The sequence below is a fragment of the Cetorhinus maximus genome, chromosome 19, assembly GCF_964194155.1.
Source record: "Cetorhinus maximus chromosome 19, sCetMax3.hap1.1, whole genome shotgun sequence".
NCBI lineage: Eukaryota > Metazoa > Chordata > Chondrichthyes > Lamniformes > Cetorhinidae > Cetorhinus > Cetorhinus maximus.
Genome location: NC_135897.1, coordinates 40,606,361 through 40,668,369, shown reverse-complemented (window position 1 = coordinate 40,668,369; position 62,009 = coordinate 40,606,361). Strand labels below are relative to the sequence as shown.

Genomic DNA, 62,009 nt, shown 5'->3' with positions numbered 1-62,009 from the left:
TGGAGAATTGTTGAGATTCTGATGGTGGGGCAGGTTATCACCAGCAGCATCAAAAAGATGATGGATTTCCTTGATTTGTTCAGTAAGGAGCAGCAGCCAGTGAATTATAACCAGTGATGACAGTCACCAAAGAAGAGCTTTTATATATCCACTCGCAAGACTATAATGCTGGGGTTTAGGGTCAAGTTTAGGTCACCTAATGTTTGTTTGTCTGATTTGACAGTAGTAGATAAAGAAAACTGCATCTAATTTTCATTTATTAAAGGAGGTGGGATTAAAATATTGCTTTCAAGATTAATATATTGCTTTTAAATCATGTGTATTAAAGCCTTGACTGTATGTAGGTAATTTTGTTTCAGAAATATAACTTGTAATATCACAAGCATCGTATTACAATACACTTTCACACTTACGAACTTGTTCAATGCCCCAACACACATGCACTATCTCAAGACTATTTCCTGACCTGCCTGTTACCATAAATTAATCAGATTCTAAACAGTGGTATCATGAAATGCACAAAATTAGTATCAGTAAAGAGGATAATCTTAAAATTCTGTAACACCATGTGTTCCAACAGAGCACATTAAAGGAAGGCTTTTTAGGACTTCCTTCACTCTTGTTGGCTGGACACAAAAACTCCTTCACTCTTAGCACCCCTTTAGTGCTGCATAGCAGATTATACAGTCAGTCTTCTAGTCATGTTAAAACACGCATATATGTTTAATTGTATAACTAATTTTTATATTTATGTTCCAAGGGGTTCTGTGGAATTTTTATAACATGGGAGAGGGTGGGGGCCATAAAAGCAAACAGGTTGGGAATGTGTTACAACATACGTTCCATGAGGTGGACTAATCTATTAAACCAAAGTTTGTTATTAATCTGAGTTGAGCAGCCTTGATGTATTTCTCAGCAAAAAAAATACAAGTGCTCAAATTGCATGCATGAATTAGTAATATACCAAATTTCAACTCAAATATCACGTGAGATTCTTGAGTCACTTCCTTGAGAAGACTAGATGAGCTGGTTTCCTGTTGCAATGGTGAAAGATTTTAATCCCCGGAGTATTTTGTAAGGGTAGAGTCAAGGTTAAAGGGCCCCACCTGGCCTTTACGTGGGGTGGACTGAACCTTGTGTAGGGAGCAAATGGACCCACTGGATGTCCCCTCGTATTCAGAGCCAGCATTTCCAGTCTCTGCTTACTGGCTTTGTCTGGAGTAGAGGTCAAACCTCATCCATATGGCTGAGGCAGGAATTCAACCACTGAAACGGTGATTACTATGTCCGGGCACACTGTCTATAGAACCTCATCTCGTTTCCACTTGCTGGGGCAATCTGGAGTGGGCTCAAACCCATTCAGATTCTGACTTGGGTGAAGACGGTACCACTGAGCCAAAGGCTCTCACTCTGTTAATTACCTTATTTTTGCTTTTGGTGGATTCACTAATGGAATAATACAGTAACCAGGGCCACTAGCATGTTACATACTCGAAAAGCCGTTCGATTCCATGTAGAATGCCTCTCTTGCTTCCAATAAGCCCTGTGCTGTGCCTTGCAAAATAATTTGGGAGTTTCCAAATAGTTAGACTTGGCAACATTAAATCTCACCTGTTTAAAAAAGAAAATGCTGCTAGTGGCGAACAAAACAGAGAGGAAAACCAACCAGGAGGATTCCAGATACTACCAATGAAGAAGGAAGTAAAGAACTAGGCATAATTACTTTTACAATAGCAAAATAGTGCAAATGATGGAAACCTGAAATAAAAAAAAAGTGCTGAAAATACTCAACAGGTCTGGCAACATCTGTGCAGGGAGAACAGTTAATGTTTCAGGTCAAGGACCTTTTGATAGGTAGTGTTCCGACAAGGTTTATTGACCTTTTCAGACACTGCCATACCTGCTGACTACTTTCTGTTTTTATAACCACTATGCTTTTGGGTTGTTTACTACCTGTTGACTTGAAAGATACAACTACATTAGAAGTTGGTTAATGTGCATGTGGAGCATATGTTCTGGCTACTGCATGTATGTTTTCTTTAGAAGATGTGACTTGTGATCCTGTCCCACTACATTTTTCGAAGTATTTTCAGTGATTTAAAAAAATGACTACATTCCAATAGTAACGTTAATGAAATTTTCAGAGGAAGCTACCCAATTTTGTAACCAGGAGGAAGATTCTGCCAAAGTTATAGTGAAAAAGGAGACATTAGATTGGCTAAAAATTCCGAAAGGTATATTAGGTTGGCTGTAGCTAAAGTTGATAATTCACTGCAACTGGACCAGATGCATCTGAGGACACACGGAAGTAAGGATGGAAATTGTGGAGGCATTGGCAATAATCTTCCAATCCTTAGATGCATGGGATACATGGGAAAATTGCAAATGTTACACCCTTGTTCAAAGATAAACCAAGCAACCTCAGATCAGTCAGTTTTGACCTCTGATGGGGAAGCATTTAGAATCAATAACCTTGGACAAATGGGACAATAAAGGAAAGTCAGATTTGTTCAGGACAAATCTTATTTCCTCATTTGATATTTTCAATGAGGTAACAGAGGTTGATGAGGGTACTGCAGTTGATGTATACATGGGCTTCTAAAAAGTGATAAAGTGTCACGTAACAGACTTGTCAGCAAAGTTAAAACCCGTGTACTAAAAGGGATAGTGCCAGCATATGTACAAAGTTGGCTGACTGACCAGAAATAGTAGTGGTTAATGGTTTTTCAGACTTGAAGATATCTAGTGGGGATCTTCAGGGTTGGCATTAGGACCACTGCTTTTCTTGATCTGTATTAATGAAATTGGGTGTGCAGTTTTCAAAATTTGGAGATGACACACATATAAGTATTGTGAACTATGAGGAGGATAGTGATAGACTTGAAGAGGACACAGACAGGATTGTAAAATAGGTGGGCATGTGGCAGATGAAATTTAATGTAGGGAAGTTACCTACATTTTGGTAGGAAGAAGGAAAGGCATAAAATAAAGGATAACATTCTAAATGGAGTGAAGAGACATGGAAAACCTAAGGTGCCTGAGAATAGACTAATTTATAAGGCCAGGGGACAAGTGACAGACTGGTTTGCTAGCTGGCTTCAAGACAACAAGCGTAGTTATTCTAGGCAGCAGAAGGTAGGAAGTGGTATTCTACAAGGATCAGTACTGGGACCATTGCTGATCACAATTTAATTAGTAATTTGGACTTATGGATCAAAAAAAATCTAAATTCATGGATGACATCAAATTTGAGGGGTGAGGAAGGTGTTTTCAATATTGACGCAATAAACTTGTAGAATGGACGAATAATTGGCAAATGAAGTTCTACACACAGTACATGTTGGTAGGAAGAACGGGTGTCACATGACTTGGAAGATGCAAGTCTAGGTGGGGCAGAGGAAAAAAGGGATCTTAAAGCGTAAATACACCAATTACTAAAAGTTGCACCACAGGTTAGCAAAGCCATAAATAAAGCAAACCAAGGGATAGAGTTGAAAAGTAGTAAAGATATGCTAAACCTGTAGTGAACCTTGGTTAGACCACAGAGTACTGTGTGCAGTTCTTGTCATACTTTTAAAAAGATATAGAAGGACTGGAGAGGTGCAAAGAAAATATACAAAGATGATACAAGAAATATGTGGTATTGTGACAATCAGGTGAGGAGAGGTGGAATGACTCCCTACTCATTTAACTACAATTTTTTTTAAAAAGCTTGCCAATTCATTGAACGTTTAATGATTTACACGCTGTGACTAAAATATATATTTTCTGGAGCTTTTGAAAAGAGAATAGTATTTATTGTACTTAACCCAATCCAAGTAAAATAATAAAAATACTCCAACTTTCACACCCATACACCGATAAGTTGAAGAATGGGAGGATATATTAAGTAAAACTTATAGTCCAATAAATATTAAAGTTAGTTGATGACTTGGATAGAACCAGACTGGGCTTGGTGGTCCTGCTAGTTTCTGTGTCTAGGCGGTTTAAAGATGTAGACAGATCTATCTGTTCTGGAGACAGCAGCTGCTGGGTTATTCTAGCTCCAGCATATAATCAAACTGCAGACAGGGTTTGAACTTGTAAAATTGGTAGAGAAAGGGAGCATATGAGGGGCCAGGCAGCAAAAAACAGATCTCAAAACATAAATACACCAGTTAGTAAAATTTGCACCACAGGTTAGCAAAGCCATAAATTAAGCAAACCAAGGGATAGAATTGAAAATTAGGTAAGTTGTGCTAAACCTGTATTGAACCTTGGTTAGACCACAACACAGAGTACTGTGTGCAGTGAAAAGGATATAGAAGGACTGGAGAGGTGCAGAGAAGATGTACGAAGATGCAAGAAATGTGTGGGCATCGTTGATATCTTTTCTCCAGATCAGAGATAGAAGCAGAAAAATTTTTTAAGCACAATGAGTTAGCTTGCTTATTTTTATTTATTCTTTCATGAGATGTGGGCATCACCAGCATGGCTGTGGTTGCCCATCCTTCCCCTTGAATTGAGTGGCTTGCTTGGCAATTTTGAAGGGCAGTTGAGAGTCAACCATGTTACTGTGGATCTGGAGTCACATATAGGCCAGACAAGATAAGGGTAGCAGATTTCCATCCCTAAAGGACATTCGTGAACCAGATGGATTTTTATGACAATCTATGATAGTTCAATGGTCACTATTATTAACTTTATATTCCAGTTTTTTAAGTGAATTCAAATTCCACCAGCTGCCATTTGAACCCATGTCCCCAGAGCATAACATAACCCTTCATGAGGACTCGAAACGTCAACTCTTCTCCGCCGATGCTGCCAGACCTGCTGAGTTTTTCCAGGTAATTCTGTTCTTGTTTTGGATTTCCAGCATCCGCAGTTCTTTGTTTTTATCACCAGAGCATTATGGTAGGCCTCTGGATTACTAGTATGACATTACCACTATGCTACTGTCTCCCCAAATGGTCCTCTATGCAATTGACCAGTGGCCCAAATATGGTCATGTCTAGTGGATTCCAGTTGTAACTTGATTAGATTATGGCTGGGAATTCGTCTCAGCCAGAATCCTATGTCTGAAGTGATTAGTCTAATACTGATCTCTTTCACCCCCACCCAGTTGAGTCTGTATGTCATGCAAATGGGGACAAGGAATGTGGTTCATTACAAGTACAGCTTCCTAACAGTATCTTGAAAAAAGGTTACCGGGTGACCTAATAGAAATATTTAAAATTATTAAAGGTTTTAATAGAGTGAACAAAGACAATGTTTCCACTTGTGGGGAAGAGCATGACTGGAGGCCATTAATATAAGATAGTTACCTAGGAATTCAGAAGAAACTCTTCACCCAAACAGTGGTAAGAAAGTTGCACCCCCTGCCACAGGGAGTGGTTGAAGGAAATAATATAGATGCATTTAAGGGAATACTAGATGAGTATATGAGGGATAAAGGAATCTCTAGCTCTACGATAGATGAGAAAAGATGGGAGGAGAGACAAGTGGAGCATAAATACCATGAACTGGTTGGGCCAAATGGCCTGTTTCCGTGTTGCATATCCTATGTTTTGCAATGTATATGTGTACAAATTGTTTTCAGTGGCAGAGCAGGCTGAGAAAGTGAAACACTGGTTTAGCCTCAACTGGAGTATTATGTCCAATTCTTGGCACCACAATTTAAGAAGATGCAATGGAGAGGGTGCAGCAAAGATTTACTAGAATGATTCAGGGCAGTGGGACTTCAGATTGATAAAGCTGGGGCTGTTTTAGTGAAGAGAAGGTTGAGAGGAGATTTGGTAGAGGTGTCCAAAATCATGAAGGGTCTGGACAGAGCAGATAGGGAGAACTAAAGGACAATGATTTAAGGTGATTGGCAAAAGAACCAGAGGCAATTGAGTGGTTAGGATCTGGAATGCACTGCCTGAGAGTGTTGTAGAGGTACATTCACTCGTGATTTTCAAAACGGCATTGAATAATTATCTGAAGTGAAAAACTTGCAGGGCTAGTGGGGGATGAGGCAAGGAAGTCAGACTGGCTCAGTAGCTCTTAGAGGGCCAGCATGGACACAACAGATCAAAAGGTCTCCTCTTCTGTTGCCATTCTATGATTCTAAATATTGGTTTGTTCATCCATATCAGAAAAAGCATTGGAAATTTATGGAATTTTCAAACTTATACATTTGTGTAATTAGGTTTATTTTGTCCTTTGTACTAGTTAACAGATTTTGCTGGAGCAGAGTATCTAATAGGAATTGCTGATGATTATAGTTACCCTTCAGTTCATAAAATCTTTGTCCATTAACTTATTGATAGTGGTTCAGCAAGGGAAACATCACCTGGGAGCTGAGTGAACAGGGTTCTGATGAGTCGTACGGACTCGAAACGTTAATTGTGTTCCTATCCGCAGATGCTGTCAGACCTGCTGAGTTTTTTCCAGCTATTTTTGTTTTTGTGTGAGTGAACGGGAAATCTATTTCCTTATCGGTTGGATTTAAAGACTGGGAAATAAACAGCGGAAGGACTGAAGATGGTAAATTCAGGATTAACAGAAAAAGTTACATTTAAAATTATGTATGAGGAATCTTGAAAAATTCAAAACCTGAAAATGAGATTCCACATTTGTAATTGTTCATTTTCACTGCCAGAGGTTGGCAGTAATTAATGATCACATCATTAAAAAGGTACGTGTACCTTAATCAATAGCCTTAGAAATACAGTGACTTCACGGCATTTAATGCATGTAAAATCAAAGCAGAGTGAAATGTTTTGAAGAGTGTCGCAACTTGGATAGCAACTTTTGAATGTTGGCATTTAACTGCCTTTGCTCCTCGCCTGAAGTTGCTGTACAACTACATATAGATAACAGCAAACACCAGTAATCTCACTGTTCTGGCTGAAGATATATTAAACAGTTAATGTTACTCCTGTAAATCAATTCATTAGTCAAGATTACAAATTTCAAAATGGGGAGAACAGTTGTTGCTTTCACAGAAGAATATCCCAGTCCAGTTGGAGAAAGAAGGAAATGCAACTAACATTATTTCTCTTCCTGATGACAGCAAGATTGAAGTGGGTTAGATATTTACGTTACTGGGTAAAGCATTGAAATCTAATTCAGACCAATGGAATAAAATTCTCTTGAGTTGCAGGGATTCTTTGTAATTTGGGAAGTCTTGGCCCACTTTCTGGTGCATACAACTTATAGAACATCACTCCATAATTCAATAATTACTGGCAGCTACAGAGGCACTTTGAATGATGCCTGGCAGAAACAGAATTATCACTGGTGTGTTTGGGGAAAAAAGGGATTGTTCTGAGGTTGGGCTTAGTTTGCATTTAGCTTGTTATATTTAAACTGGCCTTATTTGATGGTAACATGGAATGTTATCAGCTGTACAATGTTCAATTCCCAAATACAGATGTACCCTTTTGTGATGACATTAAATATAATTTAGACAAGGAAACTTAGAATTAGGGGTACTTACCTTCGCAACTAGGATCATTGAATACAGAAAAAGACTCATGCTAAATCTTTTATTATGGACAGGAGAGAGAGAGAGAAACTAAACTGCCCATCTCCCCCTGCCCCCCGCCAGTTCTCTTCTGTCTGTAATCAATATAGTTTAATTTTGATAAGGCACATGTTTGTTACCCAACCTTCCATTGATGTGCGGTCAATTTAATAGTTACCGGAAGCAGACTTTCATGGATTTTAAGAAAGGAGTATTATTTATTCTGACACTTGTCCTGGAAAGTCTCTGCTTTGTTAATCTCACAATTTACACCCAAGAAAGATACAGTTAAAGAAGGTATTGCACTTCTACAAATATTAAAACCAAACAGAATTGTTAGCAGTTCACTTATCTTGGAGAGTCCAGTGAAGAAGGGAGCTTTCCCCATGCTGGAATTGAGGTTTAGGTAAATTCAGATGGCCAGGGTCAAACTGAGATTAACTGCAAGATTCCTTCGAAGTAAAGACTGTTCAGGCTGTGTATACAGGTCCTGATGACTGTTTGTAACTGGAGGTCCAATTTCTTACAGGTTAACGCTGAGCTGTTCAAAACAGGCTGGAGGAGGCTTTTAAAAGACGTTAAGGCACGCAAGTCTTAAAAAGGCAGCAGCTGTGATGTTACTGGTGTCCTGCAAACTGCCCAGTTTCTCTCAGGCTTTCAATAAAAGGATTTCAAAATCAGAGAGCAGTTTCAATCACATGATGAATGGCCGATAATACATGATGAAATGCAGATAATGGTCCGTCTTAGTGAAGGAGGAGTATTAGTCACGTGGTCAAAAGCCTTTGATATACAATAGAAGGATTGATAGTAGTCTAAATATTTCATTGTGGATTTTTTTTTTTAATTGTTCACAGATGTGGACATTGGCTAGGCCAGCATGTATTGTCCATCCCTAATTGCCCTTTGATAAGGTGGTGGTGAGCCACCTTCTTGAATCACTGCAGTCCATGAGGTGTAGATACCCACAGTGCTGTTGGAGGGAGTTCCAGGATTTTGACCCAATGACAGTGAAGGAATGGCAATATAGTTCCAAGTCAGGTGTGTGGCTTAGAGGGGAACTCGCAGGTGATGGTGCTCCCATCTATCTGCTGTTCTTGTACTTCTAGGTGGTCGAGGTTACTGCATTGGATGGATCTCCGAGGGAGTCTTGGTGAATCTGCCTCGATAGCCCTCCTTTGTTACAAGGCAGACCCAGAGTCAGGGAATCTGGGATTTTATTATCCCTGTGTTTTGGATTAAGCCTCAATAATAGGTGTGAAATTCCACTGAAAAGTGCTGTTCAGGCATGTCCATTCAAGGTAGACTCATTATAATCCAATTTGGAGCTTTCCAGAAAGTTTGCAAGGTTGTTGAAGTTGTAAGGATCAGGTGACCCCTTGACAACCACCTTCCAATCCATTAAGGTCTAGTTTAAAAGGACAATTTTTTCTAAAATTGTAGTATCTTCATGCCAGTCTTCCCTTACACGGAGAAAAAAAATTGAATTTTTAAGAACTTTTTTTTTCCTTCAGTCTTCCATTCACACTTATGTTTTCTGCGACAGTTTCCCCTATCTGGTGCATCCCCCCAGTGGGCTTATACTCATGGTAGGGCATCAGCGATGTCATTACTCTTTCCTGCATTATTCTTTCCTGCAATGTGGGTAATCTTTAGATTAAAGAGCTTGTAGTTACGAGCTCCAGTAGAACAATCTGGCATTGATCTCTTTGAATCTTTCCAGAAACTCCAAGGGAGTATGGTTTGTGTAAAATAGGATTTCTTGGTGTCCATTGCTAACACACCTCCAAATGCTAAAGAGCTAACAAGAGGCCTAGGATTTCCTTCTCGACTGTGGAGTACCTTTTCCGTGTTTGAAATTTTTGGGCATTTGATTCTGGAGTAGAATGGCTCTTACCTTTAGATCACTGGCCTGACACTTTTCAAATCAGGCCTTGGCTGGACTTTGTGTACGATTCTGGACACCACGCTTTGGGAAGGATGTCAAGCCCATGGAGAGGATGCAAAGATTTTCTAGAATAGTACCAGGGATGAAGGACTTCAGTTATGTGCTGAGACTGGACAAACCGAGATGGTTAAGGGGAAAACTAATAGACTGTTATGACCAATGCAGTTGGTAAAGTGGAGTTTAAAAATCCCAGAGGGAAACTTTTTAAACAACTGTCATAACCAGTACTTTTAAGTGTTATGTTTGAGATGCGACTCTAAACTCAGGAATCAGACCACTAGTTCTCAGGGTTTTACATTAAACTAAATGAAACATTTTATTAATTTACACAGGTTAAAATATATGTACACATGGCTACAAATTACTACTATCATAACTTTTAACAAATTCCCAAACTAATCTCCATTAAGGCAACAGCAACCCATAGACTTAACCAAACACCAGGCAAAGCATTTTCACCTTACAAATTCAAAATGAGTTTCCTTTTGCTGTGGAGCCAGCCAGCTGGAGGCTTGCAGCTGCCTTTTGATCTTACATTGCCTCTACCCTGCACATCGAAAACTACTGAAGTTATACCTACCACCACTGATTAAATTCAGATTTTCATTCTCTCACCAGCCTCTTTGAACTCCACCTTTTAACAATGAAACCCCTTTCATAGTACCAATTTTATTAGTAATATAAACGGATAGCTTGGTATCTGCTAGATAGGCATTACCCCACTTCTTGAATGCTCTATTCAAAAAATGCAAATGCATGCTATCAAAATATCAAAGTTAGTACCCATCAAAGCACCCAGGCTAGCTGGCTTAAATCCAATTAAGGCACACCACCCCTCTGCCCGCCCACACCCCCACCGGCCCCGAGTAAACCTCTATTTTAAAAGAAAAATTTTTTCCAAAATATATACATTAATAACTTCATGACATAGACGTATTCAAAATTTTGAGGGGTTTTGATAGTTTTTCCCTACTACAGTTCCTCTAGCAAGTGGATTGGTGACTAGAGGTTAAAGACTTAAAATATTGCCAAGAACATGAGGCAAAATGAGAAATTTATCTGGAGGATTGCAAAGATCCGGAGTACATGATCTGAAAAGGTGATTAAATTAGTTTCCATAGTAACTTGAGGACTAACTTGAAGGATTATATGGAAAAGGCTGGTGGCTGGGGCTAAATTGAGCTACTCTCAAAGTTGGCTATGGCATGACAGGTGGAATAGTCTTTTTTATGATTCTATGAATTGATGTTAAAATTTGAAAATGTTTCTGGGAACTGTTAGTTCCTGATAAAGAAGAAGACAACCTATGACAATGATGGCAAACATTTTTCTTTACCCTTCATGTAAAACTCCATGGTCGAAAATTTGGGGTTAAAAGAAGTCTTTTTCCGAATGTAGCTTCATGACGAGTGTGTAATCTCCCCATTTCTCCTGAGCTTTGGTTGCAGACAAGTCTTCTGTTTTATTTGCCTATAATTAGCAATTGCTGGTTGAAAAATGCCAACAATCTTTTCTACACAAGTTAATATCAGTTTTGTTCAGGAGTCACAGCTTTTTTTTCTTGGACATGGTTGGAATAAGTTTTACCATGGATTGGGTTGCCCCATATTATTTGAAAGTGTTCTTGTTTATGTGGTATATAGTATGGAGTTCCCATTTGTACAAGTCCAATTATTGGGGCTCAATGTTTAGTCATTTTTTTGGTAATACGTCAAAGTCCAACATTATTAATGAAATGTGGAGAGAATAAAGACTAATGCAATTCCAAGTTGTAGGATGTCTTTATTGGACACCTAAGGAGTCAGCCTTTAGAATTAGATCTGGCAATCCAAATGTGAAAAAAACACACAAGTTAGAGATGTAATAGATTTTAAGCAAGTGAAGGAAAAGAGGGTGGGAAAGTGAACAAAAGGGAAGGAAGGTCTATGATAAGGTGGAAGGTAAGAGAGATTAAATGACAAATGGTTGGTCGTACAAAGCCAAAGGGAGTTGTAATGGGACAAGTAAAGAAACAAAAAATCCCTAGAGGTGGTCTAAATTGCAAAATCATGAACTACTGCCATCTGAAAGCGAGAGAGAGAGATTGAAACCTATCTCCCGTTGAATTAACAGAACATTTCTATCCAACATCAAATGTGCTGATAAGGGTGGTACCGTTGTTTGACACACCAACCTGTACCTAGCAGGGGCCAAATGTCAACTCTGAAATTTCCTCCTGCCTCTCTAGATCACAACCCTACCACTACACATGGTCATTGTTTCCAATATCGCTGGAGATCTTCTAATCACAACCTCCAACCCCAAACGTCTTGGGTCGAAATCCTGGAACTCCATTCTTAACAGCACTCTAGGTGTATCTACACCACATGGACAGCAGCGGTTCAAGAAGGCAGCTCACCACCACCTTCTCAAAAGCAATTAGGGATGAGCAATAAATGCTGGCCTAGCCAGCGACACCCACATCCCATGAATACATTTTTAAAAACTGCCTGATTCTGACACTTCCTAAGATCCAGAAACAGGACTGTGCTTACAACTCAACCAATTTCTTCCTATCTGTACTCCTTTTTTTCTCTCCTAGTCCAAAACTTTCCACCTAGATCTATTACTCTTCTGCTGCTGTCTGTCTCTCAGTTTCCATGGTAAACTGTGGTAGCATACTGGTAATGTTACTGGACTAATGCTCCAGGGCCATAAGTTTGAATCCCAACACAACAGTTGGAGGCATTTAAATTCAATTAATTAATAAATCTGGCATAAACTGACAATTTCAGTAATGATCATAATGAAACAACAAAACCCCCATCTGGCTCATGAATGTCTTTCAGTGAAGGAAATCTGCCAGCCTCATCCAATCTGTCCAACATGTGACTCTAGACCATGTGGTTGGCTCAACTGCCCTCTGGAATGGCCTAGCATGCCACTCCATTAAATCAAACTTCTCAAGAAAAGTTGAATAAGAATAAAACCAGATGGACCAACTGGCATTCAGCAAGGCATCAAAAACGACAAAGGCACACACGACCAGTTGACCTGTAAAGTCTTTGTCATTAACATCTGGGGACTTGTGCAGCCTGACATAGTCATACTCACTGAATCATGCAGCCAATGTCAAACTACTCCATCACCATCCCTGGATCTGCCCTGTCCCACTAGCCAGACAGACCCAACAGAAGTGGCAGCACACTGATTTACAGTCAGGAGAGAGGGGCCCTAGGACTCCTTAACATTGACTCTGAACCCCCATGAAGGCTCATGGCATCAGACCAAACAGGGTCAAGAAAACCTGTTGATTGCCACCTACTGTCCTCCTTCATGATGAACAGCATTTGGAAGATGCACTGAGGGTAGCAATGGCACAGAATATACATTGGTTCTGATTCAGGTTAAAGTAAAAGTTACAAAAAGTCAAATCTTATTGTCAATTTCATCATGACGAGGCAGTTTGGTTATTTTGGTTTATGGCTGCCCCTGGGTCCATCGTCATTGGAGATGGGAATGTTTGTGGAGTCTCCTGCTCCAGTCAGTTTGATTATCCACCATCATTCATGACTGGATGCGGCAGGACTGCAGGAATTTGATCTGATCCATTGGTTGTTGGGTTCACTTAGCTCTGTCTCTAATGGAGAGGGGTGGGGGAGGTTTCAATTTCCATTACCAAGAGTGGCTCAATAGCACCACTACTGACCTGAGTCCTGAAAGACATATCTAGCAGACTGGGCCTGCGGCAGTTTGTGAGAGAACCAACAAGAGGAAATAAACCTGCTTGACAGCGCTCTCACCAATCGCCCTGTTGCAGATGCCTCTGTCTATGACAGTACTGATAGGAGAGACCACTGAACAGTCCTTGTGGAGACAAAGCCCCATCTTCATTCTAAGGACATTATCGTGTTTTGTGACACTACGACCATGCTAAATGTGATAGAACAACAGCTCAAAACTGGGCATAATGAGGTGCTGTGGGCTATCACCAGCAGCGAATTATATTCAAACACAATCTGCATTCTCATGGCCTGGCATATATGTCTCTGCCATTACCATCAAGATAGAAGACCAATATTGGTTCATTGAGAAGGATAGGACATGCCAGGAGCAGTAGCGGGCATTCCTAAAAATGAGATGCCATCCAGAATAAGCTACACAATACATGATAAACAGACGCAGCATGTTATAGACAGAGCTAAGTGATCCCAACAACCAATGGATCAGATTAAATCCCTGCAGTCCTGCCACATCCAGTCATGAATGACGGTGGACAATCAAACTGACTGGAGCAGGAGGCTCCACAAACATCCCCATCTCCAATGATGGTGGAGCCAGGGGTAGCCATAAACCAAAATAACCAAATTTACCAAACAGCCTCCAACAAGATTTGACTTTTTGTAACTTTTACTTTAACATGAAGCAGAACCAATGCAAATTAAACATGAATTAACAAGCAAATTATACTTCAAATAAAAGGTAAATTTCATATTAAAAAGCTGATATGACAATGATACAGTTTACAGAACCACAAGCACCTGCATCACTCCTCGCAGACAAGTGACACCACTTGCAGTTCCAAAGTTCTCTAACTCAGCCTCTGGTACATAGGATCTCTCATTTTCCCACTCAATTAATTTGGCCCCTGAGTCGCATTCATTGGCAGCCATATTCCATCCAAAGTCCCTGGAGACAGTAGTCACTTGAATGGTATACTCCTGCAGAATCTCCTTAACTAGGTTCATGACAGTCCTGATGGCATAGATTCCCCAGAGACCCCTTTACCCAAAACCTTTAATAAAGCCTGTTAAATGGTCTGGTCACCTCTGGCAAAACTGAAGCAGCAGCAGTAAAATTGGTAATTTCGCAGTCCCTGCTCTAACCCTGTCTTCGGCTATGTGTCCTGTTCAAGTGTACTACACACACAAATCTACTTGTAAATGTGCCTTCTCTGTTCTCCCCTCTGCTGCAGTTTCTTTGCCTCTGGCCTCACGGCGTGCATATCCTTGCTTCCTTCCTGTTGGTACTCGGTCAAGGGTCAATAGGTCACATGGACCAGTATTTCTTAGTATTCAAGAAAATTACAATCGATACCTTTACAATTCATGCAAACTCTTAAAGACATTTTCAGACATTCTTAAAACCAATTACAGATTCCATAGGTATTTTAAAGAACTTAAAAATTTTCCTTACCATGCTGATTCCGAGTCAAAGTCGTCTCACAAGTCTAAAGCATTTGTAACCATCTTCAACCAGAAATGCTGAGTGAAAGATCCATTTTGACTTCCTCCCCAGGTCCCCAGCATCACAGTCCTCAGCCAATTTGATACATTCCACATGAAATTAAAAAATGGTTGAAGACACTGGATACAGGAAAGGCTATGGACTCCACAAACATCATGGCAGCTGTGCTGAAGACTTGTGCTACAGAACTAGATGCACCCTAGCCAAGCTTATCCAGTACAGTTACAACATCGGCATCTATGCAATAATGTGAAAAATTGATCAGGTATGGCCTGTCCACAAAAAACAAAACAAATCCAACCTACGAACATATGAATTAGGAGCAGGAGTCGGCCACTTGGCCCCTCGAGCCTGCTCCGCCATTCAATAAGATCATGGCTGATATGAATGTAACCTCAACCCCACATTCCTGCCTTCTAGCCAATCACCTATCAGTCTACTCTCAATTGTCAAAGTGATGAAAGGTATTGTTGACAGTACTATCAACAGGCTCAGCAACAACCTGCTCATCGATGCTTACTTTGGGTTTGACCAGGATCACTCAACCCCTGACCTCATTAGAGCCTTGGTCCAAACCTGGATAAAAGAGCTGAATTCTAAAGGCGAGATAAGAATGACTGTCCTTGACATCAAGGCAGCATTTGACTAAATATAGTATCAAGGGATCCGGGCAAAATTGAAGTCAATGAGAATCAGGGCAAAACTCTTTATAAGGCACAAGTCAGGAGTGTGATGGAATCCTCTCCAATTGCCTGGATGAGTGCAGCTCCCACAACACTCAAGAAGCTTGACACCATCCAGGGCAAAGCAGCCCACTTGATTGGCACCCCATCCGCAAACATTTACTCCACCACCAATGAACAGTGGCAGTAGTGTGTACCATCTACAAGATGCACTGCAGAAACTCACCATGGCTCCTTAGGAAGCACCTTCTAAACCCATGACCGTTACCAACGATAAGGACAAGGGCAACAAATAGATGGGAATACCACCACCTGGAAGTTCCCCTCCAAACCACTCACCATCCTGACTTGGAAATATATCGCCGTTCCTTCACTGTTGCTGGGTCAAAATACTAGAACTCCCTCCCTAACAGCACTGTGGGTGTACTCACACAACAGGGACTGCAACGGTTCAAGAAGGCAGCTCACCACCACATTCACAAAGGCAATTAGGGATGGGCAATAAATGCTGACCTAGTCAGTGATGCCACATCCCATAAATGAATAATAAAAAAAAAACTTCCCCAAAACCTGTCTACCATTTGCAAAGCACAATTCAGACATGATGGAATGCTCTCCACTTGCCTGGATTAATGCACCTCCAATAACATTCAAGAGATTCGACACAATCCAAGACAAAGCAACCCACTTAGTTGGCATCCCATCTGCTACCTTAAACATTCAATCCCTCTGCCACCAGCACACAGTGGCAGCAGTGTGTACCATCTACAAGATGCACTGTAGCAACTCATCAAGTCTCATTTGACAGCATCTTCCAAACCTGTGACCTCTACCACCTAGAAGGTCAAGAGCAACAGATGGATGGAAACACCATCATGTGCAAGGTCCCCTCCAAGTCACACACCATCCTATGGAACTATACCACCATTCCTTTGTGGTTGCTGGGTCAAAATACTGGAACACCCTTCCTAACAGTACTGTGGGTGCACCAAACCAGGTGGACTGCCGTGGTTCAAGAGGACGGTTCACCAACACTTCCTCAAGGGCAATTAGGGATGGGCAATAAATTCCAGTGATGCTCACATTCCATGAAAAAATAAAAAAATTGAACAACTTCTCCTTTAACTCTACTCACTTCCTTCAGCTAAAAGTTGTTGCTATGGGAACCCACATGGGTCCTAGCGATGTCTGTCTTTTTGTGTGATATGGAACCTTCTTTGCTGAAGCTCTACTTTTGCCCCTTCTTCACACTTTTCTCCAGTACATTAATGACTGTATTGGTGCCATTTCTTGCTCCTGCCCTGAACTAGAAAATGTCATTAACTTTGCTTCCAATTTCCTCCCTTCTCTCCTACTGACTCCCACAGCTATCTGAACTGCACTTCCTCACAATCTCCTTCCAGTAAGGACTCTATTCTATGCTCCCAGTTTCTCTGACATTGGATGATGTATCCCCCCATTCTATTGCTTTTGATATGTCTTCCTTTTTCCTCAACTGAAGATTCCATTCCATCATGGTAGGCAGGGCCCTCGGCCATCGCTGTTCCTTTTCACGTACTTCGGTACTCATCCGCCACCCACCGAACTACACCAAGTTCCTCTTGTCCTCACCTTCTGCTCCACCAACTTCCATAAACAACGGATCATCCTCTGCCATTTATGCCACCTCCAGTGTGATGTCATCAACAAACACATCCTCCCCTCCCAATCCAGCATTCCGAAGGGACTCTTGCTTCCCCAAAAACCTGGTCAACTCCTCAGTAACCCCAACACTGCCACTACTTCCCATGGCACCTATCCATGCAAGCTCAGGAAATGCAACACCTGCCCTTTTACCTCCTCCCTTCTCACTATCCAAGGGTTCAAACTCTGCTTCCAGGTGAAATAGCAATTTATTTGTACTTTTTTCAATTTAGTATACTTACTTCGCTGTTCACAATGCTGTATCCTCTATATTGGGGAGACCAAATGCGTGCTGGGTGACTGCTTTGTGGAACACCTCCCTTCAAGTTCGCAAGTGTGATTCCAAGCTTCTGGCCACTTGACATTTTAATTCTCCATCTTGTTCTCATGCTGACCTCTTTGTCCTTGGCCTGCTGCAGTGTTCCAGTGAAGCTCAACGTAAGCTCAAGGAACAGTACCTCATCTTTGATTAGGCACTTTCAGGTCTTCGAAACTCAGCATTGGGTTCAATAATTCCAAACCATCACCTCTGCCCTCATTTTGTTTCCTTTTTCTTTGGTGTTTTGCTTTACTCTCATTTCCCTCTTTTTATGCTGTTCAATTCTGCCATTCACACCTCTCTAGACATATCTATTGTTTCTTTACTTGTCTCATTATCACTCTCTCTGGCCAATCTTTTTGTCATTTAATCTCTCCTGCTTTCAACCCTATCGCAGACTTCTTTTTTGTTCTTTTTCCCCAATCTCTCCCCTTTCACTTGCTTATTACATTTCTAACTTTTCCCAGTTTTGAAGAAGGGTCATCGAACTGAAACCTTAACTCTGTTTTTCTCTACAGATGCTGCCAGACCTGCTGATTATGTCCAACATTTTCTGTTTTTATTTTAGATTTCCAGAATCTGCAGCATTTTGCTTTTGTGAAAAAGGACAAGTATTTCAGATCCTTGCATTAGAAGGCATATTAGATGCCATACTTAACCCTCAATTAAGACAGTAAAGGTATTGCCCCATTAAACTGGAAAGGAAATGTTAAGCTGTTGTCCATTCTCGAATTTGCTGATTCCACTGCTTCAACCCTTGGCATACTGCGAGATCTGAAGGCTTATTCCCGAGGGTTTGACTGAGAAAGGAAGACAATCAAAATTGTGACCTTTTCCCCTGACAGTCACATCTTGAATTGTATCTGTCCGCTCTTGTTGAAGTTGCAGGTTGAATCAAGAATCATGATTTATGCCATCGTAAAAGTGCAGGCTTTTGCTTTCCACACAAGTTTGCTCAGCCCTACTCAATTGTACAATTACAGTGCCAATGGTTATTGAAGTTTTTTAATTTAAACGTCAATTCTTCGATGGTTTATGTTGGTAAACTGTAAAACAGTTTCATTACAAAGGAAAGCTGAAGAATATGGAAATAAGGGTGGGCCATTCATCCTTTTGAGACTGTTGGTGGCACTGGTTACAGTTTACGGAACGCCAGTAAAGCCTGAAAAGCGTGGATGACACTCAAAACAATAGACTGCTTTTACGTATCATGTGTCAAGATAATAGCTTATTGTGGTTGTGGACTATACGGTACTAAGTACTATATATGGGGTCATCTGACCTTGGGGTTGAAGGTCAGATAGCACATTTTGGAGCCTGTCTTGATAGAGTTGAGACACTGCAGATATGTGTTCATTTTAGGAAAATGTGTTATTAATAAAGTTAGCTCAGCTACAATGTCGACGGTCTGTGTGCATCATTAAAAAAAGAAACATGGTGTCAGAAGTAAACTAAAAGCAACAATAGAGGTTATGAAACCACCGGCAGAGCTGAGTTTGGAGGGCAAACTTGCCGAAAACTGGAGGAGATTCTGGCAGCGATTTGAGCTGTAACTCACACTGACAGGCAGTGATAAAAAAGACCCTCAGATACAGTGTTCCATCTTTCTCCACATAGCAGGGGAAGGAGCCTTAGAAATCTATAACACACTCACATTTGAAAATGATGATAAACAAAATGACTTGAAAGAAATAGTGGAAAAATTTGAAGCCTACTGCAGCCCTAAGAAAAATGAAAGATACCGATATTCAACGTGCACGCAAGGCAGTGACAACATTAGCCTGTATGTAACTGAGCTGAGAAAACGAGCTAAATCGTGTGAATTTGGAGAGCTTGAAGAATCACTCATCTGAGATAGAATAATTTACAGGATCGCAAATGACTTTGAGAGAACAGCTTTTGAAAGAAGTTGATCTCACGCTGGAGAAAGTAATAAATATCTGCAGAGCAGCAGAGACAACGAAATCCCAGATTAAACAGATGATAGAAGGAAAGTGCACACAAAGTGAACTACAAAAAACAGTCTCAAGCACTTCCATTCATACTGGTAAAAACTGATCCAAAACCCATTCTTGGAATCAAAGCTTGTGAAAATCTGAAGCTGATCAAGAGAATAATGACCGTCACCACTGATGACATCCTGAGTGAATATAAAGATGTGTTCCAGGGGATTGGCTGCCTAAAAGGAGAACACGGCATCAAGATTGACAAAATTGTGACACCCAAAATACATCAGCCTCGGAAACTACCAGTAAGGCTGAGAGACCGACTGAAAGCAGAGTTGGACAGAATGGAGAAACTTCACATCATCAAGAAAATTGAAGAACTGACAAAGTGGGTTAATCCAATCCAATTGTAATTGTAGAAAAATCAGATGGGAACCTGCGAGTCTGCCTAGATCCCAGAGACTTAAACCTGGCAGCACAAAGAGAGCATTACCTGCTGCCCACAGTAGAAGAGATCACATGTAAGTTAGCTGGTGCTAAATACTATTCAGTCTTGGATGTGAGTTCAGGCTTCTGGCAGGTCCATACGGATGATACAGGTTTTTATGCTTACCTTTCGGTATTAATTCAGCTCTGGAGGTGTTCCACAGAACATGAAGCAACTGTTTGAAGGGTGAGAGGGCGTGGAAACCTATATCAATGATGTGCTGGTCTGCGGAGCCTTACCAGAAGAACATGACCACAGACTGAGGCAGGTGCTGGCCAGAGCTAGAGAAAATAACCACAAGTTGAAGAAGGAAAAGTGCAAAATAGGTCTTCGTGAAATCAAGTACTTGGGACACGTGCTAACAAGTGAGGGACTGAAGCCGGACCCGAGTAAAATCGAAGCAGTCATGAACATGCTGCCTCCAGAATGTAAGAAAGACTTGGAGAGGTTTTTGGGATTGGTGACCTATCTTGGTAAATTCATTCCAGAACATGTCAGACCTGACAGCACCTCTCAGAGAACTTCTACAAAATGATATGAATAGCACTGGGAACAAAGTGGGAACAAAGAACAAATTGTGACTTTGGAATTCTCTGCCTCAGAAGGTGGTGGAGGCGCAGTCATTGAATATTTTTTAGGCAGACGTAGATAGATTCTTGTTAGGCAAGAGGATCAAAGGTTATCGGGGTCAGATGGGAATGTGGAAATCGAAGATCAGCCATGGTCTCATTGAATGGTGGAGCAGGCTCGAGGGGCCGATTGGTCTACTCCTGTTCCTATTTCTTATGTTCTTATATACGTTCTTATAAAGTCACCAGGAATCTTTGACCAGTGTGAAGAGAACACTGACCCAGGCACCAGTGTTAAAGTATTACGATGTCAGTCAGCCAGTCAAGATCTCAAATGTCGCTTGAAAGGCTGGCCTGGGAGCTGTCCTCTTGCCAAATGAGGTACCAGTGGCATACGCTTCAAAGGCAATGACTGAAACACAGCAGCGGTGTGCCCAAATAGAAAAAGAAATGCTAGCAATTGTGTTTGGCCTAGAACACTTCCACCAGTTTGTCTATGGCAAAGACGTAGAGGTAGATTCTAATCATAAGCCTTTGGAAGCTACAATTAAAAAGCCCCTGAATTGTGCACCACCAAGAATCCAAAGATTACTAATGCATCTGCAGAAGTCCCAGGTCAGAGTTAAATACAAACAGGGCAAGGAAATGTACATCGCAGACACTCTGTCACGTGGATACCTACCCATCACGGAGGAAGAGGATAAAGAAACGGAAGCACAGGTTCACATACTGACAAAGAACTTTTCTGTGGCTGTAACCAAACTAGATGAGATCAGGGAAGCGACCAAGAACAACACCACTCTGAGAAAACTACAGCAGATCGTGCAAACTGGCTGGCCCACACATCGGAACGGAGCCCCTTCTGTTGTACAAGAGTACTGGAACTTTTGTGAGGAACTTCATGTAGCAGAAGTAATACTTTTCAAGGGAGAAAAGATCATAATTCCTGCAACACTGAGGAAAGAAATGCTGCAGCGTATAAATGAAAGTCACCTTGGCATAGAAGCATGCAGGAGAAGAGCTCGAGATGTAATGTATTGGCTTGGAATGGGAGCACAAATCGGTGAAATGGTGCTTGTGTGTGCAGTGTGCCAAAAGTACAGTAAGTTGTAACAAAAAAAAACACTTCAACCACATAGTGTTCCAGAGAGGCCCTGGCAGAAAATTGGAGTGGACTTGTTCACATTTGACAACAGTGAGTATCTACTAGCAGCAAAAAGCCAAAGTATTTTTTAAGGCTGTGCTGCTGAGAAATGATAGCAAGAGCATCACTGTAATGAATCATTTGAAATCAATTTTTGCTCACCACGGCATACCTGAAGTGCTCGTCTCAGATAATGGTCCACAATTCTCAGGCACAGAGTTTTGCAAATTTGCACAGGACTGGGAGTTTTGCTACACTATGTCAAGTCCCAATTATCCACAATCCAACGGAATGGTAGAACATACCGTGCAGACTTTAAAACACCTGTTGAAGAAGATAAAGGCAGATGGAACAGACCCCTACCTGGCTCTGCTGGATTTCAGGAATACTCCATTAAAGGGCATTGGATCATTTCCAGCACAGTTCCTGATGGGGAGAAGACTAAGAACTAAGCTTCCAACTGTGCCTCCACTATTATTTCCACAGCCAGTGAGCTACTGCGTGCAGGACCTGCTCAAACTGAGACAGCAGAAGCAGAAACAGTACTTTGATCGAGGTGCATGAGCTCTGCCTGACCTGAATAAAGGGAAGAAAGAAAGGACCTGGAATCCTGCTGTTATCACAGGGATCACAGGAGAACCAAGGTCTTACATAGTGCAGATTCCAAACGGACAACAGTACAGGAGAAACCGGAAATTCTTACGGAAAACAATTGAATCGCAACCTTGCTCTGAACCAGAAAGCGTAGCTGAAGATCAAAAACCAGAATGCACCAGTGAAGCAACAGATAACCAGACAAAGCCTGAGAGCCCTGAAAACCATCCAAGGGGTAATAGTGATACAGAGCTGGAAAAGGCCCCTTGTCCTTCAAAATCACCTTTGTCACCATTTGGAACATCCAGTGGAGGCATTATGGGAAAAAACACAGAGATACTGAGATCAGTAAAAGACAAAACAGAGTGAGAAAGAATAGATTAGAGACTTTATGTACTTGAGTCGTATAAAAGTTTGTTTTTTAAAAAAGGGAAATATCATGATAATAGCTGATTGTGGTAGTGGACTCCAGTATTAGATACTATACCATACTCTGTGCTAGATATGGGGTCACCTGACCCGGGGGTTGAAGGTCAGATAGCATATGTCGGAGCCTGTCTTGATAGAATTCAGTTACTGCAGATATGTGTTTATGTTAGAGAAATGTGTTATTGATAAAGTTAGCTCAGCTACAATGTTGATGGCCTGTGTGCATTGTGAGCAGGGAAACCAGCAAAGCAGGAAAGATATTAACTCTGCTAGTCTTAACAAACCTGCAAATAATGGGAATTATTTTCATTCATGTCCCTCACACAATTATCAAGGAGATTTAAGAGTTTGAGACCTCATTATTACATTTATGGATTAGGACAAAGCCTAGCACTTCCAAGGTGCATTTTCTTGGGTCAATTACCTTTGCAAAATTATCCTGGCTTCAGAGGTTCTTCATCCCATAAAGCATTACAGCAGCTTAAGTAGAAGAAATTAGAAGATTTTCCAAGGGAAAATCAGTTTTTCTACTGCTGGGAATCCAGTTTATTGAATGGATGAAAAGAGCTCAGTGATAGTGAGCCTGCATATGAACCTGTGTGATTGGCTGCAAGTCCTACAGATTTTAAGAACACAGGTTCAGTACAGGGGAAAATGTCTTCGCTTATTGATCAATACTAAACACGTGCAAAACATGGGGTTACCATCAGAGGGTGCAGTAGCAAGCACAACTAAAATTTAAACATAAAATATTGCGGATGCTGGAAAACTGAAGTAAAAACAGAAAGCACTGGAAATCTGTGACTTTTAGAATGATGTAGGGGTTTACAGGTCACACATACCATTTTAGGTTTCTGCAGTAGTACACTTTTTACCCCAAACTAACTTTTCACTCATTCTACTGACTGTTGATATGATCCATCGTAGTTTCAATTTCCTAGGTAATTCGGCAAAGGTCAGAAAATACTGTAAGAAAATTAATTTGCACGAAAGGTTATAATCACTCAATTGATCTACTTTTTTTATCTATAGGTATATTAAGAATAAAAAGAAAAAAATAATGGATTTTGCTTCAACATTTCCTTTGATAGAGGTGTGTCGATCCTTACACTGGAAAAGGAGAAAACAGCCAATGAACTTGTGATTAGTGCTGTTTATAGATCGGAGGTATCTGACAGATATAGGGGGGAAGAATTTTCTGAGCACAGAATCTTCAGGATCATTTGGACAGAGTGGAAAAGCAACAGAAACTTCAGAGTCTGAAATTGAGTCCAGACCAGTGTGGACTAGCTGCTACTGAAAACTCAGCCTTAACATAAATGGCAGAAGGATCCTGGGAGTGCGACTTTGTATTGAAAGAATGAAGTCCAGGTTGGCTGTGTCTTTACGTCTTAAGGGAATCACCGAATGTTTTTTTTTCAAAAATATACTTTATTCATAAAATATCTGGAAGAACATTCCAAACTATTTCAAAATCACCATCACATAAGTACAATCAGATTCAACTTTTACACATTTATCACAAGGTGCATCAATACAATCAATAAATATTACAATCATTTCAATATGGTCAATGCAGACAATCAGACAATGGTATTGGAGTTATCAACATACATCATGTTGCACTCTGAGGTGCTTCAATACATTTATAATACACTTAGTATTCACTGCATACATTCATTTTGAGCTGTACAGCCCGAGGGGCTCTCAATAGTTCCCAGTCCCTTGGTGCACTGTGGCAGAAAGGTCTTAGACAGCGACCTTTCCCCATTGCGCCTTTGCAGCGGCTGCCCCAAGCTTTAGTGCGTCCCTCAGCACGTAGTCCTGGACTTTGGAATGTGCCAGTCTGCAACACTCAGTCGGGACAACTCTTTGTGCTGGAAGACCAACAAGTTTCAGGCAGACCAAAGAGCGTCTTTCACCGAGTTGATGATCCTCCAGCTGCAGTTGATGTTTCCCTCGGTGTGTATCCCTGGGAACAGCCCGTAGAGCACAGAGTCCTGTGTCACAGAACTGCTCAGGATGAACCTCGACAGAAACCACTGCATCTCTCTCCAGACCTTCTTTGCAAAGGCACAATCCACAAGGAGGTGAACAACGGTCTCTTCCCCACCACAGCCACCTCAAGGGCAACGTGCAGAGGGGGTGAGACTCCTGGCGTGTTGGAAGGATCTGACGGGGAGGGCCTTTCTCACCACCAGCCAAGCTACGTCTTGGTGCTTGTTGGAAAGTTCTGGCGATGAGGCATTCTGCCAAATGACTTTGACAGTCTGCTCGGGGAACCATCCCACAGGATCCACCCTCTCCTTTTCCCCCAGGGCCTCTAAGACGTTACGTGCCGACCACTGCCTGATGGACTAGTCAAAGGTGTTTCTCTGCATAAATTTTTCCACGAGGGACAGGTGGTGTGGCATGGTCCAACTACTTGGAGCGTTCCGCGGCAGGGTGGCCAGACCCATCCTTCGTAACACCGGGGACAGGTAGAACCTCAGCACGTAGTGACATTTGGAGTTTGCGTACTGAGGGTCTACGCACAGCTTGATGCAGCCACACACGAAGGTGGCCATCAGTATGAGGGTGATGTTGGGCATGTTTTTTTCCCCCTTTATCTAGAGGCTTGTACATTGCGTCCCTGCGGACACAATCCATTTTCAACCTCCAGATAAAGTGAAAGATGGTTCGGGTGATCGCCATCGCGCAGGTGTCTGGAATGGGCCAGACCTGCGCCACGTACAACAACAACGTGAGTGCCTCACACCTGATGAACAGGTTCTTACCCACAATGGAGAGGGAGCGTCGCCCCCACATGTCCATTTTTCTTTTCACCATAGACACTCACTCCTTCCAGTTTCTAACACATGCCCCGGTCCCTCCGAACCATATCCCCAGCACCTTCAGGCCGTCAGCCCTGACGGTGAAGGGGACAAAGGATCGGTCAGCCCAGTTCCCAAAGAACATGGCCTCGCTCTTCCCACGATTTACCTTGGCTCCCGAGGCCAGTTTGAACTGGTTGCAGATGTGGATCAGTCTGTGCACCGACAGCGGATCCGAGCAGAAGATGGTGACATCGTCCATGTACAGGGAGGCTTTGACCTGAGTGCTTCCACTGCCTGGGATCGTCACTCCTCTTATGCCCAGATCCTTCCTGATGGACTCAACAAAGGGTTCTATGCAACACACAAACAGGACAGGGGAGAGAGTGCAGCCCTGCCTGACTCCAGATTTAATCAGAAAGCTATATCACCGAATGCTTTTTTTTTGCAAAAATATACTTTATTCATATAATATCTTCAACCACATTCCAAACCATTTCAAAATCACCATTACAAAGGTACAATCAGGTTCAACTTTTACATGTATCGCAAGGTGCATCAGTACAAACAATGAATATTACAATCATTTGCAGACATTCATTTTGGGCTGTACAGCCTGAGGGGCTCTACACAGTTCCCAGCCCCTCGGTGCACTGTGGCAGAAAGGTCTTAGGCAGCAACCCTTCTCCATTGCGCCTTTGCGGCAGCTGCCCCAAGCTTTAGTGCGTCCCTCAGCATGTAGTCCTGGACTTTGGAATGTGCCAGTCTGCAACACTCGGTCGGGGACAACTCTTTGCGCTGGAAGACCAACAAGTTTTGGGCAGACCAAAGAGCGTCTTTCACCGAGTTGATGATCCTCCAGCTGCAGTTGATGTTTGTCTCGGTGCGTTTCCCTGGGAACAGCCCGTAGAGCACAGAGTCCTGTGTCACAGAACTGCTCGGGATGAACCTCGACAGAAACCACTGCATCTCTCTCCAGACCTTCTTTGCAAAGGCACAATCCACAAGGAGGTGAACAACTGTCTCTTCCCCACCACAGCCACCTTGAGGGCAACGTGCCAAGGGGGTGAGACTCCTGGCGTTTAGGAAGGATCTGACGGGGAGGGCCTTTCTCACCACCAGCCAAGCTATGTCTTGGTGCTTGTTGGAAAGTTCTGGCGATGAGGCATTCTGCCAAATGACTTTGACAGTCTGCTCGGGGAACCATCCCACAGGATCCACCCTCTCCTTTTCCCTCAGGGCCTCTAAGACGTTACGTGCCGACCACTGCCTGATGGACTTGTGGTCAAAGGTGTTTCTCTGCATAAATTTTTCCATGAGGGACAGGTGGTACGGCATAGTCCAACTACTTGGAGCGTTCCGCGGCAGCGTGGCCAGTCTCATCCTTCGTAACACCAGGGACGGGTAGAACCTCGGCACGTAGTGACATTTGGAGTTTGCGTACCGAGGGTCTACGCACCGCTTGATACAGCCACACACAAAGGTGGCCATCAGTATGAGGGTGATGTTGGGCACGTTTTCTCCCCCCTTTATCTAGAGGCTTGTACATCACGTCCCTGCGGACACGATCCATTTTCCCGAATGCAGCTTTACACAATGGAGCCCAGATATCCTGAACCTGCGTTAGAATCACTGACGGTTCCAGATCGTAGCAGCTCATTTGATTGACGGTTGTTTCATATTGAGGGTATAGTTTACTGTAAATAATTAAAACTATTTCCGAAAGGAGCTCCAGGAGCCAGCACCAACATTTGCAATGTTGGGTGGGTAGTTTGGAGGTTCTGGTTTGCCGCGCGGTTCGCCCTGATTTTCCTGAACGCGGTTTGATGGTTCGTTGTTATGTTTAAGATTCAAATGTGAGCAGCTGCCTCGGCTATTCGCTGGTTTGGACGAGGGGGGGGATGTCCAGACATGCGTGTTGCAGAAAGTCTTCTCGGAAACGGCGGTTGAAAGCGAGTTCAGCAGGGGGTGAGGGGGTGGTTCATTCAAACTGACCGGGCGCTCGGACAGCTGGGCCCTCGTCCTGTCGCCCGGTAAGTGGCGCCTCTATTGTCCCTTTTTTCTCCCTCTTGCTCGCGGTCTCGCAGCGAAAAAAAATACTCAGCGGCAGCCTTAAAGCTGTTAACCAGCCCCCCCGGTGTTCAAGATTAGGCCCGATTCAAACGAAATGGGGCAGAAAGACCTTGGGCGAAGGGGGGTGGGGGGAGCGGGGGCCGGGGGGTGGGGTTAGGGGTGGGGGGAGCAGGGCGCGGGGGGAGCGGGGTTAGGGGTGGGGGGAGTGGGGGGGCGGGGGGGGGGTAAGGGGTGGGGGGAGTGGGGGGGCGGGGGGGGGTAAGGAGTGGGGGGGCGGGGGTTAGGGGTTTGGGGGGGGGGTCGTTAGGACCCACCTCCTAACACATGAAGATGTGAAGCCGGGAGCCTCGGCCGCGGGGAAACTGAGCCCCATTTGTAATGTGTACCTGGTTTGTTCATGTCGAGTCTCTCAGAACCGTTAGGGGGAGAGGGTAAAGGTGCCGAGGCATCGCCTATTCCAAAACAGCACCTTCCAACCAACAGACAACAAAGCAAATTGGATCCGTTTAGGCGAAATCGGGATCAAAACGCGCGAACAGAAACATTTCTTTTTTAAAAAAGACATTTACTGAAAGCCGATCGAGTTATTTGTGTTCGGTAGAATCCTAACCTGACATTATATAAACTTCGAACGATAAAACAAATACCACTTGTGCATCTGAAGCCTTTTTTTGGGTCGTGGTCCGAAAACAAATATGAATTCCAAACTGGTGTGAAGGCTACAGATATGCAGCATCTTCGGATGTAACTGATGATCGAACTACCAGAAATGATTGTACAAAGACACAGTTGTGAAGGACAATCATTTAGCACGAGATGCTAAACCATTGCTGTCAGTATTTGGTACTTTTTTTGCCTGGCGTATGGTTCATGTTTGATTAAAATCACTAAATATTATGACCACCTGACCCATTGTGTACCTTGGTGCCATCAAGTCATGTTTGTGAAATGAGCTGAGAATAGACATCCTTGTCATCTTGCTTTGAGGTCAATTTGACACAAGGTTACAATTGGCATTTACCCCTCTGTATATTTCACGATAGTAATTTTATTTATTTTTAAAAATTTAAACTATTATATTATGTTTCATTCAACCATGAATCAAATGAGCTGCTATGATCTGTGTAATTGTCTTGGAACCGTCAGTGATTCTAACGCAGGTTCAGGATATTTGGGCTCCATTGTGTAAAGCTGCATTCAGTGATTCCCTTAAGACGTAAAGACACAGCCAACCTGGACTTCATTCTTTCAATACAAAGTCGCATTCCCAGGATCCTGCCATTTCTGTTAAGGCTGAGTTTTCAGTAGCAGCGAGTCCACACTGGTCTAGACTCAATTTCAGACTCTGAAGTTTCTGTTGCTTTTCCACTCTGTCCAAATGATCCTGAAGATTCTGTGCTCAGAAAATTCTACCCCCCTATATCTGTCAGATACCTCCGATCTATAAACAGCACTAATCACAAGTTCATTGGCTGTTTTCTCCTTTTCCAGTGCAGAGATCTACACACCTCTGTCAAAGGAAATGTTGAAACAAAAGCACAGTTTAAATCCATTATTTTAAATAACTATACAGAAATTAACACCATGTACACAAAGATTTTTTTTAAAAAAATCATTATTTTTGTATTACTAAAATGGGCTTGTCACTTTTCATGAAGAAGAACCTGGAAAATAAGCTTGTCACAGTGACCACATTCATAAACATCTTTGAAATATTGGACATATGTCATTGTAATGCACAATTATCAATAGATGAAGTATTGCCTAGTAGATTTACTTGAGTGACTATGTCCCTTCATGCATTAGATTTAGAAGTATCAATATTTATGTATTTCTATGTCTTGTTCTGTCATTTTAACAAAAAGCCTTTAGTAAGAAAACAAGCCAAATGTACCAAACATAAACTTTTCTGATCAAAATTTTGATGCATCATCTCTTAACCTTAACAAAATAAAATTCTACTAAATGTCAGTGCTGTGTCATGTAACCTGAAGGTGGCACCTGAAAGCTCCCACTGTTTACCCAACACCCCCTATATTGGAATATGAAACAGATTAGCTCCTAATTATATTTGTAGTTCAATTACCAGACAGGCAATACTGTATAACAAATTTCTTCTCAAGAGGAAGTTATTTATTTGCCTTTGTTGTTTCTAAATGAAACTGCTAATAATTTCCATTTCTCAGCCTTGATTTTGAAACTCTGTAAACCTAATCTTATTTGGTAAAATGAATAGTTAGGTTCGAGTAGTATTTTCTAGTTACATACTTTCTTGTTAAAATGGAAATTGATTTTTCTAAAATGACATTACATATTATGCATTCAAAAGTAATGCCGGAAAAATAATTATTGAGAAAGTAATCCTTGAGTTTGTGATAAAAGCAAAATACTGCAGATGCTGGAAATCTGAAATAAAAACAAAATGCTGGGGAAAACTCAGCAGGTTTGGCAGAATCTGTGGAGAGAGAAACAGAGTTAATGTTGAGTCCGTATGACTCTTCTTCAGACTCTTCTCCATCACACTCCTGACTTGTGCCTTGTAGGCGGTGGACAGGCTTTGGGGAGTCAGGAAGTGAGTTACTTGCTGCAGGATTCCAAGCCTCTGACGTGCTTTTGTAGCCACAGTATTTATATATCAAGTCCAGTTCAGTTTCTGAACAATGGTAACACCCAGGAAGTTGATAGTGGGGGGATTCAGCGATGGTAATGCCATTGAATGTCAAGGGTGATGGTTAGATTTGCTCTTGTTGGAGATGGTCATTGCCTGGCACTTGTGAGGCACGAATGTTACTTGCCACTTGTTAGCCCAAGCCTGGATGTTGTCCGGGTCTTGCTGCATTTGGACATGGACTGCTTCAGTGTGTGAGGAGTCGCGAATGGTGCTGAACATTGTGCAGTCATCAGCGAACAATCTCCACTTCTGACCTTATGATGGAAGGAAGGTCATTGATGAGGCAGCTGAAGATGGTTGGGCCTAGGTTCTACCCTGAGGAACTCCTGCAGTGGAATTGGAACTGAGATGATTGACCTCCAACAACCACAACCATCTTCCTTTGTGATAGGTATGACTCCAACCAGCGGAGAATTTTCATCCTGATTCCCATTGACTCCAGTTTTGCCATGGCTCCGTGATGCCACACTCAGTCAAATACTGCCTTGACGTCGAGGGCAGTCACTCTCACCTCACCTCTGGAGTTCAGCTCTTTTGTCCATGTTTGAACCAAGGCTGTAATGAGGTCAGGAGCTGAGTGGCCCTGGCGGAACCCAAACTGAGCGTCAGTCAGCAGATTATTGCTAAGCAAGTGCTGCTTGAGAGCACTGTTGATGACCCCTTGCATCACTTTACTGATGATGGAGAGTAGACTGATGGGGCGGTAATTAGCTGGGTTGGATTGTATGTCCTGCTTCTTGTGTACAGGACATACCTGGGTGACTTTCCACATTGCCGGATAGGTGCCAGTCTTGAGGCTGTGCTGGATCAGCTTGGCGAGGGGCGTGGCATGTTCTGGAACTCCAGTCTTCAGTACTATTGCTGAATGCTGTCAGGGCTTAACCTTTGCAGTATCCAATGTCTTCAGTGGTTTCTTGATATCACGGGGAGTTAATCAAATTGGCTGAAGACTGGCTGTGATGCTGGGCACCTCCGGAGGAGGCCGAGATAGATTATCCACTTGGCACTTCTGGCTGAAGATTGTTGCGAATGCTTCAGCCTTATCTTTTGCACTGACGTGCTGGGCTCACCCATCATTGAGGATGGGGATATTTGTGGAGCCTCCCCTACCAGAGATGTTGTTTAATTGTCCACCACCATTCATGACTGGATGTGGCAGGACTGCAGAGCTTAGATCTGATCTGTTGGTTGTGGAATCGCTTAGCTCTGTCTATCACTTGCTGCATATGCTGTTTGGCACGTAAGTAGTCCTGTGTTATAGCTTCACCAGGTTGACACCTCATTTTTAGGTATGACTGGTGCTGCTCCTGGCATGCCTCATGGATGCCCAGTCTTGAGTTGCTAGATCTGTTCAAAATCTTTCCTCATTTAGCACAGTGGTAGTGCCACACAACACGATGGAGGGTATCCTCAATGTGAAGGCGGGACTTTGTCTCCACAGGGAGTGTATGTTGGTCATTCCTATCGATACTGTCATGGACAGATGCATCTGCAGCTGGCAGGTTGGTGAGGATGAGGTCAAGTATGTTTTTCCCTCTTGGTTCCCTCACCACCTGCCGCAGACCAGTCTAGCAGCTATGTCCTTTAGGACTTGGCCAGCTCGGTCAGTAGTGGTGCTACTGAGCCACTTTTGGTGATGGACATTGAAGCACCCCTCCCCCCATCCAGAGTACATTCTGCACCCTTGCCACTCTCAGTGCTTTCTCCAAGTGCTGTTCAACATGGAGGAGTTATAGGTTGATACTCAGTGATTCCTGTATATTTAATGGAATTTATGGATTGAAACAGGAAATTGAACCGGCTGCTCCGTGAGAGCCACATATACAAATGTTGGATAGGAACAGAATTGCTCGAGAATGGTCCAGTATAGATAGATATGAGAAAAAGACTTGTGTTTTTAGTTAGCACCTTTCATGACCACTGGACATCTTGATGTGCCTAACAGCCAATTAAATACTTTTTCCGTACCAGGGTTTAACACAGAAATCGAGGCTGACACTCCAGTGCAGTATTGAGAAGCATTGCAGTGTTGGAGGTGCCGTTTTTTAGGATGAGACATTAAACCAGTTGCCAGCTTGGGTGGATGTAAAAGATCCCATGGCACTATTTTGGAGAAGAGCAGGCAAGTTATCCCTGGTCAATATTTATCCCTCAATCAACATCACAAAAACAGATTATCTGGTCATTTTCACTGCTGTTTGTGGGAGCTTGTGAGTGCAAATTAGCTACCACATTTGCTACATTACAACAGTGACTACATTTCAGAAAGTACTTCATTCACTATAATGCTTTGAATCATGAAAAATGCTATGTTAGTGCAAATCTTTCTTCCTTTTTTTTTTGAGGGGTCACTCTAATGTGTTTATTGTGGGATAAGTATTCTACTGCACTGGAGTGTCAGCCTTGATTTTTGTGTTCAGTTCTTGGAGTTGAACTTGAATCCACAACTGTGTGACTTTGAGGTGCGAGTGCTACCAATTCAGCCAAGGCAACATATATGGAAGCTTAGGCTGAATTACTGGGTGAGAAGTTAATACCTTTGAAGCGCTCAGAGGAAAAAGTTGAGATAAGTAAATAAATTTAGATTTGAAAATCTGATTTTACTTACAAGGCACATCATCATCATCATGTATGCTCTGCCCAAATGCAGGTCCTTGGCTCATTGTCTGCTGATTCTTCATCCTGAGCCATTTTCTTGGCACTTTTTGTCAGTGGTAGTTTGCCATTGTCTTCCACTCTCAGGGGGAAGACGCAGGTCCCACGTCTACCTCAGCCAGAATGGGAATTGAACCCCGCACTGCTGACATTATTTTGAACCACATACTAGTTATCCAGCAAACTGAGCTAACCGCCCCCTACACAACATATAAGCATTGACTACACTTTGACAGGTTTCACACCCAGGCGGATAAGGTCAGAAATACTTTGTGTAGTTTGTTTGGCAGCACCTGAGACAGTCCTTCAAACTCCTTGTGACAAATTAGCTAACTTTACAAAATAAATCCTTTCCACTCAAAAGTTGATTTATATTGCAGTTCTATAAACAAGCTATTCTGTTGCCTTGTAAATGATGTAGGATTTTATCCCATGTGGCTTAAAGGTCACAGGGGCCTTCATGCCCACATCTACACAGTAAATAAGATATCATTACCTTATTTGTTAATTGCTTTTATTGTTCCAAACCATGACCAAACCATGAAATTCTTATCCTTTTAGTAACTTAATTTTGGAGTAATATTGCCACGTCTTGTTGTGAAGTATGAAAATCAAGGAGCGTGTAAAGGATTTGTCTTTGCTGTAGATATGAACACACGCATACCAGATGCTCTGTCAGAACCCATGGGATATTTTGTTTTGTAATTCTGCATGTTACAAAATATCTGTTGAGCAACAGTTTCCTTATTAGTTTATCCAATATTATGGTTTACTCCCAATATTATAATGACAATTAACAGCCTTTGTTTGAATTTCTAAGTACAAAGAGAGTAGTTGATCTGAAAAGACTAGAGTACAGCATTTATTTCATAAATAAGGAAGGTCAGTAATTGAGTGAGCGAGAAACATTTTTTCATATCAAGTTAAGTAAGCTGGTGATGATTTAGCCAGTTTGTTATTGTTAATAAGATAAATTTTAAGTGACTTAAAGCAACAATAGTTTTTCCAGTAATCAATGTGTGATTGTGTGGTAACACATTTTAAAAAATAATTTAACTGATCCAATGAAAAATAGCTACACACACATGGAAATAGCAAATCTGAAATTAAAACGGAAGATGCTGCAATTGTACAAATTGATGCACATTGAACAAAAGTTCTCAAGCAGTTTGGTTGCTGAGGCTACATATGTTCCTACAATACAAAACAAAAACAGAATTACCTGGAAAAACTCAGCAAGTCTGGCAGCATCGGCGGAGAAGAAATCAGTCAACGTTTCGAGCCTCCATGGCCCTTCGGCAGAACTGCAGCATAGTTTCAGCAAGGGAGAAATATAAATTGGTTTAAGGTGGGTGGGGGGCGGGGGGGAAGAGACACATTGAGGGTGTGGTGTGAGCAGATAATAATCAAAAGATGTCAGAGACAAAAGGGTCAAAGAGGTGTTGAAGGTGGTGGTCTTTGTCTGAGAAAAGTGCTAATTAAGAATGGAAGACAGGATATTCAAAGTACAGCTCTAGTGGGGGTGGGGTGGAAAGACTAAAGGTTTTAGTTTTAGATTTAAAAATAATGGAAATAGGTGGGGAAAGAAGAATCTATATAAATTATTGAAAAAAAAAAGCGGGTGGGGGGGGGAAAGAAACGGGGTGGGGATGGGGGGAGGGGGAGTTTAAGATCTAAAGTTGTTGAATTCAATATTCAGCCCAGAGGGCTGTAAAGTGCCTAGTCGGAAGATGAGGTGCTGTTCCTCCAGTTTGCGTTGGGCTTCACTGGAACAATGCAGCAAGCCAAGGACAGACATGTTGGCAAGAGAACAGGGTGGAGTGTTAAAATGGCAAGCGACAGGGAGGTTTGGGTCTTTCTTGCGGACAGACCGCAGGTGTTCCGCAAAACGGTCGCCCAGTTTGCGTTTGGTCTCTCCAATGTAGAGGAGACCGCATTGGGAGCAACGAATGCAGTAGACTAAGTTAGGGGAAATGCAAGTGAAATGCTGCTTCACTTGAAAGGAGTGTTTGGGCCCTTGGACGGTGAGGAGAGAGGAAGTGAAGGGGCAGGTGTTGCATCTTCTGCGTGGGCATGGGGAGGTGCCATAAGTGGGGGTTGAGGAGTAGGGGGTGATGGAGGAGTGGACCAGGGTGTCCCGGAGGGAACGATCCCTACGGAATGCCGTCAAGGGGGGTGAAGGGAAGATGTGTTTGGTGGTGGCATCATGCTGGAGTTGGCGGAAATGGCGGAGGATGATCCTTTGAATGCGGAGGCTGGTGGGGTGATAAGTGAGGACAAGGGGGACCCTATCATGTTTCTGGGAAGGAGGAGAAGGCGTGAGGGAGGATGCGCGGGATATGGGCCGGACACGGTTGAGGGCCCTGTCAACGACCGTGGATGGAAAACCTCGGTTAAGGAAGAAGGAGGACATGTCAGAGGAGCTGTTTTTGAAGGTAGCGTCATCAGAACAGATGCGACGGAGGCGAAGGAACTGAGAGAATGGGATGGAGTCTTTACAGGAAGCGGGGTGTGAGGAGCTGTAGTCGAGGTAGCTGTGGGAGTCGGTAGGCTTGTAATGGATATTGGTGGACAGTCTATCATCAGAAATTGAGACAGAGAGGTCAAGGAAGGGAAGAGAAGTGTCAGAGATGGTCTACTGCATTCGTTGCTCCCAATGCGGTCTCCTCTACATTGGAGAGACCAAACGCAAACTGGGCGACCGTTTTGCGGAACACCTGCGGTCTGTCCGCAAGAAAGACCCAAACCTCCCTGTCGCTTGCCATTTTAACACTCCACCCTGTTCTCTTGCCAACATGTCTGTCCTTGGCTTGCTGCATTGTTCCAGTGAAGCCCAGCGCAAACTGGAGGAACAGCACCTCATCTTCCGACTAGGCACTTTACAGCCCTCTGGGCTGAATATTGAATTCAACAACTTTAGATCTTAAACTCCCCCTCCCCCCATCCCCACCCCGTTTCTTTCCCCCCCCACCCGCTTTTTTTTTTCAATAATTTATATAGATTCTTCTTTCCCCACCTATTTCCATTATTTTTAAATCTAAAACTAAAACCTTTAGTCTTTCCACCCCACCCCAACTAGAGCTGTACTTTGAATATCCTGTCTTCCATTCTTAATTAGCACTTTTCTCAAAGACCACCACCTTCAACACCTCTTTGACCCTTTTGTCTCTGACATCTTTTGATTATTATCTGCTCACACCACACCCTCAATGTGTCTCTTCCCCCCCGCCCCCCACCCACCTTAAACCAATTTATATTTCTCCCTTGCTGAAACTATGCTGCAGTTCTGCCGAAGGGCCATGGAGGCTCGAAACATTGACTGATTTCTTCTCCGCCGATGCTGCCAGACTTGCTGAGTTTTTCCAGGTAATTCTGTTTTTGTTTTGTTTTGGATTTCCAGCATCCGCAGTAGCTTTTAGCTTTTTGTTTTTATCTCTATGTTCCTACAATGGTACCTAAAGAAGTCAATAATTTGTGTGAATCAGGTGTTGGCTGTTCCTGTGCGAAACAAAACTGACGTCTATGATGATGTGAAGTCAACTGAATTATTGGCTGCCCCAGTGTAATAAGCTTGATATGCTACACAGCAGCAAGGTCTCAGGAATTGAATTTTGCAGGATTGGTGGCTTTCTAATTGTTGCTAATGTTTTGAGTGCATTACTGATTTAGGGATGCAGGAAGGATGACTGAGTCAGCAGTACATTGGCTTTTTGAAGATGAGGCCCAGATGAGTAGTTAACTTGGGTGATCCTGGTGGAAAATAAAGGAGAAAAACTTAAGATTTACCTGTAATCCTTTCTTGCAAGTGGCTCCTGCAATGGGCGCAGAAATTAGTGCTGTTTTCAACTGCAGCAATTGTATCAAGGGGAGCAGGCCTAATTTTTATCGTAAATGAATTTTGCACCCAGCAGGTGCCTAGGCTTCTATCATCTAGGAAACTTCCCTGCACTAGGTATACCAGGCACAAAGAGAGCCTCTTATTTTCGTGCCTGATGATAATATGTGGTCTTGTGCCCAAATCACTGTGATGCATTGGATGCTATAGACCACATCACCAGCCATCTAAAGTTTAAATTCATATTATGGCTGGTTTGCGTAACTCTCACTTTACTGTTGCTAATAGACGTAAAACCCGAACTTTGTCCTCAAAAAGGCAATGCACAGCTGACACCATCGACCTCCCTGCTCCATGAAATGAAGCAGAGGTGGATTTAAAACGTATCTACCAATGAAGCGGCAGTATTAAAAACAAGACCTTACAAATTTCAAGTACGATGAAGCTCAAGCAGGACAAACTAGCAATTATGGAAAATAATATGGATAGGATCTAGTTAAACCCTGGTAATTTGGTCCTTAGGGGGATCAATACCTTGGCATAGAGTGTTCTAGAGGAATTGCAAATTCACATTTGCAAATTGTTATCAGAAAACTTGCGATCGTGATTCTCTTTCATGTGGTTTATGCTTCAATGAAATCTAATTTACACATTTTTATTAGCATGTCAAATTACAGCAAATGCATGGTTTTAAATCAATACCTCACTTCTACCCAAAATATTGAAAGGTAGAGTTTCTGCTTTGGGCACAATTGATGATTGGAGTTTAAATTGTGTCTGAAATTATGAAATAGTTTTGAGAAGTTTTTTTTGTCAAGTTTCTGCTGAAATTAATTTCCATATCACCAAATATAAAATAGGCCCCAAACAAGAATAGTTGGGGACTATTTAGAATATATTTTACTTTATATATAAAAAAAAAAATTCCTTGGTATATACAGTATAGCATTGTGGCATTGTTACTGGACTAGTGACCCAGAGGCCCGACTAATGCTCCAGAGACAAGTTCAGATCCTACCACAGCAGCTAGGGGAATTTTAATTAATTAATTAATTCATTCAATTAATATATCTGGAATAAAATGCCAGTCTCATAGTTAATGATCATGAAACTAATGGATAGTGGAAAAATCCCATCTGGTTCACCAATGTGCTTCAGGGGAGCAAATTTGCCATCCTTACCAGGTTGGCCAACTCTGGGGTGGGTGGAGAAATAAGAGACACTTGGCCAGAGATAGCTGCAGAGATAGTGGATGTGTTGCCTATGATTTTCCAAAATTCCTTGGATTCGGGAATGGTCCTATCAGATTGGAAGTTGGCAAATGTAACACTGCTTTTCAATAAAGGAGGGAGAGAGAAAACAGGGAGCTACAGTTTAGTTAACCTAACATCAATCATTGGGAAAATACTAGGATCTATTATTAAGGAAGTCTTATCATACTTAGAAAAGTATAGTATGATTAGAACAAATCAGCATGGTTTTACAAAAGGGAAATCCTGTTTGACAAATTGATTGGAGTTTTTTTTGAGGATGTAATTTGTAAAGATAAAGGGGACCCAGTAGATGTAGCATACCTGGATTTCCAAAAGGTATTTGATAAAGGTGCCATACAAAAATATTAATAGGTACGATAAGGGCTCATGGAGTTGCGGGTAATATATTAGCATGGATAGAGGATTAGTTAACAGGAGGCAAAGACTACATAAAAGGGGCATTTTCAAATGGGCAGGCTGTGACTAGTGGATTGCTGCAAGGATCAGCGCTGGGGCCTCAGCTATTTGCAATCTATATTAATGACTTGGATGAAGAGTGTATCTAAATTTGCTGATGATACAAAGCTAGGTGGAATGGTAAGCTGTGGGAGGACTGCAGAGAGGCTGCATAGAGATATAGAAGGTTAAGTGAGTGGGAAACAGGATAGTAGATAGAGTATAATGTGGGGAAGTGTGAAGTTATTCACTTTAGTCATCAAGGGTAGAAAAGCAGAATGTTTTTTACAAGGTGTGAAACTTTAAATATTGATGTTCAGAGAGACTTCGGTGTTCTTGTACAAGGAATGCAGAAAGTTAGTGTGCATTTTCAGCAAGCAATTAGCAAGGCAATTGGCATATTGACTTTTATTGCAAGGGGATTTGAGGTCTTGCTACAATTGTACAGGGCTTTGGTGAGACCACACCTGGAATACTGAGTGAAGTTTTGGTCTCCATATTTTGGGAAGGATATAATTGCATTGGAGGTGGTACAGCAAAGGTTCACTAGATTGGTCCCTGGGATGAAGGACTTTTCCTATGATGAGAGACTGAGTAAATTGGGCTTATATTCTCTGGAATTTAGAAGAATGGGAGGCGATCTCATTGAAACATAGATTCTGAAGGGGCTTAATAGAGTAGATGCTATAGGGGATTGTTTCTGCTGGTCAAGGAATTTAAAAAGTGGGACACAAGCTCCAGATAAGGGGCCGATCATTTAGGACTAAGATGAGGCAGAATTTTCCTGCTGTGTGCGGGAACAGGCCCCACGTGTAAAATGACGCGCGGTGACGTTGGGCGAGCATCCTGACGTCGCCGCGCTCCATCGCGATATTTCGGTGGGCGGGCGCACGATGATATCCGCTGCGCGCCCGCCATTAATTAACCGGCCGCTTAAGACCCTTGACTCACTAATCAACGCTGATTTTTTGGTGCCCATGCAATCTTCGGGTCGGTGCACGGGTGCAACAGGCAGGCGGGTAGGACACATTTGTATAAACCTCATCCACGGGCAGGATAATAGGGCTCACTGGGGTCGCGAGTGTGCACTATCAAATGTTGATTTTTCAAAGTTATTGAAACTTGCCTATGTGATCTGCAGTACTTCAAAACGCATACCAGCTGCTTTGTCTGGACTCTTAACCTTCAGGTCAGCGCTCTGCCCTGAGGAATCTTTTTTTGGGCCTGCAGGTCTCAGGAAGCCTTCCCTTAGCATGGGAATGGGAGCTGAACTGTCCACTGGGGGCACCTCCTCTGAGGAGGAAGGGAGGGCTAGAAGGGGAAGGAGGCCAGGAGTCCACATTCAGCCTCCAGAGGAGCCACCTTAGGGAGGACAGACGCAAGCACAAGGGGCGCAGGGCCAAGAGGTAGGCCAAGGCGGAAGGGGCCGCAGAAGATGTCACTATCCTGCTGCCAGAGTTTACAGGCAGCGATGCAGCTTCCTCAATATGACTGCGGTGCAGTGCCGAAGGAGGCTCCGTCTCTCAAGGGAGACAGTCAACTATATCTCATGTCAGATGATTGCGCCTGAGATCTCCGTGAACTGTGTGGGTGGACACCCCATGCCACTGGCTCTAAAGGTCACAGCTGCCCTCAACTTCTACACCTCTGGCTCCTTCCAGGGCTCGGTGGGTGATCCTTGCAGTGTCTCTCAATCAGCTGTCCACACTTGTGTTAAGCAGGTTACAGACGCTCTGTTCAGACGGGCATTGACCTTCATCCACTACCGTTGGGACCAGACAAGCCAGACACAGTGAGCCAGAGGCTTCGCGGCCATTGCTGGCTTCCCCCGTGTCCAGGGCACACATGTGGCCATCAAGGCGCCAGCAGGTGAGCCCGGTGCCTTCGTCAACAGGAAGGGCTTCCACTCCATGAACGTGCAGATAGTGTGTGATCACAGGATGCTGATTCTACAAGTCTGTGCAAGGTACCCAGGCAGTTCCCACGACGCCTACATCCTCAGACACTCCCAGATGCCGGGGCTCTTCAGTGCTCCAGCCCGGCTGGATGGATGGCTGCTGGGTGACAAAGGCTATCCCCTCAGAAGGTGGCTCATGACGCCTCTCCGCCATCCAAGAACAGAAGCTGAGCAGCGGTACAATAGGAGCCATGCCTCCTCAAGGTCTGTGGTGGAGAGAGCCATTGGTCTTCTCAAGATGCGCTTCCAATGTCTGGACCCCTCAGGGGGTCCACTCCAGCACCCCCCAGATCGTGTGTCGCTGATAGTGGTTGCATGCTGCGCTCTCCACAATCTTGCGCTGGAAAGAGGGGACGCAGTGGACGATGAAGACGTTGACGCATTGGCTGCGGCTGCACATGATGAGTCCAGCAGTGAGTCCGAGGATGAGCATGCACAGGGAAATGCTGAGGGGGTAGACGCTGACCTAGGCATACTCCAGGGAGGCAGGGACACCCGGGAGGCTTTAATCCAATGAATCTTCAGCTAGCTCACCACTGATGGACCTCCAGAACAAGCCTGGGCTGTAGGCTCCATACTCGATACCTAAGTGCCAAATCTTCCAGGTTAGGAACAGTAACTAAGGGCTTTGTTAATAAAGCTGAATGTCCCATAATGCACTCCTAACATTTTTGGAAACCATACACATGCAGAAGAAAAGAGGCACCCTCAGCCATGGTCACATTTCTGAATTTAATATCACAGGCAAAGAAACTTAATAAAACAAACTGACAAGGGTGTTCGAAATCAAAGGAAATCATAAAGACCTCTCTCAGGCCAACACAAAAGCACCGGTGATAAACCCGTGGTGTGCCTAACGTGCCTTATGTTTATGTTTCTGGGTGAGATGTCTTGGTGCTGCCCCATCGCTGGGAGTGGCATCTGAGACAGCCTGCTCACTCTGCTGTCCTGTTGGCCTCGATGACCTTGGCGGTCATCCTCTGGCCCATGGAGCCTGTGCTGGCCCCGCCTGGGAGGGAGCTGCCAGTTCCACAGCTGGCATCTCCCCAGTTGTCGCAGCCTCACCGGATGCTACGGTCACTTGGGAGAGGGGAAGAGAAGCTGCCGCCCTCACCTGGAGCGCCCTGAGAGGTGTCCGCAGAGACGACAGGCAGCTGCTGCGCCGACGTGAGGTCGCTTTGGACCTCCCTGCTCACTGTGGATGGATGGGCACCGAGCTGGGATACTTGGTGCCCACACCATCTCCCACACTGGCACTGACCAGCTGAGGTCAATGCCAATGTGAGGGCTTGCTGGTCAGAGCGCATCCCCAGGAAACCCTGATGGGTCTCCTGGAGGAGCCACTCCATGAGAGTTGCCACTCTCTCCATGGAGGATGCATGGCACTCAGACATGTGGCTCATTGCTTTGGCGATTGTCCACGTAGACTCCTTCACCATGGAGACCAAGCCTCATGTATCTCCCCCAGATGCACCCGCACACCTGGCTGCATTTCCTGCCCCTGATGCATTGCAGACAACTCCAGAGGCACATCATCATGCACCGACTGAGCATGTGCCTGGTCCCCTGCAGTCCTCTAACTGCTGGTGCCATGGGCACTCTCTGTCTCTGCCATCTCCTCCAGCGACTGTGAATTGCCATTACCACTGTGCCCCAGGACACTAGCTGACGTTCGAATTCCCACCGAGGTGCTAGTATCTGCGCTGGTTCCTGCCTCGCAGAGATGGTGTGATGCTGGTGAGACTTCAGGCCCCTCAGGTGTGAGAGGGGGCCTGTGCTGCTCCTCCTCCCAACCCTGCTCCGATAATGCTGAAAGGAAGAACAAGGACAGTGAATCAGTTAACGTGGAGACATTGACAAAGTGCATCCCTGTCCCCCGGATCATTACGCGCTCATCCTTCATCAATGGTCAAGCCATGTTGCAAAGTTAAATCAATTAATGTTCAACACTGCTATGGCTGTTGGGAGAACAATGCTGAACTCACTGCTGGGTATAAATACCTGGCCGTGGCACCTCAGCCTCACCGACACCAGTGGACCTGGGCGCATGGCGCCTCTCCAGATCCAGGGCTAGGAATGGCAATCTGCGCCTGGCCGCTGCCAGTCCTTGCACGCTCTGCCACGTTGTGAGCATTCTTCTCCTGAAAATGAGAGACGAGTATTGATTAGTGCAAATTGCACATGGACTCGCTTTGCGCACGGCCCACCCCAACCAGAGTGGGACATATCAGGGCTCCAATGCCTCCTCACCCCGCTGCTGCCGAACACTCACACAAAGATGCTAGGCCTATTACCCACCCCCACCTTGGACACATGCTGCCTACATCACATTAGGCGCAAGCACGTGGAGCGCAGAGGGCAGCAGATGGTTCGTTGCCACACCACCTTGAAGCTCCCCTCCAAGCATGTCATCACCCTGACTTGGACATATCCTGCAGTTCAAACACAGCACCTAGGTGCAGCTCCTCCAGGTTGCCCCCAAATCAGTCATGTGGGACTCAGTATAACACATGCTGCGGGGGCAAAACACATCTCTTCACCAGCCTCTCAGGCTGACCTCAGCATGGGTAATATCTGCTGGCCCACCCAGCATTGACATGCCGTCGATGATTCAATGCAGCCACTATACTCAGACTTGGGGGCAGGGATGGCGGGCAGCAGGGGCGGGGGGGGGGGGTGGTGGTGGTAGCCGACCTGGTGGGTTAAATGACTAATACCAACATGGTACTCACCCTGCCAGAGCGCAACAAGTCATTGAAGCGCTTGTGACACTGGATCCAGGTGCATCGCACCACATCATGGGAGTTCACCACCTCCTCCCAGGCACGTTTCGTCATGTGGGGGGGCCTCCTCCTTCCATCCTGGGGAACCAGCACCTCCCCGCTGTGCTGCCACCTCCTCGAGGAGGGTATTAAGGCAGTCATCCGAAAAACGAGGGGCACACTGGCCCCCTGCCCTACCCTCCGGCCTGGCTTGCCCCGAAGGTCTACCTCCGGACTTGCATCAACTTCATTGCCCCCCTGTACAGCACTTTGCCCAGCCATTGCGAGCAGCTTTTCTGAGGCTGCTAGGGCCTTCCTTTATACAGGCCGCCGGATCACCATTAGACCCGGCGGGCTGAGCGCGCCCGCAGCCGTCCGCCCACTCCCGCTGTGCACTGGAATCATGAAGTACGCTGGGCGGGCATTAATTGGCCCACCCGCGTAAAATGGCGGCACGGACCCGATCGCGAGCGGCGATCAGGTCCGCGCCCACTCTGCCCCCCGTACCAACCAGAAAATTCAGCCTGAGGAGAAATTACTTCACTCAAAGGGTTGTGAATCTTTGGAATTCTTTACCCCAGAGGCCGTGGATGCTCCATCATTGAATATATTTAAGGCTGGGACAGATTTTTGGCCTCTCAGGGAATGCGGAGTGGGTAGAAAAGTGGAATTGAACTTCAAGGTCAGCAATGATCATATTGAATGGTTGAGCAGGCTTGACAGGCTATATGATCTACTCCTCTCTTTCTTCTTTTTCCAGTCGAAAGACTGGTGAAAACTTTAGGGCTAGTGCAGTTAGGAGTAACTGAGATTCTAATGCCATAATATGTGAAAATTACTGTTGAACATCTTATCTTATCACTGAAAATTTAATTTTAGAAGTTTGTAGTCTCATCCCCTCAGGAAAATTAATATTGCAGATTTTAAATATATTATATAACTTTTAGTTTTTCTGTTCACTGTTATCTCTTTCCCTTAATCACAAAAGTCTGCCCCAATCTTTATTTCACTTCCTGTACAATGAGTTAAATGTAATTTATCTTTCCTGTTTTATTATTTCCTGCTTTGCAGTCTGTGTCTTTCAGTTAGGGTTCTTCAATTTGATTGAAGATGCTTCCTGCTGTCACAGACACCACAGATCCCTGCAGAGTGCTGTACTGGATCAGATGCCTGATTACCTGAAATTTCCACTGATAAACCCATGAAAAGTCCCTGGGCAACTGTACAAGAGGCGAATTTTAAAAAAGTTCCTTCGCTGCTCGCAGCAAAATCTGGGCCCATGAGTGTACTGGAGGGAAGAGATGAGCCAATACTTGTCATGTTGTTAAGAGATTCAAGGGCTTATCAAGGTTGTTAGTGCTGGTGCATGGATTCTATGTCAGGTGTTCATTCTCAACATGAAGCATGCCCAGGTCAGGTAGAGTAAAGTTCCCCTTACACCAATGTGACAATTCTCCCCACCGGCTAATCTGTGGTGAATTAGCACTGTGCTCATTTGTGATTGAATTGGGACAGCCCAGATTCATTTCATACAGTCACTAGACAAAGGAGGCTTGATATGAAGCCATATCCCACTGTTGTTCAACATGCTGTATCATCTTGGCGGAAGCGATCCTGTTATAAGGGCAAGAAATAGCTAGAGCAAGATTAAAGGACAGAATGAGACTATTCCAGAATGCAGCTTTGTGTGCCCTGCTTCAGAAAAGTCCTGTGAATAAGGGGATGAACAAGTGAAGAACAAATTTGATGATCTCGGCAAGAATCCCAAGGTGGTTGCACTGACACTGCCTAATTTAGAATTTTGAACATCAGTGTAGATGACCAGTACTTAATGTAAGCTCAGTGGAACATCATAGAGGAAGAATTTATTAGCACCTGCTTTCCAACTTCAGAAGCACTCCCTATATTTTGCAGTGCACTTGGTATTGCTTTATTACTGAAGGCTTAATATCTTGGCATTCCCCATCTAACGTCATCTTGAGAAAGTCTTGACGCTGTGAAGACTGGAGCAGTTACTGAGAGTGTGAATGTAAAATGAGGATAGAATCTGGGTTTGGCTTTAATGATCTTCCCTGGTTATATAACCTGACATAAAATACATTTCAAAGCCTTATCCATGAAGAATGAGGACTTGGTAAAGGTGTGAGGATTATGAGCACTTGCAGTTTGAGTCAATTCCTTAAGAAGAGAGGACAAAAATCAAGTTGTGCTCCTTGACTGCCAGAAATATTTTAGAACAATTTGTTCCACTATAGCTCTCAGCTGTTTACTTTTATGACAACGTCTACAAAAGATTTCTTTGAGGATCATGCAAATATAGTTACCTTGAGAGTTATATTATAGCTGAAATTTGAATGCATTTAGCTTTTTCTCAGAATGCAAAACACTTATGTCAACTTGTTAAATTATATTAGATATGGGCCATGAACATTAGCTTTTGATCAAGCATGGCAACCTGTGTTAAAGGATAAAAATATTGAATGCATGATTAACCTATCAGATAATCTTTATTGACCTTGCGCACAATTTCCATCATATTTAAAAATATACAAGGGTAACTAAATCTAACTCTGAAATAATTCCAAACTTCAGTCACTTTTTGAAGGAAGACTATTTTTGAGAAAACCTTCTACAAAATTTGAAATTAAAACATTCTGTATTTTGGATGTGTTGGACTCATAAGGGATTGTTGATATTTTCTAAATTTTTTTGTATTCTAGTTTGGATTGCATACTACTTGAGAATATGCTGGAAAAGGTAATGATTCATGTTCGTTTCCAAATTGTAGCACCCTAATTAGAACTGAAAGGAATTCATTGGAGGTATTTCAGCTACATTAAAGAATATCAGAAAAAACGTTTTCTCGGTGTTGCCTCAGAGCCAAAGCTCAGATGGAATTGTACAAATAAATATATGCCCTCCCTAGATGATATTTCTAACTATATAGTTTTACAGTATTACTTGGCAGGGTGGTGATGGGTGTTAACTTTAAACTAAAAGATATGTTTTATTTTAAATAGACGGCACTACTAATTGGTCCTTTGTGTGGTTTCTTGCAACAGGTAACTTTGCATGCTGGTGTTTTTGTCATGTCTGGAAGATGTATAACAAATTAGAGTTTGATTCTCTTCTCATGATTGTCTACTCCAGAGTTGATTATATTGATGTGAATGAAGCTGTTACACAGTTATATATTTTGCCACGCAGCAAGTTTATTTTTGTAAAAGCAAGTCAAATTATTTTAGTCATAGAGGTTTGCAGCACAGAAAAAGGCCCTTTGGCCCATCGATTCTGCACCGGTCAAACAAGTACCTAACTATTCTAATCCCATTTTCCAGCACTAGGCCCATAGCCGTGTATGCCATGGCATCGCAGGTGCATGTCCAAATACTTCTTAAATGTTATGAGGGTTTCTGCCTCTACCACTCTTTCAGGCAGTGAGTTCCAGATTCCCACCACCCTCTGGGTGAAAAAATTCTTCCTCACATCCCCTCTAAACCTCCTGCCCCTTACCTTAAATCTATGCCCCCTGGTTATTGACCCCTCCACCAAGAGGAAAAGTCCCTTCCTGTCTACCCTATCTATGCCCCTCATAACTTTATACTCCTCAATCATGTCCCCCCTCAATCTCCTCTGCTCCAGGAAAAATAACCCCAGTCTATCCAATCTCTCCTCATAACTAAAACACTCCAGCCCAGGCAACATCCTGGTAAATCTCCTCTGCACTCACTCTAGTGCAATCACATCCTTCCTATAATGTGTATTCCAGAACTGCACACAATTCTCTAGCTGTGGCCAAACCAGCATTTTATACAGTTCCAGCATAACCTCCCTGTTCTTATATTCTGTGCCTTGGCTAATAAAGGCAAGTATCCCATATGTTTTCTTAACCACCATATCTACCTGTCCCGCTACCTTAAGAGACCGGTGGACATGCACACCAAGGTCTCTCTGATCCTCGGTACTTCCCAGGGTCCTACCGTTCAACGTGTATTCCTGTGCCTTGTTTGTCTTGCCCAAGTGCATCACCTCACACTTATCCGGATTAAATTCCATTTGCCACTGATCAGCCCATCTGACCAGCCTGTCTATATCCTCCTGTAATCTAAGGCTATCCTCCTCACTACTTACCACCCCACCAATTTTCGTGTCATCCGTGAACTTGCTGCTCAATCTTCCGACATTCAAATTTAAATCGTTTATATATACCACAAACAGCAAGGGACCCAACACCGATCCCTGTGGAACCCCACTGGACACAGGCATCCAGTCACAAAAACACCCCTCGACCATCACCCTCTGCTTCCTGCCACTCAGCCAATTCTGGATCTAATTTGCCAAATTGCCTTGGATCCCATGGGCTCTTACCTTAGTTATCAGTTTCCCATTCGGGATCTTATCATAAGCCTTGCTGAAGTCCAAGTAGACTACGTCAAATGCATTGCCATCATCTACACACCTGGTCACCTCTTCGAAAAATTCAATCAAATTGGTCAGACATGATCTCCCCTTAACAAAACCAAACTGACTGCCTCTCTACAAGTGTAGATTAATTCTGTCCCTCAGAATTGCTTCCAATAGTTTCCCCACCACTGAGGTTAGACTGATTGGCCTGTAGTTCCCTGGTTTATCCTTCCTCCCTTCTTGAATAACGGTGGCTGTCCTCCAGTCCTCTGGCACCTCTCCTGTGGCCAGAGAGGTGTTGAAAATTATTGCCAGCGCCCCTGCTATCTCCTCCCTTGCCTCACTCAACAGCCTGGGATACATTTCAACCGGGCCTGAAGATTTATCTACTTTTAAGCCTGCCAGACCACTTAGAACCTCCTCCCTTTCTATGCTAATTTCTTTAATTATATCACAGTCCTTCTGCCTGATTTCCATACCCACTTTTATGCCCACTGATTGCCGTACCCATTTTATGAGAAACAATTTAAACATTTAAGATTTAATTATCTGTGTCATTACTTTTCCACTTAAATCCTGTATGATTTGGCACAAAGTCTCCCTTCATTTGATAACATTGGAATACTGTCATTAAATTTTCAGTTTGGGGATGTTAAATTAACCTGTTTGTGTTTGGAATATTGTGGATATAATAGTCTGATCAAATTTTAAGGTTGGTTGCTGGGATGCATTTATACTTGGCAATTAGGGTCAAAGCTATATTTAATATTTGGTATCAAAACTTGATGGCAGAAGTGGATTGAAATTCACTGATATGCTCAGTTGCTCTTTGAAAGATACTTTTCTTGCTTTGCTCTTTTATTCTTACAATCTAACAATATAACTATGATTCTGTCCCCTAACCTTTCCTTCAACTGCAGTGGATAAATATGGTTACCTTTCTACTCGTGTTCAGTTAATGTGGCATGAGTCATGTGATCACATTCTTATGGGGAATGTAGATTATAAATATTAAATCAGAAAAATCTTCTCTGAAGCACAATTCCTCCTCTTACATACAAAAACGAAGAAGATAGGAACTTTGATCAAGTAGTAGATTTTCTGGGACAATCCAAGTTGCAATGACACAAGAATAGGTGGGAAGGCGAGAGTGAGGATGACAAAAGGAGTCTACAGAGGGATATAGACAGGTTAAGTGAGTGGGCAAAAACTTGGCAGATGGAATATAATGTGGGAAAATGTGAGGTTATGCACTTTGGCAGGAAGAATAGAGGAGCGGAATATTATTTAAATGGAGAAAGACTGCAGAAAATTGCAGCACAGAGGGATTTGGGAATCCTTGTGCATGAATCCCAAAAAGCTAGCATACAAGATCAACAGGTAATAGGGAAGGCAAATGGAATGTTGGCCTTTATTTCAAAGGGAATGGAGTATAAAATAGGGAAGTCTTACTAAAACTATACAAGGCACTAGTTAGACCACACCTAGAATACTGTGAACAGCTTTGGTCCCCTTATCTAAGGAAAGATATACTGGCATTGGAGGCAGTGCAGAGAAAGTTCAATAGGTTGATCCTGTACATGGAGGGATTTTCTTTTGAGGAGATGTTGAGTAGGTTGGGCCTGTACTCATTGGAGTTTAGAAGAATGAGAGGCAACCTTATTGAAACATATAAGATTCTTAGGGAGCTTGACAGGATAAATGCGGAGAGGTTGTTTCTCCTTGTGGGAGAGCCTAGGACCAGAGGGCATAATCTCAGAGTAAGGGGTCACTCATTTAAGACAGAGATGATGAGGAATTTCTTCTCTGAGAGGGCAGTCAATCTGTGGAATTCTTTACTCCAGAGGGCTGTAGAGGCTGGGTCGTTAAGTATATTCAAGGCTGAGATAGACAGATTTTTAATCAGTAAAGGAATCAACGGTTATGGGGAAAAGGCAGGAAAGTGGAGTTGAGGATTATCAGATCAGCCATGATCTCATTGATTTGCAGAGCAGACTCGATGGGCCAAATGGCCTACTTCTCCTACGTCTTATGGTCTTCAAGCCCTTCACTTGGGTAGGAATGTACACAACTGAAGCATCATTATTTGCTGTTTGAGTATTAAATAAGACACAATCCCTGTCGATCCAAGCCAATGCCTGCTAGGCCTGTCCAGTAGGAACCAAATGTGGGTGTAACATCTGCAGGATGTAAGTCAGAGAGGTGAAGCAGTAACTGCATGGAGTTTGAGAAACACAGCCTGGGACCTATTCCTGGAAGCCTTTACAACTCTGGCTGTTTCCGCACATACCAACCACCTCCCCAGGAAAGGCAGAGAGAAGCCACAAACTAACAAAAAACTTTTCAGTTCCCCACAAATTCAACGCCTGAATGGTACAAAGCCCACCACCACATTTTTAAGTCCCTAGATGCAGCCAAACCCCAGTAACCATTGTCAAATGATCCTAACTCCCAAGCAGTGCACTGCTCCCATCATGTGCATATTGTACTGACTACTCTTCAGATTAGGTGTTAAACTGAAACCCATTTGCCCTGTCAGGTGGATGTAAAAAAAAAATCCTATGGTACTGTTTGAGCAAGAGCAAGACATGTCCATTACCAACATCACCAGAACTGATTATCTGGTCAAATATTTAATGACTGTGGGAACTTGCTGCCACAGAATGGCTGCCAAGTTTTCGTACATTGCAACAATAACTATCCAACAACTTGCATTTGTATAGCACTTTCAATGTAGTAAAACATCCCAAGATGCTTTTTACTAGAGCATCATTAAACAGAATATGATACCGAATTACATGTGGAGATACTGGGACAGATGACTGAAAACTTGGACAAGATGTACATTTTAAGCAGCAGGAAAGAGAGTTGGAGAGATTTAGGGAGGGAGAAAAAAGGGCCTCAGCCACTGAAGGCAAGGGCACCAAAGGTGGAGCAATTAAAATTGGGGATACACAAGAGGCCAGATTGGGAGGAGCATAGATATGAGTTTTGTAGGCCTGGAGGAGGTTAGGGATAGGGAGAGACAAGATCATGGGAGGATTTGGAAAAACTGGTTGAGAATTTTAAAATTGATAATTGCTTTTTGTAGGTCAGTAAGCATGAGCAAGGGTAATGGGTGAACAGGACTTGGTGCGAGTTCAAATACAGGCAGCAGTTAGTAATGTCCAATTGGATACTTTCATATATGTATATTTAAAAAAATCAATCTAAACGTTATGACAGATGTTAGCAGCAAAGCACGCAACGCTGACCACAGTAATAAGAGCATATCACACGACATGCCGCTACGAGGCAATGTAATTTGATAGTTATCTTTATATGTTGGGAACAAAGCCAATCGATTGCAATAGAAATATAGAAAGATTTAAGGCACATAAGGGCTCTCATCTAATCCCACCTTCCAGTTCTTGGTGTCTAGTAGGCCTAGTAGGTTATGGCACCTCAAGTATATATCCACATTTTATTTGTTAAATGTGCAGATGGTTTCTGCTTCTATCACACTTTCAGACAGAGTTCCAGACGTCCACCACCCTCTGGGTGAAAAAATTCCTCTTCGACTCCCTCTAATCTTTCCACCAATTACCTTTAAATCTATGCCATCTGGATTGTGACCTGTATGCTAAGGGAAATAGGTCTTGCCAATCCACTCTCTTTAGGCCCCTTATAATGTTATACACCTCAATTAAATCTCCCATTAGCTTCCTCTCTTCCAAAGAAAACAACCACAGCCTATCCAATCTTTCCTCCATAGCAATTGGGAGAGCTGTCCCACAGACTAGTGAAGCAACAGCCTGACATAGTCATACTCACGGAATCATACCGTACAATGTCCCAGACACCACCATCACCATCCCTGGATATGTCCTGTCCCCACTGGCAGGACAGACCCACCAGAGAGTGCAGCACACTGGTATACAATTGGGAGTTGCCCTGGGAATCCTCAATATTGACTCCAGATGCCGGAGGGGCAAGGATACCTTGTGCTGATTACCACCTATCGACCACCCAGCCCATTTCCCCCCACCCTCAGTTGCTAGTTGGTACTCCTCCATGTTGAAGTTACAACACAGGCAACTTACGTGCCAAATAGTGGAAGCAGCATGCCATAGGCAGAGCTAAGCGATCCCATAACAAACGGATCAGACCAAAGCTTTGCAGCCCTGCCACATCTGGTTGTGAATGGTGGAGGACAGTTAAACAACTCCCTGGAAGAGGAGGCTCCACAAATATCCTCATCCTGAATGATGGGGGAAGCCCAGCAAGTCAGTGCCAAAGCATTTGCAACCATCTTCAGCGAGAAATGCTGAGTGGATGATCCATTCCAGACTCCTCCAGAGGTCCCTAGCATCATAGATGCCAGTCTTCAGCCAGTTCAATTCGCTCCATGTGATATCAAAAAATTGCTGAAGGCACTAGATGCTGCAAAAGCTATGGGCCCTGACAACATTCCAGCAATAGTACTGAAGACTTGTCCTCCAGAACTAGCTGCGTCCCAAGCCAAGCTGTTCTAGTACAGCTACACACTGGCATCTTCCCTGTAATGTGGAAATTTGCCCAGTTAAGTCCTGGGAGCCAAGCAGGACAAATCCAATCCAGCCAATTACTGCCTCATTAGTCGACTCTCAATCATCAAGCACCCTCGCCTTTGAATCAGAGGGTTGTGGGTTCATGTCCCACTCCCGGAAACCAAGAACTGTGTTTGTACTCGAAAAGAGTTGCAATCTGTGACTGTCGATAACTCGAAAGAGTATCAAGCAGCACTTATACAGCAATAACCTGTTCATTTATGCTCAGTTTGGGTTCTGTCAGTGCCATTCAGCTCCTGACCTTATTAGAGCCTTAATCCAAACATTGATAAAGAGCTGAACTCAAAAGATGAGGTGAAAGTGACATCAAGGCAGCATTTGACCAAATGTGGCCTCAAGGAGCACTAGCAAGATGGAGTCAGTGGGAATCAGGGAAAATTCTCCACTGATTGGAGTCATACTTAGCCCAAAGGAAGATGGTTGTGGTTGTTAAAAGTCAATCATCTCAGCTCTGAGACATCACTGCAGGAGTTCCTCAGGGTAGTTAGTGTCCTGGCCCAACCATCTTCAGCTGCTTTATCAATGACCTTCCCTCCATCATAAGGTCGCAAATGAGGATGGTCGCTGATGATTGCACAATGTTCAGCACTATTTGCAACTCCTCAAATACTGAAGCAGTCCATGTCCATATGCAGCAAGACCTGCATAAGTGGCAAGTAACATTTGTGCTATACAAGTGCCAGGCAATGAACATCTCCAGCAAGAGGAATATAACCATCTCTCCTTGACATTCAATGGCATTACCAACACTGAATCCCCCACTATCAATATCCTGGGGGTTATTATTGACCAGGAACTGAACTGGACTAGCCATATAAATACTGTGGCTACAAGAGCAGGTCAGAGGCTGGGAATCCTGCAGCGAGTAACTCACCACCAGACTTCCCAAAGCCTGTCCAAGCCAGTAGTGTGATGGAATACTCTCCACTTGCCCGGATAAGTGCAGCTCCAACAACACTCGAGAAGCGCGACACCACTCAGGACAAAGCAGCTTGCTTGATTGGCGCCCCATCCACCACCTTAAACATTCACTTCATCCAACATCAACACAGTGGCAGCAGTGTGTACGATCTATATGCACTGCAGCAACTCGCCAAGGCTCCTTCGACAACACTTTCCAAATCTGCAACCTCTATCACCTAGAAGACAAGTGCAGCAGACACATGGGAAACCACCAACTGCAAGTTTCCCTCCAAGCTACATACCACCCTGACTTTGAACTTTATCGCCATTCCCTCACTGTTGTTGGGTCGAAATCCTGACACTTCCTCCCTAACAGCACTGTGGGTGTACTTACACTACATGGACTGCAGCGGTTCAAAAAGGCAGCTCACCACCACCTTCTCAAGGGCAGTTAGGGATGGGCAATAAATGCTGGCCTTGCTCGTGATACCCATATCCTGTGAATGAATACATAAAAAGCCCCCCATATTTTTAAGCCAACATTCACTTCTAACCCTCCACAAATTCTGTGACTGTTACTTATTTTCCTTCTGTAAAATGTCTTGATTTTCTAGGCTAACATTACTATATTAATATAAGTTTTTATATTAAGTATTTTAATGAAGACACGAGATTTAGTTATCTTAACTGAGTCTATTCTTTAATTGCAGGTAAATATGGATAATTTTGAGGAAGACTTAACTTGTTCTGTATGCTACTCCATCTTTGAAGACCCTCGCGTATTGCCTTGTTCTCACACTTTTTGTAGAACCTGTTTGGAAAACATTGTTCATGAATCAGGAAATTTTTCCATTTGGCGACCTCTCCGAATCCCATTGAAATGTCCTACTTGTAGAAGTATTGTGGATCTTCCCCCAGTGGGCACAAGCTCATTACCAATAAACTTTTCACTGATGGGAATTATTGAGAAATACCAGAAAGAAGAACATCCAAAGACTCCAACCTGCCCAGAGCACTTCAGGCAACCGTTAAACATGTTCTGTTTGTTGGACCGTAAATTGGTATGTGGTTATTGCTTAACAGTGGGTCAGCATCAAGGCCATCCCGTTGATGATCTCCAGAATGCTTATATTAAAGAAAAGGAGACAACTAGCAAACTTGTTGAGCAGCTGACTGATCAACATTGGGCCAAAGTATCCATTTTCATTGAACAACTGGAGCATCAGAAATCACAAGCGGAACAAATCATTCAACAAGATAAAGAAACAGTCATCGAGTATTTTGAGAATCTCCAAAAAACAATGGAAAGCAAAAAGCAAGCTCTTCTGGTTGCTTTTGATGAAGTCAACTTAAAGATTACCAATGAGTATGTTCCATTAATTCAAAAAATGCAAAAACTGAAGGAAGAACAACATGACCTTCTAGCATTTAGTACATATTTAGGAGATGAAAATGATCCCTTGGCTTTTCTTGAGAAAATTCATATCTACCGTCAGAGGGTGAATACTTTAATGAAAACACAGCTTCCATTTATTCGCCTGCTGAATATACAACCACGAGCAGGACAATTTCTGATGCAAAAATGGTCAAAAGTTACACTTGACCATATTGAAGATGCACCAATTCCACAAGTGAAACATTGTTTGGAAAATCACTGGAATAAATATCTCGCAATATGTATCAATCAAATGAAGGAATTTTCTCAAAGATCTGTTGCTTCAGCTGTATTTTTAACACTGCTGTTCTTGCTGACCATCATTTCATTGAGTGTTTTGCTCAAGGATTCTTGTGTTGATTTGTTAAATGCCACAGTTATCGATCTCCCACTGGTGAAACAGATGTGTGATTTAATGCTAGAAGTTTGTGCTGGACTTCATTCTTTGAAGGTTGCTTTGGAACATTCTGTACAATCACTGATTAATTTTTTTTGCCAACTGACAGTTTCTTTTCCTTGCATTTATCAAATATTTGGTTTTCAATTAAGTACTGTTTTTCAATATGCTTCAAACAGTTTACAGAGTTTACTTTCATCTGAAAGTTACGAACAAACTTAACTGAAAAATGAAATTACTCCTCTAGCTGTATTAGTCATTCATTGACTGTACCATAAGTAGGGTATGCCATAAACAATCTAGAAGTCAAAGTTACATCTTTAAATGTTTTCTAAAGGAAGGATCAACATTTTTTACATTGGTGTAATCTTCAGTTATTTTAGCTAAGGAATGATAGTAGTAAACTTTATTAATTTCTATCAACACCCAACATTCATATCAAGCACTTCCAGTTTATTATAGCTCAGGTTATAACATAAAAGTAATTGGGGAACCAAAAGCATGCTCACCATTTATCCAACATTTCTGTACTCCCTTAAAAATGATTGCCTGTTATTTTGCATTTGCTGCTTTATGCAGTCCAAACTCATTTTAATTAGAAATTTTTAATTTGAACTGGATTTAAAGTTAATTATTAGAGGTAGGTGGTGTAATGTAGTTTTAAATAAGATCTACTAAGTTGAGGAATGTTAGTGTTGAAGAATTTCTTCAACCTTGCATTTCAATCTACCAGTCTTAATGTTGAACACTCCCAGGTCAGATTTGCACAGCCAGATGTAGATGGGGTTGCTGATCCTTCTGGATTGGCTGGGAATCTCCTGGAATGAGAATAATTTGCTATGAGTAACTTGGGGAGAAAATGAAAAAAAGTAGCATTGATGAGTAGCACTTTGTACAGGGGAAAGACAGTACTCTGACAAGTGTGTGCGGGCTACTAAGGAAAGGGCATCTTTTCGTGAGCTGTTCTTGTTTTGGCTGCAACAGTACCCATCTCTGGTAAATACTTGTAACTTTTCTATTCCAGTCAGTTTCCTTCCTCCCCTCTCCCATTTTCACTGTGTTTTATGAGTCTTCTGGAATCGAAGGTGAATCTCTTGAGCAAGGCTTCTCGCAACCTAGAAGAGAAAGTAAAGCTTTGTGCCTAGTTTGCACCTATGCAATTCATTTGCCTGCTCCTGGAATTCTCAGCTTCTCATGAGACATTGAGGACCCAACCTTTTAGGAAAATGCAATATTTGCAAACTATTAGGCTGCATCACAGCATCAAGTCATCCAGGAGTACATCCAGAGTTGACAATCATAGAGCCAGAGTAAAATTTCTATGCTGTTGTTGCAGTAATATCTCAACTTGAACCTCCCCTCTTTACAACTGACCCCCCTGCCCTTAAGGTATGCAAAGAAGCCCACATGCTGAAATCTATTCTCATGCCTTTGAACTCTGAAGCCCAGATCTCCATTTGCCAGGAGCATACCCAAAAGGGCAACTGTGATGATCTTCCTCCTAATCTTTTTCCTGTGTTCATACTCTCTGATCAGTATGGAAATGTTGCAGGAAAGAGAAGGGAAGTATTTCAGAAACAAGAAATTGGTAAAACAAAAGCAAATCTTGTGACTAAATTCTCAGGATGAAGGTAACAAAATGAATCTCAACACCATTGCTTCCTCTCATGATGTTGATGAGCTGTTGAGCTGAAAAGGCCAATTATGTCCCACACGATGGTGGTAGTAACAATTGAGTGATTTCCTGGGCCATTTCAGAGGACGCTTAAGAGTCAACCACATTGCTGTGGTTGGAGTCACAATATAGTCAGACCACGTAAGGACTGCAAGTTTCCTTCCTTAAAGGACATTAGTGAACCAGATGGATTTTTACAATTCAGTGGTTTTATGGTCATTGTTATTGATATTAGCTTTGCACCCCTGATTTAATTGACTGAATATAAAGTCCTCAACTACCATAGTGAGATTGATATAATTGTCAAATTTTCATTCAGTTAAACAGCCTGTTGGAAGTACAGTCTGGTAGTTGATAATTTGACGATGTTATGTTTTATCCTCAAGATCAGGGCCAGCTAAAAGTCCATAATGGTTGTCCTCATGTACCTGAGGTTCAGGTCCTGTGATAAAGGGATTCCCAGAGGGAAGAAAAGCTAACAAAGCAAGGGATAGCAACAGGAGTATTTTGCAATATTTTCCGATACCTCCTGAAAATTATCTATTTTCTGGAACAGTGGAACATTTTTTTGTAATTTTTATAGAATGAGATTTTATTGCAACAACCTCAGTCTCATATCCAGAAACTAATTAATGGTTCCCACCACCAGGCTAAATGTCACACACATTGTTGGTTCCTACCTACCACTGAGAATGGAGCATTTGAATTGTATGGGTCATGTAGCACTCTTCCAAACAATGTTTCTTTATTGTAACAGATAATTTAAAAGCAGATCATGTGGTGGTGGGTGAGCAATTTAGTACATCTGCCATATGATGGGGCAGATGTCTGTATAAAACTACTGATTTCTGGAGTAGCAAATTATACATGGGTTATAATTAAGGATACTATAAACACTAATTACGCCATGATATAAGTATCAAGACAATATTCTAGAGGTTAGGTACCTTTTGCAGAATTTTACTTAATATTGAATATGGTAAACATTCCAATAGATTGTTGTAAAATTATAGTCAATATATTTCCAGATTCTCTTTGTATGTCTTCTAAATAGCTGACAAATGTTAAACATTAAACTTGTATAGAATATAGCTCTGTAAATTACATACCACTGGCACAGAATTGGTGTTTGTATTTTTTTCATAGTAACATTGATAACTGCCTCACTTGGTTTTACCCAACTCAATATTTAAATGTAGAGCATTTTGCAACTTTAATAAACTTAATAAATGGAAAGTGGTAATACGAAGACAATCAATTATCATTTTAGCAGCTGTCACTGGGAGCATCCTGCAAGAATGTGATCTTACCCCAACTGCTACATACAATACCCCTTTCTGGTTCATTTGTTTCCAAGAGACAGGAATACTCAAGAAAGCTTGAAATACACTCAAAAATAAGATACAACACTCATAAGCAAACAGATAAGCATGTTATAATGTGAAAATTTAACTGTTTAAAGATAGCAGTTCTAAGCAGACAATCTAATATCCTCAGTATATAGCAATTTGACTGTGACTGACTTGCCTTATTCTACATGCATGTCTACTTCTAGTAGAGGACACTGGTTAGAGACCAAGCCTGGAACCCCTGAATTTTCACTTCCTTTATCTACATATGCCAAAGTTTTATTGAAAATTATAACACAGGGTGGGGGGTCATAAGGACTTTGAGGGCTACATTTTCTTCACAATCATCATTAAAAAATGTAGGTTGTAGTAGGCAATAGCCTCTTTCTCTACTACACTCAACCATTCGCAACCTACCCCCTAAAAAGCAAGAAAGATGTAGAGACCAGGGATACAAATTCAGCAGACATGCAAAGGCATATTCTGTCTTACAGTAACTCTTTCTTCCTTAGATGCTGCTTATGACCAAGCTTCTGTCCACCTGCCTTAATATTGCCATATGTGGCTGGGATCAAATTTTGCTTTATAATGCTCCTGTTGGGTGCCTAGGGATGTTTACTTTATTAAAGGTACTATACAAGTATATATCTAAAGGAGCCACTAGTAGGAGACTGTTAATAAGTTATGTGGCAGATTGAAAATATAGCATCACCTATTATGTAACTACTCAAATGCTACCCTGATTAAATCACATATTTGAAAGTAAGCTTAATTGGCTGATAAAGTACATAAGTGATGCATTTCTTGCTTGAAAACTCTCATTTATGTAATTACCCAAAGAGAAAACCACAAAATATAGATAAATGCTATAGGGATAAAAAATAAATTGCAAAAGAGGAATTCAAATAAAGGTCAGCATCAGGCCAGCAAATATGCATTTACCAAGTGATAGTGTTATCAATTCCCCTCAACCAAGTTCAGTCAGCTCCAAACCTCACCACTGAGTAACCGTTCACACCCTAACCCAGATTCCAATATCCCAACACTCACCAACCAAATGAACAAACTGAAGCACCACCTTCATTATGGGAATCCCAGCAGTGGAATTGCCAGCATTTGAACAAAATGTGCAAAGAAAAGCTTTGTAACCCCCATCTAAAAACCAAGTACTCATAGCTCTATCTTTCAGCCTGCACACCCATCCACTGAACAACAAGTTGGGGTTGCAGTGAACTTCCCTACTGGCTCATTTCTGTTCATGCACCACTGGCAGCATTTGGCATTCCAATCCACGCATTGGCTGACACACTCCCTTCCCAACCTTCGATTAACTGCTGTTTCATCCAATAGGCCATCCCTAGCCCACTTGATACCTCATTTGACAATACTGCATCCCCTACCCCAAAAGCTGGCTGAAATTTCCAGTCATTAGGGAAGATGACAAGGCAACCTAATCATTTGTAGTTGAAAACTCTGAAAAATTGACAATACAGTGAAATGTTTTGACATTGATTTTTAATATAAAAAGTATTCAGCTATCTGTAGTACATTAAAACAGTACTTATCCTGCTCACATACAAAATGTATACAGTAAAAATAATATCTATAAGTATTTGGGTTATGTATAAGGAGTAACATTGCAAGAAGCTTAGAAACTAAATTCCATGCTCATGCCAGAGGGTTTACGCTACCACTTTATGTTGTAATGAACTCCCATAAAGGTGGTAGCATAAAAAGGTCAGAAGCATAAAAAAGATTTTTAAAAATCAGTCTATTAAAAAAGCTGATAGCATTTCTATCAATTAGACTCAAGCTGTACTGATTACTTCAGGAAGCGCTTGAAGACTGATGACTTTGGGGTTGGTCGCAACGCTCTTTGTTGTATTGTGGGTCTTGTAGATTCCAACCAACCTATCAGCAATTTCAAACATATTGTTCCTCAAAGAAATTATGATGAATTGAGCATTTTTGGTCTGTTCCTAAGGAAAGAAACAGTAAACTCTATTAAGACAGATATTTGCTGAAAGACTATAAACATCAACTTGAGGTGCATAAATTACACCTGCTGTTGGTCAGCCAGTTGTCTGACAAGCATGGAAACCGAACAATTGAGATTCATTCAAGTGGTTTGTTTGCCTTGTATGCAGTCTCCTGTTAGGGATACACTATTTAACCAAAAGTGCAGGCTGACAAAGGCACAATTGTATACAGGAGAATTGCACCAGCATTTAATCAACTTTAACTCTGCAGCCTATTACTGGAGTTAGGTTTCCTACTGCTAACCAAACTAGGACCAATTGTACACTAACTTACAGCTCCATCTGAAGTAGATGGTCTAGCACTCCAGGTTTTACCAATGAGCAAGGATGGCTAACTAATCACCTCAATTAATGTAAATTACCCAAAAATTCCAATTCTGTTGTGAAATTCAATCAGTGAGGGACATCATTAAGAACAGGACACTCCTCCATTAGCAATTAATGCTCCGATTAAGTAAAGCACAGACAAGAGAGATTTAAATTCCTTTTACTCAACATTGCACCAGTGGAAAACTCAGGCAGCACCCCATTGCACCATCTGGATTCTTCCATTTTCCATAACTTTTAATTGAGAAATATAGCTAACATGCGTTAAAGTAAGGCTGACCACTGTTGGCACTGACCAAGGTTGACACGGTTGACTACAGTCTTGGAACCACAGATACATGAACACATTTTAGAAGGCACATGAGCAGGCAGAAGATTGATCTCAGTAATTTGGCTGAATTTAGATAGAACAGTTCTTTCTCACCAGTTCCCTAATGCAACAACTGGAATCAACCCAATTATGTCTGCATATGGCACTGTAAATAGCATGCATTACCACCTCTTGACCGAGGATTCAATGATTATGCATCACAAATGTTTTCTGATTTCCATCGTGGCCTTTTAAAAAAAAGAACTTGGTCTATAATATATCCATTGGCTTTACTTTAAAATTTGGATACTCTTTTACACAGCTTGTGTGTCAATGGTGGATCTGGAAGTCAATTGCAGTGTTCACTGAAGTCCTGCCTGATACTGGCATGGATATAGGTGGATTACTAAACGAATCAATATTATTTTACAGTTTCCTTTGGTTCTCAATTATTTACTAATGCAACAGAGAAGAGACGTTGCAGATTCATTACCTTCTCCCAGTTCTTACATTTTTTGCCCCTATCAAACCCCCTGCACTCCCAATATCCTACATCAGCCCCATCTACCTTAAGCTAGACACAAAAACATTCCATGGTACAACTTGATTAGCAAGGGAGTTCTCCTCAGTGCCTTGTCCAACATTTACCACTTAACTAAACCCTTAGACAATCTGGTCATTTGTTTCATTGCTATTTGTGTAACTTGCTGTGTGCAAAAGTGATGACTGTTTCCTACGTTATAACACTAAACAGAAGTATTTCAATTGTTTTAAAGTGCTTTGGGATATTGTTAAAGGCATTATATTAATGCAAGCTTGTTCATTCGTTTTCTTTTCCCAACCACATTCATTACTAAATGGAGAGTGATTTATAAAATGCACTGGAAACTGTTACATTTCTATTATATTATACTGACAGTTACAGAAGTTGAGATTATTTTAAGCAGCTTCAAATATAAAATTTATCTAATTTATAATGTGACTTCAGGTACATGGTTTCTTATGAATGGGAGAGAAGTCTTGAGAGACCAAAGGCCCTACTTCTGCTCCTATTTCTGATGTTTTCACTTAAGCTGATGTATTTTTAACTATTAATTCTTACTGGTTATGAATAATGTTTGCAGTTTTCCCACTGTTCTTATTGTATGCATTGTTTTAAGATTTATTCTTTTACACACAAACCCACTTCCGCTGTATACTTACATAGATATAATGAGCAACAATTGAAACATTTCTAAAATCCAGTGCTGCATCAATTTCATCCATAAAGTACAAAGGAGTAGGCTTGTAATGGTGAAGTGCAAAAACCAGAGCCAGAGAACTAAGAGTCTTCTCTCCACCAGAAATATTGAAAATTTTTTTCCAGCTTTTCTTTGGCGGACGTACACTAGAAAAGAGTTTTCATTAATAGTCATTAAAAAATTAAGTAAATCTGCTATCTAAAGCATTTTTTTCTCAAATCCAAACCTATTCAGCTTAGTTAGCACAGTCATTTATTTTCTATACAAGCCTGGCTCCAATAAAGTGATTAGATGTCACTAAAATTGCCTAAGTCAAGGGGCAGGTGTGGGGAAAATGGTTTAAAAAAA

General features: G+C 42.5%; 2 protein-coding genes across 7 annotated transcripts in view; one reads left to right on the top strand and one right to left on the bottom strand.

Moving 5' to 3' along the window:
• The first annotated feature begins 27,292 nt into the window (after nt 1–27,292).
• On the top strand, nt 27,293–57,631 carry trim59 (tripartite motif containing 59). Of its 4 annotated transcripts, none has more exons than XM_078563773.1 (3): nt 27,299–27,363; nt 45,713–45,749; nt 53,599–57,631. In XM_078563773.1, exons 2-3 carry the CDS (start codon nt 45,738–45,740, stop codon nt 54,940–54,942), a joined length of 1,356 nt encoding a protein of 451 aa, XP_078419899.1. In that variant the 5' UTR covers nt 27,299–27,363; nt 45,713–45,737; the 3' UTR covers nt 54,943–57,631. The 4 variants fall into 4 exon arrangements, with proteins under 4 accessions (XP_078419900.1, XP_078419899.1, XP_078419901.1 ...); XM_078563775.1 differs by lacking the exon at nt 27,299–27,363 and adding an exon at nt 44,047–44,409 and having other exon boundaries at nt 53,697–57,631; XM_078563772.1 differs by lacking the exon at nt 27,299–27,363 and adding an exon at nt 44,047–44,409.
• A 1,611-nt stretch (nt 57,632–59,242) lies between these two features.
• smc4 (structural maintenance of chromosomes 4) overlaps nt 59,243–62,009 on the bottom strand; it is a 67,080-nt gene continuing 64,313 nt past the window's right edge. For all 3 annotated transcript variants that reach the window (XM_078563771.1, XM_078563770.1, XM_078563769.1), the window contains 2 exons: nt 61,624–61,807; nt 59,243–59,723 (listed from right to left, as the gene is read on the bottom strand). In XM_078563771.1, coding sequence (XP_078419897.1) covers nt 59,553–59,723; nt 61,624–61,807 — 355 coding nt within the window. In that variant the 3' untranslated portion in view covers nt 59,243–59,552. The remainder of the gene's footprint in view (nt 59,724–61,623; nt 61,808–62,009) is intronic.

Bases quoted from the DNA above. Each gene is read 5' to 3' on its own strand.
- trim59 (XM_078563772.1), top strand. From the start codon at position 44,390: ATGAAGCATGCCCAGGTCAG. The intron at 44,410-45,712 runs GTAGAGTAAAGT...TTTGTATTCTAG, and splicing joins ATGAAGCATGCCCAGGTCAG to TTTGGATTGCATACTACTTG. The intron at 45,750-53,598 runs GTAATGATTCAT...CTTTAATTGCAG, and splicing joins TTGAGAATATGCTGGAAAAG to GTAAATATGGATAATTTTGA.